The following is a 72,089-nucleotide window of genomic DNA, read 5'->3' as shown; positions in this document are numbered from 1 at the left end:
TAAACGAAAGTAGGACATGATAGTTACAAAGCAAGAAGTATGATGGGAGGGTCTTCAGCCCCAGCATTGAGGACTAGCAACCAGGATGATTGGAGTGTGTTTCTCTTGCGTCAAAACCAGCCTCACTCATTGCTATGTCCATGCTCAACTGTAATCCTGATGTTCAAATACCCTCAGTGCCACCCAGCAGACAGTTCCAGCTGCAGGACAATAACTGGTTCTTCAGCTTGCATCACTACCAAATGCTTATTCTCCAGAGTATCTGTACAGTGGCTTAGAGTGAGGCTAAAACAACCACTTCCAAAGTCAATGCCTGCTATTTTAAATATATATATATATGAAGAAGGAAAAGTTCTAACAGCAAAAAATTTTATATGCCTAGTGCACATTAGCTCATTGCCTTAGGTAAATTCTTCCAACTGGAGTTCTTTTGAAAGTCACATCCAAGCCAATGGTCAATGGTACCTAAGTGTCTCTGGTTTTCCAATATTCATTTCCAGCCACAGCTACTGCCACTTTCTCCTTTCTCCTGTCTAGATAGGAACATCAAGATTTGAGGTTTATTTGCTAACTGGAGCCAGACAAATAGGCATTCTTTAATTAATATCTTCCCCATTGTTTCCTCAAGGACTTCTGGAATTTCCTCAAGTCATATTTCATCTTCGTTATTGTCTCATTTCCTGCCCATGCCGCCTAACCGTCTCCTTTGCCTTAACTCTGTACAACTGGGACAAACGTGGAGTAGACTGCAGTGCAGAGCACTTTTAAAACAGTCACATAATGTAGCTCCTGCTCAGTTAGTCTTGTTAATCTTTCAGGAAAGCAAAGGAGGAAGTCAGGGGATAACTCACAATAAACAGCAGTGTCCAAAACCAATGATGCTCCTTAGGATTGCAGAGAATGAGGGTTGAATTTTACCCAACTGATGGTCCAGAAGTCTTTAGTGAGCAGGATTCTAAGACCACAAAAGGCCTGTGGAAGCAAATATACAGCTACAGGTCAAGAAAAGCTCTCATCATTAGGGAAAAGCAATTTCCCACTTTGTGGCAATTTGGTCTTGAAAGCACAAAAGTTATTAATCATAGAATCATAGAATCACAGAATAGCTAGGGCTGGAAAGGACCTCAAGATCATCTAGTTCCAACACCCCTGCCATGGGCAGGGACACCTCACACTAAACCATCCCACCCAAGGCTTCATCCAACCTGGCCTTGAACACTGCCAGGGACAGAGCACTCACAGCCTCCCTGAGCAACCCATTCCAGTGCTTCACCACCCTAACAGGAAATCCAAATCTAAACTTCCAATCTAAACTTTCCCTGTTGAAGTTTTAACCCGTTACCCCTCGTCCTGTCACTACAGTCCCTAATGAAGAGTCCCTCCCCAGCATCCCTATAGGCCCCCTTCAGGTACTGGAAGGCTGCTGTGAGGTCTCCACACAGCCTTCTCTTCTCCAGGCTGAACAGCCCCAACTTCCTCAGCCTGTCTTCATACGGGAGGTGCTCCAGTCCCCTGATCATCCTCGTGGCCCTCCTCTGGACTTGTTCCAACAGTTCCATGTCCTTTTTATGTTGAGGACACCAGAACTGAACACAATACTCCAGGTGAGGTCTCACAAGAGCAGAGTAGAGGGGCAGCATCACCTCCTTCGACCTGCTGGTCACGCTTCTTTTGATGCAGCCCAGGATACGGTTGGCTTTCTGGGCTGCGAGCGCACACTGAAGCCAGCTCATGTTCATTTTCTCATCGACCAGCACCCCCAAGTCCTTCTCAGTAGGGCTGCTCTGAATCTCTTCTCTGCCCAACCTGTAGCTGTGCCTGGGATTGCTCCAACCCAGGTGTAGGACCTTGCTCTTGTCGTGGTTGAACTTCATCAGGTTGGCATCAGCCCACCTCACAAGCTTGTCAAGGTCCCTCTGGATGGCATCCCTTCCCTCCAGCATATCAACTTCCATGGGTTAGCATCTACTTCTTAACAAAGTCAGGAAATTCCAGCTTGATCCCACCTAAGAGGTGCCCCCTGCACGCATGCAGGGTAGTGTGGTGTGTTTTGAATGTGGTATACGTATTTTGTTACATGTTTGATTCTGGTCCAGCTCTCCCAAGTTTAGGATGCAGGCACTCTTTCCTGGCTCATCTGCAAAGCTGGGATGTGAAACCACTCTTTGAAAACAGACTTACTGCAATTCACATAATATCAGGCAAAGTGAAACCTGCTCACAGATACTGCACAAAAACTTAAGTTCATAATCTTCCAGATAAGAAGCTTTTTAGATAAAAGATTTTCTTTTGAGATGTTCTACCGTGTTTAGTGCAGCTCTCATTGCTGCAACATAGTTTTACATTTCTGATTTTGAGGTGCCTTCCTTCTCCTCCCAGTTTAACAGCAAGGAAAGTTGTGTACAAGTTACTTTAGGGCATTATTATTATGGCTGTCTTCAAACTAAAAAAAGACAATTTCCTGCATGTTTTGATCACACTTTGCTTATTGGAAAGGAGCCATCGAGCCAGCTGCTTCTCCCAGCTTCTTCTTCAGTAGCAGCTGCCCTGCTCTAATGGTCCTGCACAACCTTCACTTGTGGCTTTTATATAGACAGGGGACTGCTTGTCAGAGCAAATGATAAGGGCTAAGAACACAGCAAGACTCCAAGAAGAAACCCTGGTTTATGGCTGAAGGGTGTTTCTTGTTATTAGGGATGAAGATGAGATCTTCCTGCGTGTGAGACTGTCCTATGGGGATCAAATTATTTCAGCTTGTCTGGTGATGCCCTTTGCACCTTTATCGTGAGCGTTGCTTCCACTGGGCAGACTCACTGCACAAGAGGAATCTCTGCTGGAGTGAGTTTTGCCTAGTGCTGTAGCCAGGTAGCTATGTAAAAGCCCTGGCAGGAGGACTTCCTGCTGCTTTGATTAGGGACCATGCTGGGTCTTCAGCTCAGCATAGGCTAGATTGCCATAAAGAGAGTCTTTAAAGAAACTCAGACCTTGTTTTAAGATGGGAAGAGCTGTGAGCATAAAGACAAAATCATACAGCACTGCTTTCTCTTTAAACAGCTAAAAATGTTCTGTGGTTGTAGAACAACTGACTCCCATGTATTTAGGGGCTATGTTGTTTTATCTTCAAATTCAACAGGGAAGGGAAAAATTGTGGATCATTTTTGCTTGGTTTCAGAATGCAGTCATTTACCTTTGGTCCATCTCAGAGTTTCAAGCTGGCAATAAATTGCAGCAATTCACTCTGGATTGCTTATAGGTGGCCTTTTCATGCACTCTTTTTTTTCTGTTTCAATTGAAAACCGTTCAGGTTAATTGAGATGCAGTCCCTAACAAGCAAACGTTTGCTGAGGACACCATCATATAGACATAGCTGAAATAACAGAAAATAATCATACCTCTCTGAGACGAGAACTCACCTTACAGCTTTCTTAAATACAGAACATGGCTACATTATTAATGTTGTTAGACTGTTGTAAATGCTGTTTATGCTGTCAGTGTACCCTGCAAAAATCAGTGAAGATTACCACCTCCTCGTCACAAACACAAATTTGCTGAAATTCAGTCTGATGGAAAGATGAAGAATGGCAAGTTTCAGGCCCCACACAACTGATGACTGCCAAAGTTACAAACAGTACAGGCACATAGAATTTATTCTATAAGATGTGCTGGGAAACTTTTATATGCACTTGGTGTATCACAACAATAAACCACAAACAGTGGCCACTGGTAGCAGCATGGGGGACTCGTAAATTAAAAATGGCTGGCATACCCCTCTATTTAAATCAAGGGGAGTGTTCATGAAATGAATTCCTTTTCATGCTGAGCATGACTGGCAGAGTGTATGATTGGGTCTGTGTGATGTAGCATGGGGAGCTGTGTATACATTTTGTTAGGGTAATTTCTCTTTCGTCATTAAATTTGGCATGCAGAGGTTGGCCAAGCAGTGCCTGGCTTAAACTCCAATACAGAGAGAGTAGAGAAGGGTGAATGAATGGAACTAAGACCCCCACAATGAGACTGTTGATCTGATTTAAATGCAGTGTTTGTGTCACTGAGGCAGACACCCCAAGTAACCCACCAAATATCATCCAAAACCTTCCTCCCATGTGACATGTGTTACCTGAGGCTGCAGGATTAACACTTTGCTCCACTAAGGGTGGGGATGTGAGGATGAAAGTGCTCCAGGATGTTGGCATCTCAGAGACCAGAGGGAGGATTTGCACCAGTCCCCTGGCCCTTCCTCCCCACTCCTGCACCTGCTGATGGGACAGAGATCCCTCTCTCACCTTGTGCCTGGCTGGAGATCACACGCTCCTCTCCCAGCCCTCTGGGGGCACAGAAATCCACGTTCCCCATCAGGATCCCATTTTTAAGGTCTCTCTTCTTAAAGATTTCACAAAGAAGACAGCCAGGCTGCCTCCCCCCTTCTCATCCAAGCTGTGTGTCTCAGACCTTTCTTCTGTGGTGAAATGCCTGCAAGACTGGCTGCAGGTCAAGCCTTTCTGCCATGGAGATTTGGAACAAGTTATTGCTACCTTCTTTCTGCAGCATCCTTTCATATGTCTGAAGGATGTCATGTTCCCTCTTCATCTTCCTCTTTCTTAGGCTAAGGTTGATGAAACATACAGAAAACCAGCCACAGAAAAAAAAAAAAAAGATTGAGTCATTTATCCTAAGGGAGACAAACTCTCACCTGATACAGGATGTGGTGCTCTGGCTGAGCTTTGCCAGTGCTGCACCAGCTGAGAAGATCATGTCCCAAGTCCTACAGGAAAGAAGGGGAGCAGAGAATAAATGAAGAAAGGAAGCAGGATGGAGAAAGTAGGAAGGAAAGGCTAGGTCTGAGATGGAGAGTGGGTTATATGTCTAGGAGAGGTTTGCCATTCTGGGTGGTGTGGAGGACATTGTAGGAGCTCGTGCTGACCTGTGCCTTGGTGACAGCAGCAGGGGCAGCTGGTGTTCTCATCACAGGCACTGCAGGCAGCACCACTGTGATGCTGTGCCTACCCCACACCAAACCTGCCACAGAAAAATCGGCTCTGCACCTCAGTTCCTGCATGCACGTGGGGCACTGGAAAATGTGAGGAACAGTGATTGTCTCCAACACAGCCCAGTGCAAGCAAAAGCAGCCGAATCACACTGCTACAAGAGAAGCTCAAGAAAGAATTACTTCTTTGAAGTATAATTATCGTTGTGACTCTCTCTTGCTTCAGAGAACAGTAATTTGCTCCTGGCTTATTCCCTTATTCCTGCAACAATCGAGTTTGGTGTAGCCAGATAATAGTTTTATCTGTAGACCAGCTTTAAAAGTTTTTTTGTCTTTTCCCTTTACTACCCACAGTCACCTTGCTGGTTGGTCCCTCAGCTGTGCTGGACAACTTCTTGTAGGCTGTGTTCAATGCTTTCTGAATTAAAATTGGAAGGGATTTACTGTAAACTGAGCTGTTTTGGGTATCCAGCTTTCAGCACAACCGACAAAGTGCTCAAGCTAGCTCAGCTGAAACAGGAATCAGGGACACAAATAGGCAGGCAGAGGAGAGAGGCAAGGAGGGGAGAGCAGCTTCTTCATCTGGCTTTGCCTCCAAGGTGGGTATCCTATGAGAACAGGGCCTTGGTGAACTCTTTTGTATAGGCTTATGTAAAGCGAGTGCTGTTTATGGGGTAATGATGTGAAAGATACTGATAAAGAGTCCATTCACAAATAGCTGTGCTGGCTGGAGGCTGAGCTTCACTCAGGTTTGGAAACTGCCCTTCTGCTAAAGTATACAAAGCAGTGGGGTGCACCTCTGCCCTTGGAAGGACCCATGCAAAGATCACCTCTCTGCCCCAAGCAAACCCAGCTGAGGATCACTAGCTCTACTGCCGAGGGTATTCCTGCTCACAGCGCAATGTGTTCATTGCTTCAAATAAGTTAGAGCATATGTTCTACCTACTGTTGCATGCATTTAGTCCATATTAATGTTGGCAGAAGAACTGAATTGATCATATGTACAATTTAGTCTTATGTTAAGAAAAGGAAAATGAATTAAGCATTAGGAATCTGATATCAAGATGCCAAGACAAGAAAGCCTGTCACAGTTTCCTTGACAAGTCTGTCATAAAGCCCATGTATATTCTTTCTATTAACACTCAATTACAGTGTATTTATGTAGTTCAGACATCTGCTCACGAAGTGTCATGTCAAGGGCATTACAGAGGCTAACCACAGAGCAGAAACAAAAAAATAAATGAAAACAAAAGATAAAAGGAAAAGTAATAATGAAGCTGAATAATTGGATTTCCCAAGAATATAAGCTAATATTTTTAGAGTTCAGAACAAAGAGGTATATAATGCACATACTATCTAATGTAATATATGTAATGCCTCCTGCACCTCTCATAGGAGAAAAGACCCAGTATACACATTATTTCATGGTACATAAGATCCCTTCATTTTTATTGCAGAAGGATGTGTGTTACAGTGAATTTCAATTCTTTTGTTGCTTCATTCTTTCACTGAATTTTAGCACTAAGTCTGCTGAGACATATGGGGCATTGTTCCTAGCCAGGTGCATCACATATTGTGTGAGCAGTAATCTCATCTGGTGTTATGTGTTTTCCCAATAAATCAAGCTAAACCAGCTTAGAAGGACTGCAGATTATGTTTGGAGACTAGTTAGGACCTGCTACTATATGTATAAGGTAACAAAAAACCTTTAAGGACTGTAAGTAAGTGCTGAAGTGCCTTAAGACTGCAGGTTTGAACTCACCTTGGATATACCAAGAGATTTACTTACTTGAAAAGCATGGATGCAACCAATGATGAAAACAAGGATGGCCTATTACTGTCTGTAACCTGAAGATCCACCTTTCCTTTGGCAATTGCCAGAAGCAGACGCTTAGAAATAGCTGAAGGTAAGTGCAAATACAGAGTGATCCTTCCTTTCATGTGTATTTTGTTTATTTTATAAAGCAGCCTTATAATTTTTCTTGGTGTCATTTAGCACTTGTGATATGATTAGTTATATGACTAGTTATGAATGGTCATTCTCATTTCACTGTCTCTGCCACATCCCCAATGCTAAAAAGCCTAAATATATAACCCTTCAGGTTTCTCTTTTTCAGTCTAAGGGACTATGGGATATTTGCTATCTCCTCAGATCAAAATCACTCCTCAGAATAGCTGGCATTTTTTCCCCCTTTCTTCAGTTCTCTGAGGTTTATACTCCATTGATTTTAATGTAGGTGTAGGCACAGTCCCAGATATGGGTGTACAACAGTTACATTGTGAAGTTTCCTGCTTTACTCTCTATTATTTTTCCAACAATTGGTAACTTTCTGCTTGCATGGTAACCATCAGAGAACTGTACAAAGTGACTCCAACATCTCCTTGAGGCAATAGCTAATTTAGAACCCACAATGGTATATGTATGTATTCCCATGCACTTTTTCTTACATCTATCGGCACTGAATTGCATCTGCCTTTTATAGCACAGCCAGTATCTTGGGAATTAATGAATTCCTTGCACTTAGCTTGAGTTTCAACTATTACTGTTAATTCCATTCCATCAGTAAACATTTCCATTGTCTTACCTTCCAGATAAAGAGTACCCACACAACCCATTCTAATCTCTCAGCTGTACTGAGGTGGAAAAGTAATATTTGGGGTAACTTTCACCTGAATCACTCCTGCAAGATGCCTGAGAACATTTTTGGCTTGAAGCTTCTATCTCAGTATATTGCTCCTGCAACAATGATTGAGAAGCAGGTTCCCAAATATTTTGGTGTTCTCCAGCAGTTCACTTGCTGTGTGTTCATCTTGGCTGTACACAAGATGGTAATGTTTCCTTTCTACTTGAATTGTATCTTATCTTACTATGATATCTAATGCTTTCTGCCAGGGTCTTGATCATCATTGATTTAATGGCAGCTGGATTAGAAAGACTATGGAAATAGTCAGGCTGGAAATCTTTCATAGATTTACAGGTATAACAGGCTCCATGCCGTGATTAGATCCCACATAAGAAGATCTTGTAAATCACATGTTCATATTTAAAGTGAGCTAGAAATGAACTGAGTTGCTTCTGTAACAATTACTTTTCTACTCTTTTCCTTCTTTTAAGAGCTGTTAACTCTTATTAAACCCTCTTTGCTAGCACCTAGAGTTTTAACAGTTAGCATGAGACACTGACTTAAAAGTGAAGTGGGTAACATAGAATTGTAGAATACCAGTTTGGAAGAGACCTCCAGGATCATCTGTTCCAACCTTTCTAGGCAAAGCATGACCTAGACTAGACAGCCCAGCATCCTGTCTAGCCAAATCTTACAAGTGTCCAATGCTGGACAATTCACCACTTCCCTGGGGAGATTATTCCAGTGGCTGATTGTTCTCATTGTGAAAAATTTTCGTCTTGTGTCCAGCTGAAATCTCCCCAGGAGTAACTTGTGCCCATCACCTCTTGTCTTTTCCATGTGACTCCTTGTAAAAAGGGAGTCTCCATCTTCTTTGTAACTACCCTTTAAATACTGGAACATGGTCATAAGGTCTCCCATGAGCCTTCATTTCTCTAGGCTGAACAGACCCAAGCACAGCACCCTGGAAGGTGCAGTACTTTACTAACTCCTTATGTTCAAAATTGCAGTATTCCTTTCAGGGATAATTTGGGACTGGAAACCCACAGCTGTTCACTGAGCTTTTTTCTAAGCAGGCTGTCAAACAAAAAATTGAAATAGTGCTGCTCTGGACAGGGGTCACATTTTAAAATGTGGTGCAAAGAACCTAGTACTTTGGTTAAAGCAATATTATTATTATTAATAATAATAATAATGATAAAACCAGCAATAAAGATATTCATAATCATTACAGACATCTTTGGAAAAATTACCCAACCTTTATTTGATTATTTGGAGTCTTCTAGACAGTCCTCAGTAAATCTACTTATTATCTAGGGGGTCTTCAGTAGGCCGTGTAGCTAACCTCTGTTGCATGTGGTTGACACTCTCTACCGCTCCTCTCCAGCAGCAGTATGGATGGTGGTGTTTGGCTTCAGCACATTTTTGTTTACAGGTACTGCAAAACTGAAATATATCTGGTTCAGTACCTGTACACATTACTGGGCATTGCTTGGAGGAAGCTGCTCAGCAGCGTCACCTTTGATGTTGCCAGGAGCAAAAGACAGGGAAATTGCCCCCGGTTCCTGTGGAAGAACACTGGTTCTGGAAGACAACCTTGGGGCCAGATCCCAGAGCCTCACAAGAGGCTTCTCTTCCTACCCTGCAAGGTAGATGATACCCCACACAGAGATGAAGGTTTCTTGCATTAAGAGTAGAGTTGGGAATGGAACTCCCTCAAGTCTCTGCCCTCCACCAGAAAACCACTGCAGGACATTTTCACCATGCTAGCTGAAAAAGAAACATATAAAAATTTTGTATAATCTGATATGTCCAGTCAATTCTACTGGGAACAGCAAAGAAATTTCTGGAGCACCAGTTATGAAACAATTGCAAAAGCTGTAACTGGCATATAAGAAATAATTACAGCACTGTTCACTGCAGTCTAGCCAGCCTCAGTGAATTTTTCCAAGTGAAGGGGAAAGAGGCCAGGGGGAGCATCTGCAGGGAAGAATAAAGAGCTGTTTGGGGGGATAATTAAATCTGAACTGAAAAGGTCATGAGGTACTTTATCAGTTTTCACACTGAATCCTAACACACCTAGAATGTTATCAATCCACGGTCATTGTCCTCAAATTAGGAATAAACTGTCTGAAATCAAAACCCTGTGGTGCAGAGGAAGCTCAATTTGAATATCTTCTTTAATTTTTGTTCATCTCCATTAATTTGCCACTTGTTAATAACAAGTGAAGAACAATCAATCTAAATAGAGTTCCAGCTACTGGCTCCCATAAAGCAGGAGAGAAGGAGATTAAATCATCATTATGAACCTACAGGGGGAATGTTATACACGGAGGGTAGGAGATGCAGGAAGGGGAAGTTTATTAGAACTGTGTCAGGAAGTAATTTTTATTTTACAGCTTCTCCATTTGATGAAGCTTTGAATGATCCTAGATCCAATTTCCTCTTTGAAACTGGGCAAATGAATTCCAAGAAATATGCCATCATCAGCATTACCACCATCATCACCATCGAAATAACGAAGAACCATGTTTAAGCCACCTGTAAGTACTTTAAATTTTGCCCATTCTCTTTTAATGGGAAATCATTAGAGGAACTTGTGCACTGAATAAAAATATTCTGCCTGTGTGTAAAAACTTAACTGCATGTCTCCTACTCCCAAGCAGGCAAATGTTTATCAAGCTTTAAGGAATGCATCTTACTGTGGCCAGATAAATGCAGGTCTTGTGAAGACAAACCTAGTTTTTATGTCTCACTGTTTCCAGGCCAGATGATGCTCCTTGACTTTATGGAATGGAGATTGATCTGTTTCTTTGGGCCACTCATATAATAAAGTGCCTTCTCAAATTGGAAACAACCTTTGCTCCACACTTTTCATAGCCAGGGAGGCAATTTTCCACTACAAATAACCAGTGTTTGGTCAGTTTATTGATCAGATACTGTATTTCTTGAAACTCAGAAAGAGTGAGATTTACAGCTCTATTCCTAAGAGCTGCCACAAGATCCATGCATCACTGGTGCTTAACTTAATAAAAAGACCATTTTCATCTTACGTATATTTGGTAAAACTTGTCCCTGTCAACTTGTCATGCTCTTCCACCCATTAGATATTCATTTCTCCTAAATGACTTACAGCCTAGTTCTTTGGGTAAAAAGCCAAATCAACAGCTGAAATAAACCAGATTTATTCCACAGAAGCCACCAGAAATACACAACTTTACCTCCGCTGGGGGATAGGGCTCAGTGATGGCCTGGATGACAGATGGATTTTCCACTAGATTGTTTGCTTAAATAATTACAACTCTCTTCATTCCAATATGTATCTTATTATTTGGAGCACAGCAACATCTCACTACCCCCTAGGAGAGTGTTAACATATATCAGATGCTTTGCAGTCCTTATTGTTAAAAAGCACCTTTCTGAAATTTGGTACCAGCATCAGGGAACAGGCAGAAAAAAAGCATATTAATTTCTGAGTAAGCAGTTTTCAAATTGTATTAGCCAATCTCATCCCTTTCCATCAAGACTCCAATTTGCCTCCAGCTCTGTAAGCACAACTCAGCACTTAGCATTCCACTCCACAATGTAGTCCTAAATTAGGAAAACTCTGAATATGTTGCTTGTACTTTAAATTCCCTGCAGGCATTCAGTAGAAATCCTTGAGTTCTCAAGCCTCCTGGCTTCACAACATTTTCTTTCTCATTAAAGAGGGACAAAAATTTCTCAGTCAATCTGCCCACTTTTGGTGACAAAGAGCTAGAAGTGGAACTGAGCGTAAGTTCATTTCCTTTCCTCACCTCTTATGCCAGGCTCCTGAATGCTCTGGGACAGCTACAGGCATCTATTTGTCTTCCATGAGAACAGAAAGGTTTTTAAATAGGGCTTTAACCAATTTAATTTCTTATCTAAGAGTTTGCTTTCTGTGGTGTTGTACATACAATGCTTCAGGTGCCACCCATATGTTAAAAAAAAATGTCTTTAGTTCAAATGCACTAAGTAATGGAATATCCATACCATTACTAGATCATTCTTTGGCAGTCTGACAGACACTGCAGTGATTACAGACAGGATTGATCAAAGGAACTAAGAATGTCAGCTACCTCCATCTGAGAGTGTGTCCTAAATCAAAAGACAAGAAAAAGTATCCATCACCCAGTAGTCTGGACATTCACTAGTGAGTAGGACAAACCTGTTTCACAATATGGGCTTTGCTACATTATGTAAAGTGGAAAAGCCTAAAAAGAGATAGGCAAAAGGCCCATTGCATAACAATCTCCAAGCAGCTGAAATATCACAAAAGAGTAGGTTGTGTACTAATACTTTAGATAAAACAGTGACTTAGGTTTGGGAATCCCACATGTTCTCTGAATGCCTATACACTCTGACTTGAAGGAAAGATCCCTTTGCCACCTCTGGTTTAGAAAGAAGGGAGTTAAATGCCTGAAAAGAACAGAAATAAAGTTCATTTACTCTCTGTAGTAAATTGCATTGATATGTGTAGGCAGTACCCTGGCCAAAGCCCTCACTTCTGTGATTGTTCATTCGTACAGACCTACATTTTCTTTCCTGAAGGGAGTCTGCAGCCCAAGCTAGCCTGTACCTCAAAGCTAATCTGTGTGTTCAAATGACATTAATGGCTCTAATAGAAGTTATTTCTCACTACAGATTGGGATTCCTTTGTATCTTTAAATCTCCACAACTTTGGCAGCAGCATTTCTCTTGATTTTCCATATGTGAGTGCACAACTGGAGAGCTGTAGGCTGCCAGATGTAAAAAAGTTAGGGCTTTGGGCGCCTTTATATTTGCCAGGTTGAATAAGAAAGCACAAAATTGAAGTTGCAAATCCTGTCACTAACACTAACCCCAAACCTCTTCATGGTCACTAGTTACAACACAAATACAACACAAATTTTTATCCTCACCCCCCTAAAATAGCGGGCCTACATTGACTAAATATTTGGGACTCTGCTGGCAGTTCAGTATCTCCATGTCAAACATTCGATCATGTTGCTAAGGAAAGTAATCTTTCAATCAGAGGTTTTTTCTTGGTGACAGTCCCTGTAATGTGATACATTCAGTGTCTAGTCAATTCTGCTGTTGAATTAAAGGAGCTGTGTGGCAACATAAGCATCAGAAAGTCAACTAGTTCCTCACTTCTGCAAAAGGCAGAAGGGTAGATTGCAACAGAGCGTGTGAAATGTCAGTTTGCACTTCTGTCAAAGAAGCTGAATGACTGAAATGTCACAATCTCAGGGAGGAAGAGAGGAAAAGATAAAACTATGAATCTGTGCTCTCAGAGAAAAACAAACATTTTCAAGGGGACCTTTTCTGTGTGGAAACATAAACCTATTTTTGTAAGGGAGCTGGATCTCCATTGGCCAGGAAGATCATTCTAAATGTCTGTTTCTGCTCTGCTGGGCCAACACAAGTGACCATGCCCAGGTGAGGGACTTTGAGAGACTGTTGTGTTAGAAGTAGAAGAACCTTAACAGAGCCAAGAATATTTCCTTTGCATCTAGGCTAAAAGTGACACCAGTCATCATACTTTGCCTCAGGTATACAGGTAAAGTGAATGACATATTTAAAATTGAATAAGGAAATACCACTTAAACCCACAAACTGGGATAATTGTCTTTAACTCCCAGTCCATTGACTGGTGGTTAATACATTGAATGTGGCCTGCACCGATTATGAAATTATGTTGATTACATCTATCAGAATATTTACTCATATACATATTCCTTATTTCCAAGCACTGTAACCCCATAGGGGTTTCTCAAACTCTCCCCAGCGTTCTTCAAGTACAGAAACAGCAAAGCACAGGTTTTCACTTTCTATACCTTTCATTTCCTGGTCTGTAAATGAAAGCTAACACTTTGATAATGACAATTATTAACAGACCTATGTATTGGTCAATCAGACAGCAATACCTATTTGATCTTTATCAGTCACTGCCATGCAACCACACCAGCTGTGGAAGTAGACACAACACAGAATCCAGCCTGGCACAGTCAGGTACAGATATGGCTGGGAATGGCGCAGATGAAAAAATGATGTAGCCTTAAATATGCTGAAAAAAATAACCCAACCGCATCCATTTGCACAAATTTGAGCCAACAGCATGAATTCATGCTGTATGAACATTTAGTTATATTTGGCCACAGTTTCTCATGCAGCAGAGAGGATCTTATGGAGAGACACACTTCATCACCACATTACAGCCTGAGTGATGCTGTGAGGATAATGGTGCAATGTGAAAGAGGTTCAATTAAACCTTCACAGCATCACAGAGTTAATATAGTGTCTTAGCTGATGGAATGAGAGGAAGCAAGAGAAGGTGTTCATAAATTGCGGAAGGATAACCATTCTTTAGCTGACAGTACTTTTAAAAGCGAGCACTGGTCTATGCATTTAATCTTTTACTATTTAGTGGTTTTTTTAAATCAATTTTGCCTCCATTTTCCTAATGTTTGCCAGGTTCTGCAGCTGAAGTGTTAAAATGTGAAGGGTTTTCCTTACGGTACTTCTTTTCCTTAAGCAGATGTAACTACCAGAAATGTGACAGTACGATGGTTTTCCAGTCCTGGTTTGCTGTCTCCAGAAGCTGAGATGGATCGGGTCATTTATCTTCATTCAATCACTGAAATTTGTTTCTGGCCATATAGTTACACAGGAAGATTTTAATGGCTGCTATCGAGGGTGCTGACCCAAAGACAACACAGATCTCAGTGGAATTGATGGATTTGCCATGCACATCTTTCAGACTCAAGCAATTAAACTCTTTCCTGAAGTAAAATAGGCAGACAAGAATCTGCTCCCCGACACAGCTGACTGCAGGCAGAGCCTGAAGAGACCTGACCAAAGCAACTTCCCTGGCTGCAAGTGCATGGGTAAGGATACTGATTTGCAGGGTGTATGCACCAGAGAAGGAAAGCTACGGTACCATAAGCTGAATGAGAAACAGGACAGTGTTTCTTAAGCCTAGAACTCCCTGGAAAGACAGGCCTGAGGGCGTGAGTAAGAAAAGTTCATGCCGTTGTTTATTTCTACAAAGGTTTCTTTCAAACAAGGTCATGCCAAGAATTTACATTATTTCCCAAGTCAATTCATCTTCCTAATTAAAACAAACCTGCAAAATGTGCATGTTGACTAGTGAGTCAGGTTACGTTTTGCTCAGGTACATCAATTTCCATCTTCTGCTTTATGAGAAAATAGGACTTCCAGTATTCCACTCCTATGTGTCTTAGACCATCTACAAATTTAAATATCTGTATGTTTATGTATAAGGAAATCCATGGCCAGCGAAAGATTTGTGATTCAATAAAGAGCAGAAAATCACAAATTGGAGACACACTGCTGGTGTTTGAAAAGATGATCAGGTAAAATGCGTGAAAAAGTCTAAATATTTCAAGTCATTTAAAGCTCAGGCAGAGTTACAGCAATAGCAGACTGCTTCTGGCTGTTCACTATACAGCTACTACCAGGACTGCTGCTACTCAAGTCTTATTCGTACATAAACAGAAATTTGACCCGAGCAAAAAGGGCTACAAATGTACAGTGAATATTTTGAAAGTTGTTCCCTTTGGAATTCAGCTAATTCTGGACATACAAGATCCTACAAATACACATGAAAACATTCCTCAGTTTTCTTGTTGGGTGACCCTGGGCAAGTTATTCAAGGACGACTCACAAGTGTCAGACAAGAATGGAAAGGTTTGCAGGACTTTACCCTGCATTTCCAGGCAGACAGATAAGCTGACACCTTTAACTTCAAATCACTCAATTTTTAGCAGATAGCTGTTTTTCTTTAAATGCTGCTCTTGTGTGCAGAATTATAAAGACAAATGTTTGCACAGTGCAAGACAAAGAGAAATAAAGGCATTTAACCCAAATACGCATAAGAAGATTCTGTTCAAAGCAGAACAAAACACCACTTGCAGATACTTCAGAGGAATTAGTCTGTTATTCCCATTTCCTTCCTTTCACAGCAACAGTAGTTCAGTACATTTTTACTCTCAGCAATGACCATCCTTCTCAGGAGTCCTCTGTACTGCCTTCTCAGGAAGGGTTAACTTTTATTTCCTCCACATAAACATCTTTATAAGTCCATCTCCAGCCTTGACAACAGAACTCCTATGAGGAATTTGCCTTACAAGATGAAGATTTTTGTAACAAAAAAGATGTTTTCCACTTTTTTTCTCATATCTTTTGAAAGCTGTTGACAGGTATACATGGAACCATCTCATCACTCCTTTCTCTAGGACACTGTTACTATACAGTATTAGACTTTGCTGCCTGGACCATTTTGCTTTGCAGTCACTGTGCTGTTTCTCTCTTCTTTCAGGACTTCAGGCTCTTTTAAACAAGTATGTACAAAGTCATGTAATACTTGAAGAGAAGGGCAGTAAATATCTCCTTCACCCTGTGGAAAGCACTAGTGCACACTGCACTGATATAAAAGGATTTATAGATTTAGCCATGTCCAATACATTTTGGCTCTGACCATTCTACTCTCTGTTTCTTGGAGAAGAGGCCACTAATGGCATCCCCAGTGCTGGCTAGGAAACGGATTAAGCCTGGACCTTCTCTTTGTCATTCTGAGCATTATCTCACCCCTTCCCACTATGGCTTGGGTAGGCTGCAAAATCAAGAGTGAAAGTCAGAGGGAATCTTAGTCAGAATTTTCCCGCATCTGTAAATCTGGGGTAACAATCTGCCTGTCCTCATATTACAGGTTTTTGTAGAAATTAAGGATCTAAGTAATGAATTTTTGTGCAGTATTCACATACTGACTGCTCCGATCCAGAGATGAATCAATAATTCTGTCCCCAGATCAAGGTCTGACTCACGTTCAGCAAGAGCTGGGGAGGAGAGAAATTTACCTTTTAGCAGCTGTCATACAGTCAGTGGGAATGTGTTGTCTTACGCAGAGGTTCACATTGTACTGATCAGCTGGAATTTGGTCCTGTCAGGCTCCTTGGCTCTGAGTTATTTCTGAGCAGCAAAGAATAGTGCAAAAAAAGGTCACCTGCTGAGTGTGGGGGATCATGCAAAATATTGACGAGCTGATCATTAACAGAGCACAGCCTGTCCTGTGGAGCTTAAATTCTGTGGAAATAAGTCTAAAATACATTAGTAAAGATTTAATTATTTGTACAAGGGGAGTGAATTAAGGTTTCCCAAATAAAATTAAAATCTGGCATTTATTAATGCTTGGACGCATGCCCTTGCAAGCTTCTGGTGTTTTTATTTGTATTTTTTAGTGTTGATTTCTTTTTCTGTGGAACATGCATCTGAAGAATTTCCATGAAGCAGTTTTGTCTGACACCATCGCCTCGTAAAACACAAGTTTCCTGATTAACATCTTCCTTGTGAGCTCATCTATTCCCAAACATGACATCTGGAAGAGACATTATTTCTAGACTAAGAACCATCAGAGATGCTAGACAGCTGCCCAAGACACAGCACATTAGTGAGGCAATACTAATCATGCCAAAAGGAAGAAGATTAGAGACACGTGCATTTCTACCAGCATTGTTAAACAGATTTTTTGTCCCTTACACCGACTACCATAGCAGATGCAGTCAGAAGCTGCTCCTTAGAACTATTACCCTCATTTCATCATGTTCAAAATGAAATATTTCATTTCTGAAGACCTGATGTGCTTTGATTCAATGTTTTTCAAATTTAAATGTGAGATTTTGGTTTGAAATAGTCTTTTTCATTTCGGTAATCTAAAGTTTTTACAAAAGTTCACAGAGGCGTTAGAGATAAAAAAATGGGTTAAATAGCTTAAAAATGAAAACTTCCTTTAGAATAAATAAAACATTTCAACTTGATGTTAAATATTGTCCAAATTCCCAGGTTTGTTTGATCTGTTTTTTACTTCCATTTTCATTTTGGCTGTAGTTTGCCCACCTCTCCACAAACTTTTGTTTGAAGGCTACCCCACTTCTGTGAGAGCTAATTCAGGCTCATACTTTTTTTGCTCTTAGTTCCTATCTTTTCTGCATGAAACAGAATAGTCTGAGGGTAGCAATGCACTGAACTCCAGTTCAAGTGTTGTTCATGCTAATAACCTCTCATTTTGCAGCCAGGATGTGGTTATAACAGTGAACCAAAAAGAGTTCTCCAACACACTTCATAGCTCTCCCTTTTCCTCTCACCTTCTGCTTCAATTTGCAAACAAGATCTCCTAAAATATGCCAGGAGACAACTGACTCATATATCCATATCCTAGAGCACCTGGGAAATGTCAATCTAATCCTCACCATAGCCCGAGACTTTTGCTTTGCTCACCCCTGGGGGAGATAGATGTGGGGATTCTGTTGCTATAAGATGTACCCAAAAAGAAGGTATTGTCTGTATTCCTTGACTGGTAGAAACTGCCCAGTTGCCTCTGTGTACTTTTAGTGCTGTGTTGTTCATCTGGCTACTGTGTGTTTGGTGCATGAAATGCTTCATATGCTTCTGAAATAAAAAGGTTTCATACAGGGAAAACATTATTCATTGGGGATTTGCACCGACCTTCGTCACTGGCCCTGTGCATTGTAGCCTGTGTCACGGAAACGGCTTTGAAAGAAAAGCAAAACACTCATTAGACAAAATAGCAACACAACGTAAAAGCACATCACACACATGCTTCCAACATGCAAATTTAGCTGTGCTTTTCCTGAAACAAAGCACTGTGCTGCATATAAATGAAGAGGCTGACTGAGCCTCACACAGAGGATTCAGATTAGCCCCTTGTTTAACGCAGCAGTGGAAGGCGTTCAGATACGACTGTGTCAAGGCCAAGATAAGAACCTACAGAAGATAAAACAGATCATGTATTTTACGCAGTACCTTTTGTGTCCAGCAAACAAAAGAGGAAAGCCTGTTCCAGGCAGTTGGGGAGCTGAGTTTTTCAGCACATTTAAGTCAAATTTGTAGCAGCAGCAGTGCTGAGAAAGCTAAACATAGATGATTGATACCAATTGCATGTAGAGAAAGGCAATGGCAAAACACCAGCAAATAAACTCCATTCCTATATCGAATGATCTCATGCGTAAAAGATCCAAAGGCAATCTGTTACTCTCGTGTGCCTGTGCCTAGGAAATAGAGCTCCCAGGATCTGACACTAAATCCAAAAAATTATGAAATCCAGAAAAAAAAAAACACAGAAAGACAGGAGACAAACCAATGGAAACAGTAGCCCTATCACTCCCTGTCAAATCAAGCAGGATTTCTCTTCATCTCCTTAAACCCTGTAAGGTTTGATTATGATGCTCTGGGTAACATTACACACCATTTATCTGCTGACTTTTTTAATCTCCCTTTTCGACTGCTACACCACACTTTATCTTCTGTGGTCACTGGTGATGAATACAGTATCTGGTATCTACCCACTGGTCAGTCCCTTCCATTTCAGACATCTAAGATGTAATGAACTGTAGAGCAACCATTCATTCCAATTTTGTCCAAAGTAGGAGAAATATGGTTGGGCTGGGAAAAGTAAATTGTCCTATGAAATGATCCAAGGTGCTTTAGTTAGGTTCCGAACCCTGAAAAATTTATCTTACAGAAGCTTGAATAGAAGAGGAGTCTCTACCCTGCCATCTGCTTAGTAGGCAACAGGCAGTGAAACAGCATTTTGTTTAAAATAATGTTTCGGTAGCGTATAACTCTTTCTTTTCCATAATATCCCATGACGGTATTGTTTGAAACTTGACAGAGAAGTTACAGACTTGTCCCCAACACTGCCAAGATTGTAGCCACAGCCATATCACTTAGAACATGAATTTAAGATGAGGTGGGAAAAGAAAGATAAAACCTCTGTTTCATCATTAAATATTTACGGTCAGGTTCCCGGGAATAAACTGGCCTTTAGTGCTACTTTTGTTTGGTAAATAATATGCTTCAAAAATTAAGCATATTGTCAACATTTTCTGCATTACCTAACCTGCATTCCATCCATTACACATTCTGAAATGAATTTAGACAGATCCATTCGATTACTCTTGCTCTAAATTAAACCATCAGCCTATTTTCCATAACAAGCACTGTCTTATACCATAAATTATGATTAGAATTAATTTGCATTGAAGTTTGCCCATACAACAGAGAAAATTCCCTCTCAAGACGTCTTTCCTAGTCAATGCTAAATGACTGAAGACACATCAGAGAAGGGCAATTTATATCACAGACATTTTACATTGACGTGTAACCTTCTTAAATACATCTGTTTTACTTTAATGACTTTGACGATTTCACAGTTTCTTTAAATAGGACTTTTTTCCCCTCTCTCTGCTATACTCACAAACTGTTTCTGAGTGCTGCCAGAGCCGTCTGGTGACCTCCAGAGCTAGAGAAGTGAATTTACCACAAGGTAAACTCACAGTGTAGTTTACAACAAATTCATTTGGCAACAAGGATAGTTCTGAGTGCACCGCTGTCACTTTACTGCAGCTTGAAGAACAGAAAATATAGAAGGGATTTCCAGTGAGCAATTGAGATAAGAGAGGGTGTGTTGCCTTCGCAGAAGCTGGTCTAAGAGGAGCCTTTAGAGGAAAATGAAGGCATGCTGAAGGTGGAGCAGGATTGATGTAGGGAGCACCGGACTCTGAAAGGAGGGGGTTCAAGACTGGAGCTTCAGTAATTTACCTTTGATGAAAGCCCCATGAATGAATCAGTTTTCAGCAGAGAAGACATCTGGTAGATCAGCTGGGAAGGGGACCCTTCCAGTGCTGGAGGGACAAGTTCAGGGGATTACCCTGACAGAGGAGATGGAGAGGTCTCTGCATACACACAAAATGGCAGCAGAACTTTAGTGCTGTGAGTGTGATAACTCAGCCCACCACACCCCCTTAGGAACTGAAGAAGCAGCCCTTAAAAAGTAGTATACTTGTAAAAAAGAAAAGAAATAAAACTCCCACCAGATTCAAGAGGTGAGCTGAAGTGGTCCTACTTGCCCTACCTGAAGAACAGAGAGAGTTGCTCTCTGCCCAAAGCTATTTGGTTGGGGTGTAATTACCATAATCACATAGAGCTTATTACTGATTCTCCCCTTAGCAGGAGCTATCATAACTCTTTGTTAAAAAAAATATGAAAAGCAATGACATCAGGGATTGATGAAGAAATGCAGAACCTTTCTGTTTTACATGGTTCTCTAACAATAGCGTTTTTCTTGCTTTCCTTCTTATTTTAGGCTGTTCCTTATTGTTTACCCAATAGGTTAGATTGACATTCAGGAACAGTTTTCCTGAGTGTTTAAATTACAAAGAAACCCCTGCGCAGTGAGCCTTGTTACACATAGAGCTTCTGTAGCTCTCGTGCATGGTGGGTGCACATGAGAAATGAAACAGCACTTCCCTCCTCAGAAAAACAATCTACAGCTTTTTTCTTAATTAGTGCTGCAGAACGGCTTATGAGAGATGCTGCTGGTATCTGCTTTACTTTCTATCAGGGTGCTAATCACACTCACTCAGCTTCCCAATTGATTCACTTGGCCTTCAGAAATTCAGATCATCCAATGAAAATAAACTCTAACTGTTTGAAAATACAGGCCATGTTTTAAAGAACCTTATTGTAAAATAACAGGGAAAAAATAGCTAAGTTTCCTGATATATTTCGGGAATAGTGCATATTTTTTTAATTTCAAGTATGTTTACTCCCAACTTGCTCAGTGAATGTAGAGAGTCCTGAATTCTCCCTTTACAAAAGAAATCTGCGGAAGTTAAACATCCACCCCTGTTTGAATTGAGCATTGTGGATATGAATTCTTCAGATGTCAGCCTGTTTTTTCTGACCTGGGCAAATTTAATGCAGATTTGTGAATACTTAGACCTGCAACATGGTGTGTATCAGAGGGTCTCTTCTGTGTCCTCCGTTGACAACAACTGTGAATCTTCAGCAGCTCCCAAACATGTAGTTTCGTCTGAAATTGCAGCAGGCTTTGCTTTTAGCTGCAGAGATCCATCTAGTTTGTATCTTAAGATCATCAAGACAAATATAGGATTGGTTGGTGGTTGGTTTGCTTTTTTAAAGCTAAGTGCCTTTGCTAAGAAGGGCTGGAAAGGCTGAAGGAACTGAAGCAGAAATCTTCTTCCAGAACATAGAAGGAGCTCACGCAGATTATTTTTTACATAAATAGTAATCAATGAGCCATCTGGACATTCCCATTCACTCCTCACATGCACAGGAACAGATTCTCAGCTAAGTTGGCTGTCGTTTAAGTACAAGCAAGTTTACTGAGTTCAGCAAGGCTTGATTGACTTGACCAGCTTGGTCCCTTCAGATTTTTGACTGAAAAAGAACTTGGCCATAACCCACAACCAACATTTTACTTTAAAAAATTCTTTTTTGGGTAAAGAAAATGTTTTCGATACTGCTTTATTTAGTCTGGTTCTACTTAGTTTGTTGCTAAAACTTACACTCAATTCCAGTGCTGCACAGGACATCTCTCTCACATAAGCCATATTAAAACCCCTACAAATGTTACAGTACTATTAACTGTCAGAGAGTGCAAAACTGGAATTGAGAGTCAGATTTATGTGTAATGAACTCTCTATAGTTTAAGGAGGATTAAATACTTGTACTGTATTGTAGCACTCACAGCAAAGGAAATTATGACGCCATCTGTTAAAGAGTGACATAATATGCCCCGTAAGACATTGTCCATATTCTTACTAAACTGCACAGTACAAGCTTTGTTAACTTAATGGGAATTACATGAGGATCTGTAGTAGCAGGCTGTTTCTCCTGTCCCACACTAGAAAATATCCATTCTTCTTAAGCCAAGAACACGTACGACACACATTGGTAATATACAGAGTATTCTAGCTCATCAACACTGGCATATAAGCCATATGAAACAGTTTAAAACCACTTCTTTAACATACTCCACCTTCGATTCAAACAAACCTGTGCTTTTATTTTTCAAAGGAAAAAGACATAACAAGAAAAAGCCTTCAGACCTGCCAAGAGGGGAAAATCTCAGGAAGAGCTACTTCTGCAATACTTGTTAATCCCCTTGTTCTCTAAAATGAATGAGGAGGGCAAAAATCAGCACTGCAGAATTTCATGTACCAGCTCTGTGCTTATACCAGCTTTCCACAAAATTTTCTTATCCGTCTATGGAACTAAACCATTGCCACAGTAACAGCCAGCTTCTGAAAGGGGCTGACGCTTTGCCTGTAGGTTGTTACCGTATTCCTCCAGCTTTTCTGTACTGTTGAGACAGCTCTATTGAATGTAAAGAGGGGAAAAAAATACAGATGACAGAAACTGCCATTTTTGCAGAGAAGTTCCAAGGTACCAACAACTATGGCCCAGAAATTATCTACACCAGTGCACCCAGATGTGAGTCTAAACACACTGGTGGTCTTGGTGTTAGCCAAACTTTTGAGCAGCTCCCAGTCAGCACCCCTGGCAGACCGAGTGATGGGTAGGGAACATGTTATTGGAGCCCACCACAGCTGAAAAGAGAGTCTACAGCACCTTCTCCACTTGAAAATTGTCTCCTGAAAGACTAAATTGGGAGCTCAAGATGAAATCCTATCTTCCTTCCATACCCACTGAAGATCTTTATGCTTAGGGAAAGGAAAACAGAGGAAACACACACACTAAAATCAAATGTTTATAATCACATTTTTTCTGTGCTTTCACTCCAAAATGTGTGATCCGGTTTTAAATGGGTAGTTAATAAATCAAATATAAAAATCCAAATAAAAACAAGTAACTGGATATATATGAGTGTAATTTGGGGCTGCAGCCTGCTGACAAACCAGGAAACATTCTGAAACCAAAGAAATTGCACATGTAGATATCAGATCAATTTAAATAATTGTAGTCACTTTAAGGTAAACACTAATATTGTAATTTGGGTTTGATTTTCGAAAACTCAATACCCACCACTGGGCCAACATTTTCAAAAGAGTAATCTTGTTAAGAATGCTTGATTTCCTTCTTTCCCTTTAACTTGTAAACTGTATCGGGTTTGTGTGGCAGGGTCTTGGTAGCAGGGAGGTTGCAGGGATGCCTGTTGTGAGAAGAAATGAGGATCTGCCCCTATGTCAGACACAGCAAGCTCCCCCTGGCTCAAAGACAGACCCACTAAAGCTGAACCCTCCAGCGACATCGGTAGCACCTCTGCAATAACATAGTTAAGAAAGGGTAAAAACACTGCATAGCAACTGTGAGATAAAGTAGCGAGTAAACGTGAGGGAAAACATCATCCCTGCAGACACCAAGGTCAGTGAAGGAGGGCAGGAGATGCTCCAGGGGCCGGAGCAGAGATTCCCCTGCAGCCCACGGTGCAGCCCATGGTGAGGCAGGTTGTGCCTCTGCAGCCCATGTTAGCCCACGATGGAGCGGACAGCCACCTGTAGCCAAGGGAGGACTCCACACTGGAGCAGGGGGATGCCTGGAGGAGGCTGTTCCTGAAGGGCTGCACCCCATGGAAAAGACCCACATTAGAGCAGTTTGTGAAGGACTGTACCCTGTGTGAGGAACCCTACACTGGAGGAGGGGAAGAGCATGAGGAGAAAGAGCAGCAGAGATGAAGCATTATGAACTGACTGCCATCCCCATTCCCCATACCCTTGTCCTGCACAGTGGGAGGAGGAAGGAGAGTTATGAGGGAAGTTGAGCCTGAGAGGAAGAAACATGGGGGAGGAAGGCGCCTTTACATTTGTTTTTATTTCTTGCTACCCTACTGTGCTATTAATTAGCAACAAATGCCTTTATTCTTCCTCAAGTCAAGTTTTGCTTATGACAGTAACTGTGCGTGGCCTCCCTGTCCTTACTTAGATCTACAAGTGTCATTGCATTTTTCCCCCCCGGTCCTGTTGAGGAGGGGGAGTGATAGAACAGCTTGGTGGGCATGTGGCTGCCAACTAAGGTCAATCCCCCACAAAACCAGTGTTTGTGTGTATAATTTTCATCAGAAAAATTAAAACGCTGAGTTTAACCACCATGGAGCTTGTGTTCAGATGTCAGTGTTATATCCTCAAGCTCCACTTCTCCTGTAACAAGCCCATTTTCCCCTTGGTTTCCCTGTTGGCAACCATGTGAATCTTTTCCTTTCTTACAGTGTTGTCTCTGACTCTTATTTCATAGGTGTTATAGGATACGACTACATTATGTGGTGAAGTATGGTGCAGGTTTTCCAGCTAGCATCAGTCCAAGATGATACATCAGCACAACAGAGTGGACCATGCCATGAAGTAAATAGGAAGAAAGGAGAGTAAGCTCCTTCCAGATATCACCATAAATAAACAAAACACATCACTTTTAACTGCTGTTGGAATGACTGAGATGATGAAAGATACCGAAAAGAAAATAATATCTGTATACAGATCTTATTGCGAAAACAATACCTAGAGGTATAATTATATTCTTTGTAATTTATCAGTGACAAAAAAAAAATCAATGGTGGGATTTTTACTTATGAGGTTTACTAACACCTGTGAGTTTTGAGACAGCTATTTGTTTTAAGGAGTACTTTAAAAATGTAAGACGGGAAGTTTGTGGTTTGACACAAAGGAAGAAGCATTGTAGAAAGCAAGATCAGGTATGACACAAAGTTATTTGTGGAACAACAAAAACAGAATAGAGAGCTAGGGGGTCAAAACCAGTTCAGGACTACATGAAAAGTGTGAAGAGAGAATTAGGAGTTAAGAAAAGTCTGACACAGAAAGAGAGAGAAGCTAATAAAGAAATGAAAGAAGATGAATAAAATAGGGAATTGAAAGACCAATAGCTACATCTGCTACGTAGTGGGGAAAGATGAGCTGAAAACTCATCACCATAAGATGACTGTCTGAGAGTATGCCTACAATTTCAATTGCCCTGGATGATAGATGGAAAGGTTGTGGCATAAAGGTGTGATTAAAACACCGAGAAAGCAGCTTTTTTCTTCCAGTCAGAATATTCTATAATAACTCTCTCCCTCTCTGTTGCCCTCTGAACTTCTCACAGGTCACAGCCATCTCATATTTTTTGTACTGAGAATGTCTGAAGGTTCTTCAAGAGCTCACCAAAACTGCTTCCTTTCAATGATTAATAGAGGGTCACCAGAGCAAGAAAATGAGACAGCTTTGAAACAAATGGGACTTGAACACCTAGAGATTAACTTGGTGTTTATGAGAACAGATGAGAAAGACTAAACCACACCATTAGCTGCCACTTAAATTTTACCTTAATCATGATCTAAAACTATGTTTAGGATGTTACCTTCTGAAGAATTAAGCTTTGTGCGGTCTCTCCTCATTAACATAGTTGCCGTCACTGCATATACATCTTTCTGATATGTCACTAGTGACTGTGGCAGTTATGCACAGTGAGTGCCACCCTAGTCAGAGTTAATAGCACTGTGAAAGCAATATGAGTCCTAAAGGCAGGGCACAATAGAGACCAGATAGCATGAAATAAAGCAGATTACTTTCTTTGCCTACTGGTATTAAGTAGAATTGGTGTCAGCCAACTGTAAGCACTTATTGTGGAACACTTGAGTTCCTCAAAGGGGATTTTACTGCTAAATCCTTTAACAGTTATGAAATATTAGAGTCTGAAGTAATCCAATGCTAATATACAATTCTATTTTTTACTTTTTACATATGCAAATTAAATTCAAATGAGGTCAGTTCAACAGTGGGAAGCCAATTTATACTTTTGTTTCTATATTCTTGCAACTACACTACAGATCAAGCTGGTGTATCTATATCTTACTATAAAAATATCTGCATAGGCAGGGATTTGAAAATGAGAGTTTAACAGAAGAGTTTTTTTCCTCTCCTTTATCAAGCAACACATTTTCAGTCCACTATTTCATCCTCAAAGAGCAGAGATACCCAGAAGAAACTGAGATATTTTATTTGAGTAACAGTACTGTCATTTGCTGTCCATTGCATTGCACTGTGTTTAGCTCCACTTTACCAATTCTGCTACTCAGAAGTCCATTGGCTTTGTTGATGAGACAGGTAATACACTGTGTTGATGTTTCAATGGTCTTTGTGAGTGAGCATCTGCAAGCAGTTATGGAAGGGGAGAGGGGGAATGTCTGCTCTTCTAGGGGAAATATCAGCTCTTTTAGTGCATGCTTACAAAGTCGTATTGGAGCATCTTCCCTTTTTGTATACGACCTCAGTCACACACATAAAAGCATATATATGCACACATATACACTTAAGATATATATTTGCTTATGTATATGTATATACATATATGTCAGGAAACATTGGGATGTACTAAGTAGTTCCCTGGAAAGAGATGTCTGGATGTGATGTAAGTGGTCACCCCAAACTGCAATATGGATATTGCTTATACAGAATTACCTATTCTCAGCCTCCCAGTCCTCCAAAGATTTCTCTTTAAGTTACATAGTCTTGCATAGTTGTCTCTGCCACAGTGCTCACAGGCCCCACCTTGGTGTCACTTCCAAAAGTCTCCTCTTGTGACCTACAGAGTATCTATCTTCATCATAACCATGCTTCAGGCCTCTAGGGATGCTGGGGAGGGGCTCCTCGTCAGGGACTGTAGTGACAGGACAAGGGGTAACGGGTTAAAACTTCAACAGGGGAAGTTTAGATTGGATATAAGGAGGAAATTCTTTCCTGTTAGGGTGCTGAGGCACTGGAATGGGTTGCCCAGGGAGGTTGTGAGTGCTCCATCCCTGGCAGTGTTCAAGGCCAGGTTGGATGATGCCTTGGGTGGGATGGTTTAGTGTGAGGTGTCCCTGCCTGTGGCAGAGGGGTTGGAACTAGATGATCTTGAGGTCCTTTCCAACCCTAACTATTCTATGATTCTATGATTCTATGCAGCAGACTGTGACTTGAGGCTTAGAGAACACAAGAGTTCTGACCCATTTGTGTTGTAACCTTGCCTCTTTGCATGGTTTCACACACTCTGCAAGCTACATAGGCAGTGACAAAGGCTGGCTTTCCATCAATGCAAGAGCAGTGCTCATAGTACTGCAAGACACAGGAGAGCAGACCGTTCTTGGATGAAATGTAACGTATGTGTCAAGTCTATGTTGAGCTACATGAGTCGCCAGTAGACAGGGCACTAGTAAGCCCTTCCTGGGTCACTTCTCAGGTGAGAACATCCACACATAGGCCCTGCAGCACTTGGGGCTTACACTGCCCCTCCCAACTGCCTTCAGGAAACATCAAGAGGTGCAGGAGATAAGCTCCAATGCTTATTAATATCCATGTTGGTTGGGGTGTGCTGAGAGAAAAGGAAAGGATACGCAAGCAGAAATTAGGAGTCATATACTCTAGACAGACTCTGGCAGACCAAAGATTGAAGAAAGTATGAAGCAGTTTATCCCAGCTTGCCTTGTCACACCCACACTGAAGGGCTCTCCACAGTAGAATGTCCTTTATTTATCAGCAAACCAAGATCATTCATGGACTTGGGCAACCTGTTCTACTTGACTCTTTTTTGAGCAGACGAATTGAACTAGAGCTTGAGAAGTCCCTCCCATCAGCAGTGATTCTGTTATCAGCCAAACACCACCCTCCGCCTAGTACTTAGTTCAGACCTTAATGCAATCCTGCAAGTGGCTTCAGACTTCCTTCACCCAAGAAACCACTTGACAAAAGGAAGGTAAGTTGGACCACATCAGTCCTGGGAAGGTAATAGGAAAAGGAAAGAGAAACATCTCAGGTCTCTCAGACCTATTTCTTACTATGACACCACATAGATCTGAGAATCCATTGTATTCTAGCTCTTAATGGTTTCTGATAGTCCGGATTTCCTTAGAACATAATTCTTACTAACACCCCTTCAACAGTCAGAATGGCTCTGAAGTGAATTTGGTGGAGAGTCTGAGGTGGATATGATCCCAGCTACAGAAGATGTGGCAATGATTACAAATTCTGCTTGAGGCAGCTGAGCTAAAGAAAGGTGCTTTCAGCAAGCTTTGTTGGAGCAGGGAGAGCTACAGCATGTGGGGCATCTCTCCAAGATGGATTTTGGACATGACCCATCTGACCTGAAAGGCCCTGAGGTTTCTACAGTTATTCAATGACAGGCTCTGGGATCAGGAACTTCAGGGTGTTTTCTTGCACAGGTTGCAAAGACAATACAGTCATGGGATTTATACTTTGATAAGTGTGTGCACTTGGGAAGACAAAGCAGGAAGCTTATTCAGCTAGAAGTTGCAGAGTTTTTGATATTCATCTTTTTAATATTTCAAGTGAGAATGAATAAAAGCCTTTGTGATGAATTCAGAAGAAGGAAAAATCCTTTCTTATAAAAATCTTCTGAATAAAGGTTTATGGAACATCTACTGCTTAACTAATCACTTACTCTTGATGTTAGCTCCCACTTAATGACTGCAGAGGTTAAATTACCTAAAACATGAGTAGCTGGAGATATTGCACATATCTTCTAAGAGCAGTGAAATACTGTGTGCAAATTTTAGTTTCAATTGTACGGTTATATCCATGATTCAGGTCATTGCAATGATATGGCATCCTTTAGGAGCCAGTGGAACTGTATATACATATATATATACGAGAACCCAGGAAGGGGATCCTCCTTGCACATTCAAGCTGCAAAGCAGTTCAAACTTCCTCAAATAATTTTGCAAGACTGAAGCTTCCCAGGTTTAGTCTAAGAAAGGTATTTTCTTAAGAAAGTGAGTCATTCCAAGCAGAACACTCAAACTTTTCTTCTTAAAAAAGCCCCATAAAATGCTGTTAAGGTAATTCTTCAAATGAAGTCTCATGGCCTGACCAGCTCATTAACTGAGCTGCCACAGCTGACCTTGGGAAAGCTCATAGTCTTTGCAATTATAACATAAAAATCATTATTTTATCCATTTCTATTGGAGGTTAAGGTCATGGTCTGTTGAAATTCGGATTTTACATGCCGCACATAAGATTGAATCAAAACTACCACAGCTCCGGGATACAAGTTGATGACCTAACTCAGCACGACCAACTTTGTTAAACCAGTTAAGTCTTCAGACATCTTCATTTTTGTCTTCAGTTAGGAAAGGACACAGGGCCACTGGTAGAGACAGATTACACAGCACGGTCACTCCGTATACAGCCCATATGACGGTCAGAAAAGGGAGAGCTGGAGACAGAACTGATGGTGACCAGATCGTCCCACAACATAGGGGCAGTCATGGAGGGCAGGCTACAGTGCAGTGTTGGAGATTCACCAGCACACTCAGGGATAATTTAGTACACCGCACTGCAGCTGAAGCTACCTAGAGAGATCCCAGCATTACCTTACTTATTCTCTGTGACAAAAAGACAAATTCCAGTTTGAAAGAAGGTCTGTGATGCCCAATTTTGAATGTAATGAAATCCTAAACATAAAAAAAATTGCTTCCTTTATGTGACTCTTAGTATCTTTAAAAGTGAAGAAAAAGCCCTTCTGTTTGGACATTGTGTGGTTTTCATTACAAAGAAGCGGAAAAATGAGGCTTTGCTCTGAATGTCGCTTTTTAAAACAGGCATTGTATGCTATGCTTCCATGCACACAGAAATTAAATCTCATGGTGATTATTGAAGCTTTCCAAACTGAGCTGAGTAAACATTCTTGCTTCAGTGTGAAACCCCAGAATATCAAATAGCAGTTGCTATGATTAGTGGGCATTTCCTCTGTTCAAAGAACAGTCATCCTGCATTCTGGAGGACCCCAGCAGCTTGGATGCTCATCCTGTGTCAACTGTCATGTTGTTCTGAGGCACTGAAGATTAAGCCAGACTGGAAAATAAAAGTTGCTGTACTCTAAACTCAAATCATCCAGTTACAGCCCCAAAAGATTCATTATCATCTCCTCTGTGAAGCAGAAGGGTAACATCAGTTCTGTGGGTTACAGCTCTGAAGGACACATGGCTCCATGGAAAGATTTTCCTGTCTTCGTGAATGGAAGATGTAGTGCAGAGAGGTGCTGGGGCAAGAGCCACACACAGCTGGTAGCTGGTCTCTCCACCCAGCAGTGCCACCTCTGCAAGTAACCCAAACCAAAACCAACCACTTTCGTTCATCGAATTTACACTTCACAGAGGAGTGTTCTGTGCAGGTAAGAGGGGGACACTTAGAGCGACACAATTAGAGCATTGGCACTACATATATGCTGATAAATACATATTTTCTATCGAACGGATTTCCATTTCTGAAACCTCTTCTTGGTTTTACCCTTCCCCAAACCATTGAGACAGCCTGAGAGATCTGCTCTGTGCATTCCTGAAACCTTTCCTGAGTCTAATTTTAGGTGTTACCACCTCACTAAACAGTTGATCTTTTCTTTTGGCACCTCCTTCTGCCACAGCCTTGTGCTCAAGCTGTAGGTCTGCTGTTCCGTTCCAGGGACTGTAATCAAAGATATTATTTTCCTGTGAGTCTTTCCAATGCAGAGCTGAATGTTTCCAAGCATTTGTCTATAGTGAGATCCCACTGTGAGATACAATTATATGCAGTGAGCTGAGTGAAAAGTTTCACATAAAAAATAGAATGATAGAGTAGAACATTACAGGCAGCTTTGAAGTTGCAAATGAAATCTTCCTATCTTAAACACTCTGTCATCTGCCTCTCTCTAGTCCCTCACCACTGCAGTTTAAACATTAGCACAAATAAGTCTTCTGCATTGATTATAAAAAGACAGTATAAGACTTTTCATAACCCTTAGGGTCATACTTAACGTCCCACAAATCCCTGGAAATCTTTTAATTGCCTTGAATGGGATTTGGGTTAGGTCAACAATAAGTTCAAATAAAAGTTGTGAATTGTCTCATGGTGCTGCTTTGCTCCTGCTCTGACCGTGGATTTTTTTATGGGTGGCAAAAATCACATGGATTGAAGCTCCTGTGTAATAAACCCCAGCCATTCGAAATTTTATCTAGCTATTGTGCATGCAAATGAAAACCACATGAACACCAGATTTGAGGGAATGTGCTTTTGAGTGGCCTAAAAATATAACAGTGACTTCAGCAAGACAAAATGATAGCCGTAAAGTAAAGATTTATAGGTCTCTATTTAAGTTACTGTACACCACCTTCAGGAGATGCTATATGACTCTACAGAACATTTATTACCTGACTGAATGACAACTAAAGATTGAGGCAGGCCTAGCTACGTGATATGTTAATAAGGAAACCAGATTCCTCCCCAGTCCTAAACTAGACCAAACTGTAAAAAGAGTAAATATTTTAGAGCAATCCTGATTCACATGCTCAGCACGTAAGGAAACTGCCTCACTGAAAATTGTTTCATCCTGAGGGCCCAAAAAAAGGCAGGTTTTGGAAAACCTTTGTCAAACTGGTATCTAAGATATTATGCATTATTACAAACAAGGTCAATGGTAACTGGTTAGATTTGTTTAATGTGAACAATCAGATTATGTGAGAATCTAGTGAGCTCTTTGAAGCTGAAACGTTCAGAAAACTATTCCCAAGATGAGTTCTGGACTTCATTTTATCTAGACATTTATTAACTTATTAATCTGCCAGACTAAAAAGTGTGCTGCAGATGGATGTTGTGCTACAGAGAGAGCTGTCACATAAGAAAATCATATGGAAGCTTTGTCTGTTGATAAAGAGCTAAAATGGAGGAATGACTGATTTCCCTCACAAAATATGACTTTATTGATAGGACACAGTAATAAGCATGGAGATAGATATTTCAATCACATATGATTGGTGTCTCACTTGTCGACTCAATGCCAAAGAGAGAAGGAAGAAACAGCTGCAAAAGTGCTTAAATATAAAAAGAAAAAAAATAGTTAACGTTTTCCTTACAAAGATATAATCTAAAATTTCTCTAAGAATCAACTGGAAATACCTTTTCAGGGATGAGAGTGAGACAGATAAGAACACACGCTTTCAATGAGTGTTTTTATCAGTTGTCTTAAGGAACATTCACTTCTCCATTAGCATCATTCTTCTGCTATCTCCTCCAGATTGCCACAGACTAGCACTTCTTACGTCAAGTTTACATAAGTGCCTTTTTTATTTCTAAATTACAGACTGATGTTGCATGCACATGAACTGCAACACTAACAGGCGGCCTCACAAAGCCGGTCCATGAACAGTGCCTACCTTTTGTATACCACTCCCAGGTTTTAAAAGAAATTAATTGATTCACAGATAATAGCTTTGCAAAAACAAGCCTGTGTCACGCTGGAAAAATATTGTTATGTTTTTCTCTGGCACTACTTGGTACTTCAGAATTTACATGTCACAGAAGGCATATTTTTAGAAGTGCCTTTCTTTTAACACAGAAGTGTGGGAGCGATACAGACTTCAAATGCTTAGCCTCTGGTATTGTGTTTAAGTGCTTAAAGATCAGTGTTTTAAAATTTGTGTGCCATTTTCTATTATTTGTGTTTGAAAAGGTTATTTTCTAAATGCAAATCAATGCAACCTGTACAATCTGTTCAGTCTGAGTTTGTAAACAGGTAAGACAGGCACACTGCAAGGTCTGAGGTTTTTTTCCTTCACTTCAGGATCCTGTTCACTCTGAAATCTAGTGATGGTAATACAAATACCATTGATAATTATTTAATTTCTATAAAACCGAACAAAAGAAGGTGCAAAATTCTTTCTGAAGGAAGGAAGGAAAATCATGAATATATACATAAACCAGGCTGCTAGGAGTAGCTTCTTATTAGAGTGGGCCTTGAGGTGTTGCTGTTCTGCATTACATGTAGGAATACCAGAAGCCCAGTCTGTAGGGTACTGTGCAATCACTGCTATTTCCCAGAGAAAAATGCTTGAGAGGTATTTCCAATTCAAAGCCTTTTTTAAGGCACCTGGTTTGGTGAAGGGATACCAGTTGGTTGGGGGAAGATTTTAAGCTTACAATATATTGAAAATGGCAATCCCATTCCAGAAAAAGGCACCAACTATCTGTAGACAATGTTATACTTCCAGTTATTTGCACTTGCCTCCTCCAGCTTTCTGGTTTCCCAGTCCAGTTCAGTGTATTTTAATTAAGATCCCCAGATTCTTCTATGTGGTCTCCATGTTTCTTGCACTTGTTCAGCAAACTGGCTCAGTATTTTTCGTCATCCTTTAACCCTTTTCTAATTATCAACGTCTAGGTAACACTTTGGAGCTGAAACAGTACCAGTCTCATCTATAGCTTTTCTCTCTCATAAGCCTGTAACAGAGGGAACTCTTTCTCAGTTTTTACTAGGCACTCTTCCTCCTTACACCACCACCCTCTAGTCAAGAAAACAAAGGTCCTGCTGGCAGCTCCTTTCCAAGGGGCCATGTATTCAAATGTAGGATGCATTTCGTCTCCTATTCATGACTGGAGGCTAGATTGCATGGGCTGGAGAAAGCACCACCAAGTCCTAAGCTCCTGCACTTCTATTCTTCGCTGTACAGCTCACTTGTCAGTTCAGAGCTGGCACCCAGTATGTGCCTATCTGGTTGAAGAGCCACCCTCACCTTTCCGTAGCACCTCAAAAGTTTGCAAGAAGAACCACAGAGATTCCAAGGCAGCACATTTCATCATTGTTGCGGGCTCAGGTCTGCAGACAGAAGTAGAGGAAGGACCTCCTTTCCTTCAGGATGAACCAAGGTCTGCAAGAGGAGGGATGGTTTTCTTAGGAATCTGTGCTCATTAAAAGCACATAAATACTTTTTGAATTAGCAGTAAAATGAAAGCAGTTAACCCACTCTTTCTCTCTGGTCTGACTAGTTAACTCTAGAAAATATAGTCTGGAACAAGAATCAAACTTTGTTCTTTGCAGAAAATTCGTTGAGGTATTTTGAGTTATCTTTCTTTCAAAGAAATTTGAGGGATAAAAACCTCCTTACTTTCAATCTGAAATCCTGAAACAACATTTCCGCCTAAGTGGTGTGCTCAGTAGCTATGTAATGCTGGCCAAGGACACCACATGTCCTGCAAGCCTACAATTCCCTGAAAGCTAAGACTGAAATTAGCATTCTGATCTCAAATTATGATCTGTAGAATGTAAAAGAATTACCCAACACACAAGCACATAGTTCCAGCTGTGCTTTTCTATAGAAAGCAGCTGTCCTGATGAACGCACTCACTGTAAATATTTAAACAGAAAACAGGAAAATTTTCCCACACAATATGAGCAAACAGTATCGCCTTATCTCTGCAAGACACCTTGGATGTCATCAGTGAGTTTTCCATCACAGACACTAAAATAAGCAGATGAAATGTCACAGGCATTCTTTTAATTATCATTTATAATGTGGGATGTATTGTATGTAATTTCAGTACTGACTGAGCAATTGGGGAGGTCCTCCCAATAAGCACGTTTCTGAAAAGGATAAAAATATTTATGCTGGGGAGAAAAAAAAAACAAAATGCAAACAATCCTTGGTTCTTGTGAGTCATCTTCAACTCTGCCAGCCTGCCAATTATTTCCTAAGCCAGAATAAAAAAACACACTGAAAGACAACAGTAATGGAAAGATTTGGTGGCAAACTTGCAGTGAATAAAATAAAAATAGGTTGTTTGCATTGTAAATGAGTAATTAAGATTTTCATGCTTTGAAACTTGGAGGGAGGCAGCATCACCTGGAAAGATGCTGGGTTAGCCACAGGGACAGCTGTACCAAACTGGCTTTGTAAGTCCGTCAGGTATGAAAGGACGGAAGGACTCAGAGCAGTCAAGTAAATATCCCAGCAAATGTGTCTGCAATGGGTAAGATGCTTTCACCAGCATCCGCTTATTTTTGGGGTTTAAGGCATTTTCCTTCCCTTCACTGTTTAAAGATAAAAAAATATTTGCCAAGGTGAGCACCAATGGCCCCACAGGCAGCAGGGAAAAAGGTCTGGTGAGGGTGGTGAGGGATATTTAATTCCCACTGGGTGATAGTGGTGTAGAGGAGGAAGATCCTGAGCAGAATCATTTCAGGGTTTCAAAAGTAACACAGGTCTCTTCCTCAGGTCTACATGAAGGCATCTCATCTGCCAGTAAAAGAACATGAAATCCCATCTAAAACATGTACTTGTTTAGTGTTTGCCTGCCCCACATCAGATCTCACTCCAGAAAGCTAAACTTAATTACCTGTTCCCTCTTCTTTCCTCAAAGGATAATTTCAATCCTTTTCCTAATATCTATTTTTTTTTCACCCAAGAAAAGAAATTTGTGTCTTTGTGTCTTCAGGTCACAAGTGGTGTTGCCCAGAGCTCAGTATTTGGGCCAGTTTTGTTTTATATCTTTATCAATAATCTGGTTGAGGGGATTGAATGCATCCTCCCTAAGTCTGCGGATAACACCAAGCTGGGTGGGAGTGTTGATCTGCTGGACGGTAGGAAGGCTCTGCAGAAGGATCTGGACAGGCTAGATTGATGGGCCAAGGCCACTCATATGAGGTTCAACAAGGTTCAGTGCCAGGTCTTGCAGCTGGGTCACAACTACCCCATGCAATGCTACAGGCTTGGAGAAGAGTGACTGGAAAGCTGGTCGGTGGAAAAGGACCTGCGGTTGTTGGTCAACAACCATCTGAGCACGAGCCTGTATTGTGCCCAGGTAGCCAAGAAGGCCAACTGTATCCTGCCTTGTATCGGAAACAGCATGGCCAGCAGGACTAGGGAAGTGATCATCTCTTCTACCAGATAGCAAGTGATAGAACAGGAGGAAATGGACTCAAGTTGAGCCAGGGGAGGTTTAGATTTGATATCAGGAAAAATGTCTTCCCCAAAAGGGTTGTCAAGCATTTGAACAGGCTGCTCGGGGAAGTGGTTGAGTCACCATCCCTGGAGATGACATGTAGATGTGGAGCTTAGGGAAATGGTCTAGTGGTGGACTTGGCAGTGCTAGGGTTATGGTTGGGCTTGATGATCTTAATGGTCTTTTCCAAACTAAATGGCTCTATGATTCTATATACCATGGATATATGGTGTCTATCATCAACCAACTGAGCTGCAATTTGTGTGTGGTACAAATATTTAGAGTGGGGTCTTAATTGTATTAATTGTTCTATAAAAAATAAGAACTGTCTTAAAAATTTATTGATCAATTTTACAAAATTAATAAACTGAGATTTCTTCATGCTGTGCTGGCATGGGCTGGGATAGAGTTAATTTTTCCCAGCTGGTATGGGGCTGTGTTTTGGATTTGTGCTGGAAACAGTGTTGATGATACAGAGATATTTTAGACACTGCTCAGCAGCACTTACACAGAGTCAAGGCCTTTTCTGCTCCTCACACCACCCCACCAGTGAGCAGGCTGAGGGTCCACAAGGAACTGGAGCAGACACAGGTGGGACAGCTGACCACAACTGCCCCAGAGGATATTCCAAACCATATGGCATCATGCTCGGCATACAGACCTGGGGGAAGAAGAAGGAAATGAGGGGCATTTGTAGTGATGGCATTTGTCTTCCCAAGTAACTGTTACACATGATGGAGCCCTGCTGCCCTGGAGATGGCTGAACACCTGCCTGAGATGGGAAGTGGTTAATGAATTCCTTGTTTTGTTTTGCTTGTTCGCGCTGCTTTTGCTTTACCTATTAAACTGTCTTTATCTCAACAAATAAGTTTTCTCAGTTTTACTCTTCCTATTCTTTCCCTTATCCTACCAGTGGGGGGATATGAGTGAGTGGCTGTGTGGGGCTTCACTGCCAGCAGGGTTCAAACCATGACAACTCAATGAGGAAAAAAAGCGGTGCTCAGCAAAGGTTCACTTTCTTTGCTTTATTTGTAACGGTTCAGTGCAATTTCCCCTTGTGTCTGAGGAGAAAAAGTCCATCATTACCCAGCATGACAGATTTTCCTAGGTGCTTTTTGAGTGCATGTACATACCTACACTTTCCACTTCTTCATCTCCCCCTCCCCATTCTAGTCTCCAACTACAAATATTTCTGAACTGTTTATATCATCCTTTTTTTTTTTGTTTGTTTGTTTTGTGAAAAAATGGAGTACCCAAAAATAGTCACCCCACTCCGAGCAGTATAATATTTGGGAATCTACTATAAGCATCATGGATGCAGCTAGGATGCTATCATACCACGAATCCTACCCCCTCTAGTTGTATAAGCAGTTTGCAAGGTCACCAAACAAGAATCCTACCACTAGGAAAGAAGTCCTGGAATCATGTGCAGAAGCCTATATGTAAATCTGGGGGCCTTCAAACAAGACGTGTGCAAGAAGTACAAGCTGAAGCTACTCATGGTTGAAATTGTACCAATGCTATTCCAACAACAACATGATGGTCATCCAGATCCACCTTTCTGTTACTGCTGCTCTGCTCCCTACAGTTAGCACAATAGCAAGGGCATCCAGTTGCTGGAAACCTGAACTCTTGGTTTTGTAATATTTGCATTTTTTGTGAGCTATTGTGGTTTTAGTGGACACTTGCTCATATTCACTATCAGAGCTCTAATTGAAAGCAACATTACATAGAATCATAGAATCATAGAATAAACCATACAATCACACAATCATAGAATGTTTTGGTTTGGAGGGGACTCATCCAGTTCCAACCCCCTGCCAGGGGAAGGGACACCTTTTGTAGACCAAGTAGATCAAAGTCCCATCCAACCTGGCCTTGAACACTACCAGGGATGGGGCAGCCACAGCTTCCCTGGAAAGTGCCTTACCACCCTTACACGGAAGAATTTCTTCTTAATATATAATCTAAATCTATCCTCTTTCAGTTTAAAGTCATTGCCCCATGTCCTGTCACTACATGCCCTTGAGAAAAATTCCCTCATCAGGTTTCTTGTAGGCCCACTCTAGGTACTGGAAGATTGCTACAAAGTCTTCCTGGAGACCTTATATTTCTGTATTTCTTTTGAATTATGGACACTGATTTTAGTACAAATCACCAAGATGTTAAGAAAATTGCTCATGACTCTTGAAGTAAGCTTATGGAACATTTGATTTTAAAATAAAAATTACCACACTGTACGTCTTGTGACCTTTCTGAAGTCTACTACCACTTGATAAAGTATTCACAGTACTGGAAAGAGGCATAAAGATAATCAAAGAGATAATTTATGTTAATAAAACACCTTTATAGTACTATGGACCTATATATCTCTAATAGTTTACTTTTAACTTTATAATGCTACATACTAGTACCAGTACCAGGAACAAGGAGGAAGGGAATGGTGTGTGCTGAAGGATAACCAACGTTATACAGTGCACGTAGCTAGACAAGAACATTGTTAATCCAAAAGGCCCCAGATCCCTTGCAATCCTCAGCCCAGTTCTGCCTGAAATGACAATTTTATAATTAAGCTTTGATCAGCTTTTGTGTTAGCCTGTGCAGTCACTAGCAGATTTGGGCCCTTGTTCTTGATGGTGCCTTCTTATTGGTGTGTAACTCTCACATTCTTTGTAAGAGCAAGAACACAAATAGACACACAAATAGACAAAAGAACTCTGCTTAAGGGATTAAAATTCTTCACTGGCCCATACCTTCACTCAGGCAAGGTTGTGAAGGTTTGGGTTGATATTTTTTGGTGGTGAAGACATACTGATTTATGCCAACCAGATTCTTCTGATCAGTGCAGCTAGTGCAAAATGAACTGCAAGCCATGAAAACAAAATTGATGCTAGGTTTAAGCACTGATCAGGGATTTGGTTCAAGGTCTGTGGAAAATATAAAATATACTTCACTATTTTAAATTGAAGATGATTAAACATCTTCAAACAAACTTGTTTCATTGTTTAACTTTGTTCAACTTTTTTTCACTGTTTAATTGTTATTTTGAAGTCCTTTGAGTTACTTTTAACAAATGAAATGTTGTGCTCCATTAGTCCAGAAGATAAACTTACTGTAGGCTTTTGTCTATTGAGTTTTTAATTAAAAGAAACTGAACTAAGGATTAAAACTCATCAGCTGTGACTTTTTTTTAAATAGCTTTACTGCTTTCAGTATAAAAATTAACAAACAGCAAGTATGTTATCATGATCTGTGAATATTCCATTGTGGTGCATACTATTTTCCAGATGGCTCCTTGAGGACTGTATTTCACCCTTATGTCTGGATAACACCTATAACAAACAAGAATCAATTTTTATTAAAGCTTATTATCATTATGCTATTAAATTAGAATTGGTGCAATTTATAGCCTTCTTTGTACAAGAACCTTTCACTCATTCTTCTTCTTGTCATCCATTCGTTCAGGACCTGCTGCTTTTCAGGCATTAGTGAACAAATAAATTCACTGCACATAAGATTAAAAATCACTTTCCATTTCTTTGGTTAATATAAACTGAATGCAAGATATTCATAATATCCTTTGAACTCAGTTTCTTGATTAATATTTCAGGCTTTTACTTCTTTTGAGGTCATACTCAACACTGGATGCACCACATCAAACAGTGCTCATTTGCATGGTTAGCAAACTTACTTGGTTTGCTTTCCTGAGCCAGACTTATTTCAAATTCTTTGAGACACTGCCTAGTTGTTTTTTGCTGCACTGGACTTTATTCACACAGAGAACTGGATGGGTGAGAATGTCAGCTGGACAAAATGATCATTTAGTTAAGCTGTCTGCTTTCAGCCTGCCACGAATCAGCTACTTCCATATCATCACTCCCAGATGGTTATTCAACCATCAATCTTAAAAACCTTCATGAAAGAGGACTCCATCACATTCCTAGGCTGTCTATCTCATTACTTAAATACCTACTCAAGCACATTGCTGAATTGCTGACATAGCTGCTGTTCTCAAGACTAAGTGTTTTTGCATGTTAAATGACAACTTTAATAATTAATTATATTTTGAATATATTTTATTAACAGATAATCTACCAGCAGAAAAGCAAGGCAAATATATTGTCAGATAAAAAGGTCAGCAGATTAAATCTTTAAATAGGCGAGAGCTAAATGTGTTTAGGATCTGGCAAGACATAAATAAATGAAAAAAAGTATTAGAATCTCATTCAAAGAGTTAATAAGAAAGAATCAATGCACCTGAAAGTACAATAATAAAAAATTACTGTCTTTCCTCTACCACTATAAATAAAGCAAATGAAATTTCCTTAGAGGGACACAGAGATAAACAATATGAGAAGATCCTGTATTTCCTATAAAGTATGATTGCATGTTAAACAATTTTGTACAACGCAACACCTCTTGCAAATTTACATTGACAACAAATCATTATAATGTCTGTAGCAGATCATAATTAGGAGAATTAATTTTCTATTGCAAATAGAGTTTTCCGCTGAATTATGACAAAAGAAATATTGCTGCAATGTAATGAGATGCCTGAATGTCTGAATGATAACTGAGCATATGTTTCTCCTATAAATTACTCAGTTTAGGCTATAGTGTTTCTTATTTGGGGTCAGTATTACACCTCACATAATAAAGAATCACAATTTATTGAAAATTTACCAGTTGCTCTTTCCAGTTGGCTCATTTTCCACATTTGTTTCCTATATTCTTGCAATCAGTCTTTAATATGCAGCTTAACCTTCAGTAGAAAACAAAAAATAACACGAAAAGGCATAACCAAGTCTGGCAAGTTACCTTTACTCAAGCTGTATTAGTCTGAAACACCCTTTTAGCTGAATCCGTCAAGAGAGTCCCAATTATAGGCACAAAGACCTGCACTCATTTATTTATAAGAATAAGCACTGCTGATGAGCCTGGTCATATGGAATCTATGAGGTCACAAAGCTGTACACATGTCCTCAAATAACTTCTGAATCATGGTCAAAAGCTATTGCAGTGCAGTGCTAGACAAAGCCATAAATCTTCAAAAAGCTAGTAATATTCCTAAAAAAAACCGTGGTGCTAACAAAAAGAATATTGTCAGTAACCCCCCCACACAACTTTCTATGAAAAGATTATTTCCTGTACCCAGTGGTCCTCAGGGTGTAAGTCTGTGGGCCACTGGTTTAAGGAGAAAAAATTGAAAGTATTAACCATGTTCATGGTTTCTGCATCTATAGCTCTTCATTCATTAGCAGTTACTGTTTCCTCTGCTCTTGCTCACCAAAACTCTGGAAACTTCTGAGAAAGACGTAATTTTTCCCCATGAGTGTATTTCCTTCTCAGAAAGGAAGTCATGCAGTAATTCAGAGAATTTGCTTCCCTCATCTGCTGCCCAGAAGCTACAAACAGCAGAAAACACTTTATGGATGAGAAAACATATTTGTTTGTGGGACTGACCCTTTCTGAATGGTCCAGCTGACGGCAGCAGACCTGTTGTGTGGGTGGTTCCTATTCATCAGAACAAGTCTTTATCAGACTTTCCTCTCGATTCTGGTGCACAGCAACTTCTCTCGCATAAGGGAAAGAAAGAAAGTTCTGTCTGCCACTGCAAGAGAAGAAGAGGCAGATTATATTTTCCATTCTCAGCATACAGGATCATCTTTCTTTGAATACGAAAAATATTTGGACCAAAAAGTGATAGAATATTATTATTTTTATAAAAGAGTTGAATAAAAGGCCAAATCCAAAAGACAAGTCCCTCTAGAATTAAAGATTCTTTTAGCTTCTACAGACACAGTGATCAAAGCAGATTTTATGTACTACCTGCCACAGTAAGGTTCAGATACAGTGATAATACAGGGATATATTAACCTTACTGACACAGCCTGTAACAACCAACTAGTTGCTTATTGTCCTCATTCTGTGATTAATTTCACTGTGTTTGTGTGTGTGACTTCATGTGCTTTTCCTCCCATAAGGCTTCTAAGTGCTTTCTTAACAGCTGCATATGTGGGCGATAACTCACACCCCGTGAAAGAACATTTTGATTGGAGTATGGAGACGATACTGTCACAACGCAACTGGGTTTTAGGAGAAATATAGAACAACCTTTAATAAGAAGTTCATGGAAAGTTTTGGTTAAGCAAAATGTAATTAGCCCTCACGGATCCAGTCTAGCGCATGGCAGCTGACAGTCTCCTGCTCGCAACAGGCATTGTGGGATCTTTTATGGTTATTGTTAAATGGATAATATTAGAAAAAATACCATTCTTCCTGTATGCACCGTTGTGGTTTAACCCCTGCCTGCACACAGACACTCACTGACGCTTTCCTACCCCTGGTGGGATGGAGGAGAGAATAGGAAAACTGAGAAAACTTGTGTGTTAAGATAAACACAGTTTAATAAGACAAGCAAAAACCATGCACACAAGTAAGGCAATGCAAGGAATTAATTTACGACTTCCCAGTGTAATGAGGTGTTCAGGAATCTCTGGGACACCAGGGCTCCATCACATGTAACAGTTACTTGGGAAGACAAACACCGTCTCCGTGAACATCCCCTCCTTCCTTCTTTTCCCCCCAGCTCTATATGCTGAGCATGACACCACATGGTGTGGAATAACCCTTTGGTCAGTTGGGTTCAGCTACCTCAGTCGTGTCCCCTCCCAACTTCTTGTGAACCCCAGCCTGCTCACTGGAGGTGTGGTGTGAGGAGCAGAAAAAGTGTTGACTCTGTGTAAGCACTGCTCAGCAGTAAGGAAAAGATCCTTGAATTATCATAGGAGTCAGATAGTCACTTTAACAACATCCAAGGGTATTAGGCTGAAATTTGCTCTGCCAGTAACAGCTCTTCGAGCAGCAGGGCACAGAGCCCTCTTGGCTTGTAGTTACCACTGGAGACAAAACCAGGGCTAACCAAATGCATTGATCACTTCTAAGAACCATGCAATCACATATCATATTGTCTCTTTTTTATAAACAATGCTTTTTCCTCAAGTTTTGGTGAATTTAAGGCACGAAGAGACCTGCTTGGTGACGTAAATGTTTGACAAGCCAAGCCCAAGTTCAAGTAGCTGTGCTTTGCTGAAAAGAGTGATAAGAAAATGTGTTTATCAGCAGTGCCACTTCTGTGCAACTGTGTGTTTCCAGAAATCCCAGTTCAGGTTAGTTCAATAGTGCCATTAATACATCTGTAGTTAATGGGTAGTATTTACTGCTGTTCCCGGAATTAAGTGCCTGGATTCTAATCTCAAATTCGGCTAACCATAACTTGCAAGGGCTGATCTGTCAGAGCAGACACTGTGCAGATACAAATTAAAGCACTACACCAAAAGTACCACAGTAAAACTTTAAAGAGGTATTACCAAGGTTAGTAACTTTCTTACACATTCATACTTTAACAAATTCATTTGTTTTGTTTTGTTTTTTTCAAATAGCCTTCCATTTCTTGTCCAATATATCCCAATTTAAAACCAAAATATCTGGTAACAACATCATAAACTATTGTGGAAGGCAACAGAGAGGTGGCAGAAATCATAGAATCATAGATTTGGATTGGAAGGGACCTGAAAAATCACCTAGTTCCAACCCCCTGCCACTGGCACGGACACCTTCCAGTAGACCAGGTTGTTCAAAGTCCCATCCAACCTGGCCTTGAACACTTTCAGGTATGGGGCAGCCACAGCTTCCCAAAGGAGTTGTTTCAAAGTTGGATTTTGCTTATTTTAGAAAAAGATGTGGTCTCAAGAGGTCCATCTGCAAATCTGTTTAACGCTGAACAGGCCACAGGTCAACATTTTAAGGAACAAGGAGAGTTAACTTTCTGCTGAAGGTGTCAGACAGCAGAAATGAAACGCCTGCATGCAAATGCAGATGCATATATCTATGTCACAAAAGAATTCTGCCATTTCATTACAGATCACAAATTAGTTGCAATAAAGAGGTTTTGACTGAATTATTTATCTGGTAAACACTATAAAATTCAATGCCAAAATTCATAATGTTATTCAAATATAGTTTTAAAAATTAGTGGATATGATAAAGGAATAATATTCCAAATATTCATATATCTTCATGGGATACATTATTGAAATGAATTTGTTTGAAATATTTGATCAGTCTGAATTACATAGTGTAAAGAAAGTATATGTAAAGAGAGAAAATGTACATGCATTTCTTCAGCATATTTTTTCATATCTATGGAATTTATCATTATCATATTGTCCTACTCCTTTAACTGTGTCAGGTGATTTCCAAACACAGAGCTGAAGTGAGTCTGAAGAGCAAAGCACTATGATAGTACAAAGAAAAACCTATGAGGGGAGGCAAATGGATATAGTATGTAATATAAAGTAAGAGCTGAAACACAATTGATCATTCATCCTATTAATCTCTATACTGTACTTCATTGGATATAAGGAGGAAATTCTTTCCTGTTAGGGTGGTGAGGCACTGGAATAGGTTGCCCAGGGAGGTTGTGAGTGCTCCATCCCTAGCAGCGTTCAAGGCCAGGTTGGATGAAGCCTTGTGTGGGATGGTTTAGTGTGAGGTGTCCCTGCCCATGGCAGGGGGGTTGGAACTAGATGATCTTGAGGTCCTTTCCAACCCTAACTATTCTATGATTCTATGGTTATTAGAGATTACCCACTGACATTTGTATCTTCCCTGCATGTATTCAGACCTAAGTGGCAGGCTGTCAGACTAGGGATGGAATCCCAAGGATCTAGAAAGTGCAGACAAGTGGGAACATTTCTAGAGCATTCTGCAAGCAGCTTAGGAAAGAACTGAAAACGAAACCTGAGTCTTCAAAGAACTGGAGGGTTTTTTTTTGAGGGTTGTCATTCCCTCCATCTCTTTATCATCTGCCTTATTTTATCATTTTAGTTTAGTTTATCATTTGTTTTCTTTTATTGAAGATGGCCTGCACTCATCTTTTCTCACCCTCTTCATAGGTGCTCAGTCATAATTAATTGCTTCATTCTCAATCTTATCAAATTCTAAGAAGAGAGTCTCAGATCCTGCCACCTCCAAAAAGTGGAGATTTAAATCTGAAGCCTAGTTTTACAGCTCAGGTTTGTATTAATTGCACAGTATGGTGTACATTGCCAGATCTTCATTGCTGGATAAATTCAATGGGCCTGAAAGTCAACACAGGTTTTCACAGTACAGCTGGTTAATGGAATACAATTATACAGAAATATACTATGCAAAGGATACTGAGCATGGAAAAAATGACAATGAAAAGTTAAGAAAAGTCCACTGAATTTATTTTTTAAAACCCAGTATTCAAGGAATTTCTCATCTCATTTTGTTTCTAAATATAAGTCTTTCAGCTCATTGGTAACCTTTTCATAATCCCTTATTGCACTCTGTCCCTGTAATGGCTGGTGGTCTTGCCACTGTTCAAAGGCCTTTCCCCAGCTGGAAACATTTTCTAAAACTGGAAGAAGAAAAGTTGCTTGATTTTTAGCTGGTTTTCAGTGAAGATGGTTACCCACCTTTAGAAAGAGAGGGAGGAGTAGGAAGGGGAAAGAAGAGAAAAACAAAGAGGAAAAAATCTTCATATTGAAGTAATCTGATAATCCTTATAAACTGGCATTTTTAACATGCTCCCTCTGCTTTAAACCATTGCAAGCAGTAGCTTGCCTTGGAGCGTAAATGTTGGGCTAGAAGCCAATGAACCAGTTCAAAAAACAGAAGGTCTGTCAACGCTCAAAGAAAAATCCCAGCCATTTATTGAACTGATAAAATGCCATTCCTTTCCTTTTCCACCACCTCTATGGAAACTCCTTTTCTATTCCACCATCCTCCAATTGAGCCTAGCTATTCTTCTTAGCCACTGAACTCCAATATGGTTTGTCTGTCTTTCTCTCCTTCCCCTTCTCAGTCTGTGATCTCAGCCACCTTTATATCTCCCATTATCAGCCCCAGCAGCATCTCCACTGTGCTTTGACTGTCAGCACAATCAGAGCTTGTTCTCTCTGGGATGCACAATGTGCTCTGGTGAGTGGAGCCCCCCTCACACAAGGAATTAGACTTCCAACAGCATCAAAGGGGTGTGGGAATATCTGGCAGAACTGACGGGCCCCATGATGGGCATCTACAATAACTACTTGCCACTCAGTTGCTTTTCAAGATTTGTGGAAAAGCAAGGAGGGATAATGAGAATTTGCTGAAGAAACAGACAAAAAAGGGAAGAAAACAGCATTTTCTGTTGCTGAAAAGAGGCATTAGGGTAGTGGGAGAAGTAAGAGGGTGTGGAGATTGCAAAGGAGAAGTTTGAAAACACTCCAGATTACAGAGAGGCCTTAACAACAAAGCTCAGAGCAGATAAGGTGCTTTGATTGGATCTGCTATTGTATTTAAGCATATTTCACTTGAAGTTAACTCAGGCATTTAGGAATGTCTCCATCTCCAGACATGCTTTGTTTTCTGATTACAAATTCTCAGTACGCATCCCTGATGTTAAGACGAGAGTAAAGCCCCTCTGAGAGCAATGCTAAGGTGTTAATATTTTGTCTTACTGGTCCAGCTGTTTCAGATCAACTTTGACAACTGCTCTCACCCAGATGAAACCGTCAAATCTCACTTCCTTCGTTTATAACAGATATTTACAGTGAAATATACAGTCTTGTTTCTTCTACTGGGCTTGTTTCTAAAAGTGGGCAATGGGGACAAGAGGTCAGATGCAGAAGGGAAGAAAATTAGAGTCAGGAGATGCAATGTTGGTATTTGCTGATGGCTAGTGCTCACAGCCTGCAGTTTTCAAGGGTGATCTGAACACAACATAGGAACAGACAAGCCTGGTGGGAAGATTTAGGAGCAAACCCTGCAGTTCAGCAGAACTTCCCAGATGAGGCTGGACAGCTTCTGGGGTCAACTGAAGCTTTCTGTACAGAATACAGGGTATACAGTAAATACTGTGTTTACAGGTAGCAGATTTAGGCCAGTGTTTCACTATCAGTGTAAACAGAAGCACTGTGTAAACCTGGAGCTCTGCCTTGAAAGTGAGGGTGGCTCACTGGGGGACAGCACTATATTTTCCACTTCCAGACCTTCCCTTGATTTGTGTTGCAAGAGCAACACTGCTGCTTTAATAACAGCTCCTGAATCCCCATCATCACAAAATTCTAACTCAGCATGTTAAGGACGGTAAAAATTGGTTTAGGGTTATTTTGACACATGGTGCTAGAAGTTTTAGTCTGGGAATTCCTGCCAGAGGTGAGGCAGAAACCTTTCAGAAGGGGTGGAAATAGACCTGCTAGGGTGCACCAATGAAACAATCTGTGTGAGGTTTATGCAGGGAAGTTGTGGACAGAACAAGTTCGCACATGTCCATGAACCAAATGAAGAAATAAACAGAAAACTTCTTAAAGCCCTCAAAGAAAGAAAAGAACCCCTTCTAATGAAAACAATAAAATCCCCAGCATTTTTAGGAAACTCAGCCACTTGTGAGAGTTTCTATACAGGAATAAAAATGAAATGTCATTATGCAGTTTGTGAAAAAGTGAACTTTTATGTTGTTTTTATTAAGGTGAAATCACCCTATGCAGTAGCTAGGGAGTATCGGTATGCAGCTGAAAGAAGTTTGTAAAGGCACTTGTCTGGAAGAAACAGGGATGTTCCTTTCCCTAACGTGGAAAGACGAGTACAACGTGGGAAAGAAAGGGAAGACGAAAAGGCCACTCTGCTCCATTTGTCACCTTTCTCTTAGGAAGGCAGAAATTCTTAACGAATATTTATGAATATCAGTTTATCATAATCATTCCAAATTAGGTAATGCTTGGGAAGTTTTTGGTCATAAATACTTCAAGATGCCTCCAAATTTAGAGTCTGCAGGACTTATATGGCAAGAAAATAAGATTTACCTCATCTACCCTTATCATTTGCACTTAAAACATAAAGAGCTCTATAGAAGATATTTTTACCCAAACCAGCAATGTCAAACTATCTTCATAATCAGTGGTCACTACCAAAGCAAAATTCATATAGCAGTTACTTTAGGAATAGCCAAATTTTAGGACAAGATGGCCTGAGATATGTCAGCATCTCTGCAATATCTAAAAAAGGAGACCTCAAATCACTAAAATAGAGGCTGAGTCTACATGACTGACATTTTATCCTGAACAATTAGATGCCATCTAGAAAATCTATGGATTTTGATACCATTAGAAATTATCGGTCTAAAGTCACATCCAACCACTGTGGGTTGACGAATCTTGGACTTCTGGGTCTACTAAGAAAAAACAATTTATGGCAAAGGAAAAAGCACCTAGATCAGAGTTGAGCACTTCAGTCCATCTGTGTATCCATGCCCCTTTAGTTCCTGAACAGGCCAGTATCCATCCCTCTTTAGTTCCTGAACAGGCCACAGCAGTGACATCTACAGGCATCACCAAACATCCACGCATGTGCATTCATGCTCTGATCACGCATGTGCTCTGCTAGATCCACACACCTGAGAAATTAGGTCAAAATATCCTTTTCCCTAGCTTTTACACGATAATATGCCAATTTTATGGTGGTGTTAACCAATGGATTTGCAGTGCTCTTGTTTTGTAACATACTCAAGAAGTAGGAGAGAATGGCAAAGGTATAAAGGTGGGTATAGTTAAATAAGGACCCATCACCTCATTATAAGGACACACCGTTCATTTTTCCTTAAACATTTCATATCTTTCAGAGCCAGACTGGCCAAAGAATTCACAAGATAACAAGTATGTGCATAGGCAGCTTTTCAGGAGATATGGCCATAAGGTAATATTATTTGAGGAGGCAGAGGCACCCTTTTGAAAAATCATTGCAGATGCTGTAAAACTTGAAACCTGACCAAAAGTAGTGAGGACTACGACTTTTGCTTCACATGAAAGATTTTAGTGTCTTTAAGCAAGATGACGCACAGGCTCAGAAGAGAGAACATCACCTCTTGAAACACTGACACCACAGAGATTGTCCTTGGAGGTCTTCCCATCCAAGCAGTGATCCGAAATGACTCTGCTCCTTTTATGCAATGTGGCATCCAGTGCTCAGGATGATAGACTGCATGCCATATGCTAGATCTTTCTGTTTGCTAAAAATAGGATATATTTTTCCTGTCGTGCTAGGGACAAGTCAGTATAAATGTGACCAGAAACCTGGCACAGATCCATAAAGCTGAGATGAACAACAGAGGTCCTTCCTTCAGGCTTATCAGTCAGCAGCCTAACAATCTAAAGCCTTCAAGGACAGGAAGGGAAAGGCAGGGAGGGAGAACTGATAGCTTATTTTGCCTTAAATGCTTTCCTCACTTTTTGAGCCCTATTTCTTTTATGGAGTAACATGCACACTTCAGCCATCAGTGATGCTGATGGAAGAACCAATGCCAATGAAACATCCTTTTTTCTCTGCACCCTCTTTCTCTCTTGGATACTGCCAGCATCAGGTACCTAGGGTAAAAGATTTCAAAAGGTTAGAAAATGCTGGCACAGTAACTGTGCTCACTCCTGCTTCTCCTTCCTTTGCATTAGCACCTATTTCATGTTTGATAATAGCATGGAGCTGAATCTGAAATTCACTTAGAAGTTGTTAAACAAACATGAGTTATTTTTGAGGGACATAATCTCCCTTTTCCTGACATTCCCTAAAAGCCCCATCCTGCTGAGATTCCTGGAGGCTCCTGGAGAAGTGCCGCCAGTCTGAGCTCTATTTCCTGAATGTTGTTATTGCCAGTGCCTCCACTACCTGTCCAGTTTCCGACACAGCTGCTGTCCTTGTCTTTGTAGTTTTGAATGTACTACAGAAAAGGCTACAAAACTCAACCTTTGAGCCCAACTCGTGGGTGGATCGAGCTCTTGGTGTTACTCCCTGCTCGTACAACCAAGGGCAGTTTCATCAGCTGGTCCCTCCCATTAACAAGAGCTGCTGGATAGGAAACAAACTGTCCATCACCATTTCCATGATCAAGGGTGTTACTCAATTTTCAGGTTTTATGATGTTTCTTTATTCCCACAGCTGTTCTGCTCTCTCCCCAGGTTTGTCTCCTGGCATGATTAGATGGCAGCTACACTAAGAACTCATTGGCATCCAGCACAGAGGCAGGGATATCAGCCTTTTCTGAGACAGGAGGAGGAATGGTCAGGAACTGCAAAATGGATCAGTTGTTGGCAGAAGGAAAAATTGCTTCATCAGTGGCTGATCTTCTTTAGGATGCACCACACATACCCACCCTCTACCACCTCACTGCCCACTCGCCCTTGCCAGCGTTCCTCATCACCTTGGCTGTGCCAAATGCCACATCGACTCTTTGTGCTGCCTTGATCTAGCCAAGGCTGCAGCAAGAAGAAAGAAAGCAGGAATGATCTTTTTCTTTCTTTCTTTCTTTTTTATCCTTTCATTTTTTTTTCCTCTGAAATCACTTACAAGTGATAAGTCAAAGTGAAAAACCTTCATGACTGCTGCAGAAATAGACCTTTGTTTTCTATCTGAAAAAGGATCTAACCTAAAAAACCCTGCAGATACACAAGATTAATTTTCACTACTTTGTTTCATGCTATTTATAAGAGCCTCTTGCTGAGTTTCAGATTTTACGGCTCAGCCTGCTGGCTGACTGTACTTCTGTCCACTCCTGAAGCCTGATTGATTAGTGCTGCTAGCCAAATAGCAGCCTGTATCAGCAGGCCCAGGCATGCAGGCTGCAACATGGCTCACAACACTTGTTTTGAATTCCCCATTTATACAGGAGCACACTGCAGAGACCTTGGTGAATAAGCAGCATGAAACCTTCAGCTTGGTTTCCTGAGCCCCTGTTTTGCAAACCTCAGGCAGATCTTGGATGAGATCAGGTAGGGAGCACTGTGAAGACAGGGGCACTGTCTAGAAGAAAGGGTCAAGTTGATCTCCTGTAGGACAGTGGGAGAGTGACAGAGTTCAGGCACACAAAGTTTGCAATGGCCTTCCTGGTTTGAGCACAATGCTCACACATCAGGTTGTACACTGGAAATGGTAGGAATCAACTGAGTGAGTTGTACTCTGGGGTGTAAGATTTGACCATTCTTAATAGGTCTGTAAGTATGTGACAGTATATAAATATCAGACCTGGATGAATATTTATCCCGGTTCTGCACAGAATAGCTAACATTGTAAGCAGATATCCCAGATTAAAAAACAAGGCAGTTCAGTAAAAAATCCATATGCTCCCTCTCTTTGTTTCTGCCCCCAACCTGGCTTGAACCTCAGAAATTAATAAACAGGAGTTCCCAGCAGTAACTGTTTTGGAAAGAGCTATTAATTTGTACCCAGAATAAAGAAATCTGTCGATACATTGAATAGCCTTGAGTTAAAATTTTTCCATCACAGTCTAATTTATTTTAAATAATTCCTCAGAAAGCAGAGTACTAAACCTGGAAAGAATGCCAATAGGAGGCAACAAAAATCCCTGAGCTAAATTTCCAGCCTGAAGGAGTGGGAAATGGGAAGGGCTGCCACACAAATACCACCTGGCACAAATGCCATGCTTGCCCTCCTGTAGCATTGAGCTCAGATATATCCAGACGCTTAAAATGTTCCTCCCTCATTGTCATGATCATCACAGTGTCTGAGCACTCCCGAGTGCCTTACTCTATGGCACTTCTCCTACTTTTACAGGTGGGAACAGAGACAGTAAGACTACATGACTCACTTGAGAGTCCGGAGAAAAAGGCAAGGGCTGCCCAAATACTCACTGCACACTAGAATTAAGCAGCTTTTCCCTTAAGTGGGTACTTAAAGAGTCTCCAAGGACTCCAGTATGCCATCTTAATGGAGCATTAGTTACAGCTTAACTCTAATCGAAAACAGTTTTAAAGATTCACTGGATGGTTCCTTAAGATTGCTTTGCCTCAATGGCCCTGATCTTCAGCAATACATATAGAACTTATTCCCATTGATTTCAGTGGGAGCTATTCATCTAAACAAAGTCAAACTGCTGAGCTCTTGAGCAGTGTCCTATACCTTGTTTCATGTTCTGCTATGAACACATTTGTTTCTAGTAGTGCCCAAGACAGAGGATGTTTTGGTTAACCAAAAATCAACCTTTACTTCCAGACCGGTTTTTGGAGTTTTGCCTCTGTGCACTGCAGTACTAGTTCCTCTTTTTAGAGATCATATGTTAGCTTCAGACACATCAGGAGGCATATTCGCTTAAGTGGCAACAGTGATGGAAGAGGAAAGGGAGGCCAAGAAGTTCAGCTCTGAGTAGCACCATCCAAGGCAGCAGAAACAGCAGGTTTTGGTGTGTCACATGCCTCACACAGTACTTTGTTCGGTTTTGGCACAAAGGAATAGTCCGTATTTGTGGAGGTAAATCAAAGCCCAGAATTTCCAACAACAGACTGTTCTCAGGAACACAATGCAGTATACACACCTTCCCTATATAACCACATTGCTCTGGAGGGTTGTGCATCTGCTCCTCACTCTGTAAGAATTGTTTAGACAGGATTAAGGCTACAAGGAACTTCATAGGATTCCCTATCCATGTCACAGGAAAACATTGCGTGAGTCAAGCCTGCATGTTTGAACCATGTGTTGGCCAACTTGAGTCTATGTTAAGGCATAATTTGATAATGCAGCTATGAAAACAGAACGCTAAACCTAAAAATCTAAGTGCTGGTAACAATGCCTCTGTTACAGTTGTGATAGAGACAAGCATGTTTTTTAAAAATAAGCTTACGTTTCTCTCCCTTTATCCACCTGTAAAGAATTGTAAGGCACTCATTGTAGTGCATGTTTGCAAAGTGGGTTGAACCACTAATATTAACTATGGCAATGTACCATTTATAAATGTTCATTTTACTGTAGCATATTGATGTTGAAGCTCATGGGGGAAGCTCTGCTGCTACCTGAAGAACCAGAGAATAGGTGGGAACAGACTTGTTTGCATAGATGAATCTATGCATGCTAATACACGGCTGCTTTGCTTAAAATCCTTTTAAACCCTGATGATAAAGATAAAGAAATCCAACCATATCATACTGTTAGTAGACAATTAAAAAGGACTTATTAGGAAACTGGGGAGACTTTATAACCTGGATACAATCACTACCCATATCTCATCTTCACATTAGGGCAAGACTCGGATATTAAACAGACCTTTCTTCCTGATCCCTTGTTTCCCATGTCCTGATTTCAATACACAGGTGCTACTCAACAGATCCTCAATTTGAGTACTTGGGACCAAGAGCTTGGAGCACGGTAGGTGATGTATGCTGAGACAGACAGATATAGTCAATATGAATCTGGGGTTTACCCAGCAGCCATTTTTACTTACTGTAGAATGGGACAGCCTGGGAAAAAAGGAAGAGGTATCTAAGGAGGAGCTAATCCCTGCTGTAACACTCCTGCATGATGATTTTTAATATCCATAGGGCAATGAGAGCAAAATCAACTTATGTAGACTCAGGGCTCTGATGCCAGCCGAGCTTTGCAAGAGGCACAGATGTGAATGCAGAATGAGAATGCAGAAGACACCAGATGTTGGTGGAACCGAGAGAGGCAACCGAGACAAAGTGGCACTCACACATCACCAGGGGAGAACAGAGTTGCTGCTCACTGCATGAGATTTAGAAGCTGTATGTTTCAGATGTGGAATGACAAGAGAAAAGCAGTTTGGCGGCAGATTTTGCCATTCAAATACATGTGGAAGAAGCAAGAAAGCAGAGCCAATTGCTATAGTGACTCTCCCCCCTTCCCTCTGCCACCCTCATTTACACACAGGGAGATGAGATTTCAGTGGCAGCCTGGGTGGCACCCTTTAGGCTTGCCCAGGGCATGAACAGTGTACCAGGACTGGACAAAAAGCACGAGATAGACTTCTCCCAGTGGCATCATCAGCCGGTGGGAACAAGTTGCTTGTCAGAGGCAACAGAGACCCAAAGGGGAAAAAGAGCATTCACAAAAAAAAAAAAAAAAGAAAAAGATGCAAGCATTTGGTCAGGAGATGTTCTGTGGCAAAACTGAAAAGAGCTGCAGATGCTGTGAGAGCAAGTGTTTGGCTTATTCGCATGCTTACATTGGTGACTCACTGTTGTGGTGTTTTTAATAAATTATTGCTGTGACTTTTTCTCTATTGTTAAAACTTCCTTTGTTTTATATACTCAGGAAAGAGATCTTAAAGTCATTGAGGACAGGATTCTTTTTGAAGCATCAGTTCAATGCCCTGCAGCAGTCAAAGAGGCAACTGAAACATTTAGAATTATTAGGAAAGGCACAGGGAAAACGTTCTGTCTTTGGCTCCCTGCATAAATTCACAATGTGACACATCCTGGATACGGCAGGCAGCCCTGCAAGACCTCTTCAGACAGCAAAGATACAAAGAAGGGATGATTTGGGGTTCCAAAAAGCCTCCACACCTTCCACACACCTTTCCAAAACTCTGTTTGGAAAGTATATGAGTAGATGGGGAAACAGGGTGAAAAAAATGGCAGGAAGGGAAATAATATAAAGCCATGAATGGTATGGGAGGTGCAGTGAAAGTACCTGGTGACAAATTTAAGCTGCAGAACTTACTGTCAAGAGATAACAGAGGCCAAAACTGTGAAGGAATTTGGATGGGAGAAGGCATATTAATGGAAGATCAGCAACCGGTTAAGAGGCAATCTGCAGCCCTGGCAGGCTTCCAAACTAATGAGGTATTATTATTTGTGTAAACTCTTCCTTATACTCCCCTCAAATATATTTTATTCTCTATTTCTGATGGTTGCTAACATAATAGCTTCATCATTTCTCTTCTACACCAGCAGGGATGAAAGATGTTTCTCTTAAAACTTTCCTCCTGGGCTTTTCCTTTTCCCAGATTTCCAGGAAATGACTGTGTATGTTGGCAGGGGTGCCCATACAAGCAGGGCCAGAGCGGTACCTTGCAGACAGGTTCCTGCAGCATCCTCACGTGTGGTCCTTCAGGACTCAGGAGGAGGCCATGAATGTTGTGGCATCCCTGCAGAAAGGTGGCCTAGTGCCCCATAGCTGAAGGGTTTCTCTCTGCAACTGATGCCCCCCCCCCCCCATCCCCTCCCTAGCTCCCTACTGCTTCCATGACTGATGTGCAGAAAGGGAAGTGTCCTACCAGTGCAAAATGGAAATGATGTTGTGCTTCATTTATTAACCAGGAAGGGAGTGTGAAGGAAGAATTACAGAGACCAAGTGCACAGCTTGAAGCTCTGCACTGTAGCAACAGCAGAGATAAGCAGAGACTCTGCCTGCAATGCTGTGTGTGCTCCACATGCCAAGAACAAACAAAAAATACTTTGTCTTAAAAAATCCCACAAACCCTTACCTTGTGCATTGCTTGTGCTACCCGGAAAACATCGAGTATTCAAGGTATGTTCCCTGGCTGTTATGAGAGTCATCTCAGGCTTCTGAGACAGCAATGGGCCTGACCATGCCCATGTTCACGATATTTCACCCAGCCCTGAGCAAACACACGATAGACCCTCTCTTTGTTAATTAACACCCATCAGGCACTTTCCCTCCCAGGGTAGCCAGTGTTCATTCTTCTAATAGTTGAGTAGCTTTACCACATACATGCATGATGTGATTTTTTTTGCGTAGGATTTGTTATTATCCATCCCAAAGGCAGATCCCTTAAGTAATGCCTGTTGGCAGGACAGTGAACTTTCATTATGTTTAGCTGCAAGGATGTTTTTCTGGGCTACATGAGACTTTGCATGCAAAAATAGATCATTTTTGTCTGGGTTTTGGTTTGGTGGGTTGTTTTTTTTCCCCCTCTCTTTAAAAAGCTTGAGATGCTAATTACAGATATCAGAAACATACTCAGTTCACATGGTTTATTGTCACAGCAGAAAGAGAAAAAAATAAAGGGACAGAAGGAAGATAAATTTGTCCTAGTATTTAGAGATCCTTCGCTGATTTACAGTCTGACTAAAGATAAACAATTCACAATACCGTAATCATGGAACTAGTTTTGTGTCACCTTGGCCAGCTGGCATACTTTATCTCTTCAGCCCATCTTTTTATACCTTTTTTTCCTTTTCCTTGTGTTGTGGTTTAAGCCCAGTCAGCCACGCAGTCTCTCTCTCACTCCCCCCCCTTCTTCCCTCACCCTGCTCCCGGAGGGATGGGGAGGAGAATCAAAAGAATGTAACTCCCACGGGCTGAGATAAGAACAGCCCAGTATAAGGTATAACACAAATCACTACTGCTACCACCAATAATAATAATGATAAGGGAAATAACAAGGGAAGAGAATACAGCCGCTCACCACCCGCTGACCCATACCCAGCCCGACCAAGCACTGAACTAGCTCTTCCATGTAATTCCCAGTTTACATCCTCAGCATGATGTGCTGTGGTATGGAATACCTCTTTGGCTAGTTTGGGTCAGGCGTCCTGTCTCTCTTCCTCCCGGCTTCACCTCCTTCCTGGCAGAGCATGAGGCTCAGAAAGTCCTTGGTCAGAGCAAACATTGCTGAGCAGCAATTAAAAAGCATCGGTGTTATCAGCGCTGTTCCCAGGCTGAAAGTCAAAAACACAGCCCTGCACCGGCTACTAAGAAGGAGAAAAATAACTGCTACTGCTGAATCCAGGACAACTTGCTGCTGTGGGATTATAATTTTCTTCAGGACTTGGACTTTGTTTTCTGTGCCATGTGCAGCAAAAAAAGCAGCTGTGGGCAACAACTGAGCCGTAAATGCAATTTTGGCAGAAATCAAGCATGTTCCAGATGTGTGCAAACATCTATATTCCTGGAAGTCTGCCTCTTGTTTTGTGGGGTTTTGTCCACATTCCCCTTACCAGTTGCTTGGGACACCTTAATGAGAAATAATACCTATATGTACCCCATTTAATAGCTGTTTCGTCATTTACCCCCAAAGCATTTGCTAGCACCTGTCATGTTGGTGATACAAGAGCAATAAAATGTGAATGAATATTTATGTCAGATATCTATGTTGTTTATAATGATATAATTACTGTACCCAGAAACCTACATGCTGTAAGTTTATCATATGCCTATACAGAATTATGATTTAGGAAGCCTTTAAGATTATTCTCAACCCATATAATACAGCAGACTGTGATTCAACGTGTGTTTCTAGGTTTCTCTCAATGGGTGAAATGAAAAGGTGGTAAGAAAGAGTTTACCTTAAATAAACAGTTGACTACTAAAATGTCTCTCATGCCACTTCATCTGCTCAAGCAAGGGGTTTATTGTGGCCTTGACCCAAATACTGTAATTCTGGGGACAGAACTTCTGTGTTTGCCATTTTTCTAATCAATTTGAAGCTTTAAAATACCAGTGATTGAAAAAACTGCTACCTGATCCTAACAGAGATCAACTCTTTGCCAGACAGTGTATTTTAATGAAAAACTAAAGTCCAAGTATTACACACAGAATCATATATGGACTACAAAGATTTATAATGATTGATAATACCTGCAATATTACTTTTCCAAAACAATAATATAATCCAGCTACCAGTGAAAATAAATAGTTTTGTTAAAGAAGCTTTCCAATGATTAGTTTTTAGGATAAATATTAACATTCTCACTTCCTATCTGAACAATTTGTAAGCAACAATTACTGTCTTTAGAGTAGTTTCCTATAGGTGGTAAAACTATAGTCAAAGCTAATTTAAGGAACCAGTCCAAAAGAGTTAGCCAGAAATTGGCATGAGAAATCCAAGATCCAGTCCCTGCACTAACATTTATTGTGGTGGTGTTCGCAGCAAATGATTTGTGTTAACCTAAAGCAATTTGGCAGCATGTTACTTTTTCTGCTAAAAAGTAATGTTTTTTTCTGCCACTCTGTCTGTAATCCAAAATCTAAACCTTTCATTTCATAACAAAAGAGAACAATCTTTCACCTTTGTGATTGCTGAGATAACCTTCAAAACAACAGTGAACTGTAAACAATGAATTGATGTTTGCCTCAGCAAGAAACAATAACCGTGAGCCATTATTTGCTTCTAATCATTCATTAGGTAACTCAATACACTAATTGCAACCTCTTCAAAGGAACTAAAATGAAAACACGTTATTATGCAACTTCAGATGTTTCTGAAGATGAATTGCCTTAATTAAAGACAAAAAAACCCCGAAACCGTCATGCAAATATGAACTAATATCTCTGTGAAATATTTGCTTTACCAGTTGACCTATACAGAGAGGTCCCAGTGTTTCCAGTCAACGTCATGGCTGGGACTGTCCTTGCGAAGTGCAGGGATCAAGGTTATCCCTCTACTGTGACCTTGAGGTGCCAAGTGGCCGTGGCATGTATAGCAGCAATTACAGTGTTATGGGATGTTTTTTATCACGCTGTTTCGAAATGCAACGCAGGCAAATAACATCTAAGTAGCCTGCAGGAGAGCAAAGAGCACTGTGCATGCTCCAATCCCAGTGCCAGGTGCAGTCAGTATACTGGGAACACACATATCCACCCGAACGCCTGGGAATGGGGATATCTCTGAGGTCCCAGGACTGTCAAGCTTGCTCCCAACAGCAAATCTCCAGCTTTAAATCATCACAGGCACACACTAAGCTTCAGACAGATGCAACTTACAACTTTTAAGAGAAGAGCTTCTCAAGGTTCATCTAAGGGGTCTGGAAAAGATGAACCGTGTCCCCTGCAACATGCATTATTAAGGGCATGTCAGAGATGAGAAACAAGGAGACAAATGCCAGCTAATTCCTGCATGATATCCCAAATCCCATGTGAAATTATTGGGTATGCACTAAAAATTTCAGGGAGAACACAGAAGCTCATTGCCACTTACAAGAGCTGCTTAATAAATATTCACTTTACCTCAGCCAAATTTTATATCCCACTGCTCAGTTATGTAAATTGGGCATCATTTTGTGCTATGATTAATAGGTCCTGAAACAAGCAGATTTTGCTGTTTGAGATTACACTGTGAGAAGCCATTCTTGGGGATGTTTTTGTTTGGTGAGGGTTTGGGGTTTTTTTCCAACTAGCTATTTCTGCTTTGAATTATTTTTTCTTTCTTAGCTTCAGAAATGATTCTGATGTTATTCAAGATGGAATCTCCTTGTAACTATGCCTTTTATGGCTCTGCATTTCATTCAAAATCATGTTTGATATTTATCACAATACTTTCTCATTACAAGTGGAAAATGTATTGCATACAATATGAATGTGAGTAATTTTAGATAGGAAGCGTCTTGATTTCAGAAAGAGTGAGACAAGGAAAAAAACCTTATTGATTTTTAGTTAGAAGTTGACTTTACTGATTAAAACATTAGTATCTTCGAAAGGAGAGATAGAAAATTGAGAATTCAGGTGAGGGAGATTAAACAAACCCAATTATAATGGAGATTCACACTCGAGCATAAGCCTGGTTATCAGAGGCTAAGACAGCATGAGTACTGGTCAGGTTAGCATCTACATTGTAAGCAATTTAAAGGCTTTTTTAGTCTTGGAAATTGGATATGACTAGACAATGCTGGAATCCTTTAAAGAAACAATTTTCCGAGGAAAACCAAAGAAGTTTTGTGAAAATAAATATTTTGTTTAAGCATGTATTTATTTCAATACTTAACATGATATAGTAATCAAAACATTTATGTTACTTTTATCCAATTCACACATAAAGCAGTAAGGGTTTTGCTTTTAATATTGTTCTTTGGCAAGAACATATTTCCCAGGATACTACAACCAGCTGCTACTGAACTAAGTAAAACATCTTCTATTTTCTTCTTCAGAGTATCTTATGTTTGTTGAAAAGAAAAACCTTGAAACCTTGAACTGAAATAGCTCTTTACAGAACTTTTAATATCATAAGAAAAAATAAAGACCTTGACGTGCCAGTAGATGCATTAGTAGCAGGACATGATCTTGCTTTGTTCTGTCTTCAATAAGCACATACAATTTTCTCTGTAAAACATTGAATGCATTTTAAAATGAAAGCCTATTCAAATGCAAGTACTTTTAATTTTATAATATCAGTTATTACATGCGATTCATTTTATGACATGCCAATAATGCAGAATTTTAGAATTATTCTAATTTAAAAATAAGCTTTCACATTAATTTTTCATCTGTGAGCTTCCAAAAGAAGAGCTTTTCTATATGAAAATGAAGATCAGTGGCCTTCCATTTTTCTCATTTACACAGCCTCTTTTCCTCACTATTTCAAGTTTATCTTCTTGCCTGTTGTCTCTACTTTTTTTTTTTCCAAGGGGGTGAATTCCTCCCTAGCTGCAAGGGTTTTGTCAGTTAACTACCTCTGAGCCCTTTGCTCTGAAGCAGCTCCATACACATTTACTTTGCAACTCCTAGAGCTGCTGCTTTGCTCTCTCTCTCAGGTACTTCAAAACACATCTCAGCCAACCTCCCTTTCTCTCCTGCTTCAGTAAGTTGTCTACCTGGACCATCTCATTAGTGAAATGTCCATCATTGTTCTGGGTCTCAGTCAAGGTCCCCTAAGGTCTTCAGGCTGCACCTGCTGTACTTTTTCTCAGTTAACGAGTGAATCAGTTACAAACCCACTGGACACCAGACTGCATTTATTCCCATGCTCATGTAACTATTTTCTTCCCCATTAAGCCTTCAGTCCTGGTTTTGACTGGGATAGAGTTAATTTTCTTCCTAGTAGCTGGTGCAGAGCTGTGTTCTGGATTTAGTGTGAGAACAATGCTGATAACACACTGATGTTTTAGTTGTTGCTCAGTAATGCTTACTCTGATCAAGGACTTTTCAGTCTCATATGCAGCCAGTGAGGAGGGGCACAAGAAGCTGGGAGGAAGCAGAGACAGGACACCTGACCCAAACTAGGCAGAGGGGTATTCCATACCACAGCACATCATGCCCAGTATATAAACTGGAGGGAGTTACCTGCAACAGACAGATCGCTGCTTGGGTCAGGCTTGGTATCAGTCCGTGGGTAGTGAGCAATTCTATTGTGCATCATTTGTGTTTATTGGGGTTTATTCCTCTATTCTTTTTAAAGTTCCTATTATTATTACTATTATTATTACCATTACTACTACTATTATTATTAATATTTTACATTATTTCAATTATTAAACTGTTCTTATCTTGACCCATGGGTTTTACCTTTTTCCAACTCTCCTCCCCATCCCACTGGAGCGGTGGGAGGAGAGTAAGCAAACAGCATCCTGGTACTTAGTTGCTGGCTGTGGTTAACCATGACACTTCCCAAAAGCATTTTTATTTTTTGCAGCCTGACTTGTATAATGTTTCTATAACATCTTTCCTCATTGCAGCTTTCCACAGTACGTTCTTTTCCACCATTCACACATATTTCAAGGTACCAATGATAGGCAGGTCAATTTAAAAAAAAAGACCCCAAACCAGCAAAACATACATATAACAAGAAAGAGGTTTGACAGCAGAGAATGCTAAAAGCACATTTCTAAGTCAAACTGGATTAGGAGAACACCTGCACCTGTTACAGATTTATGCAATTTAAATGCAGTTTTAAACTTTCAAAAATCAAGTTTGCCTGTTTCTTGCACATATAAAAAAGCATCAAAAATATTGTTTGGTTTTTTTTTAAAGACTTGCTTAAAGCTTCCCTACAAAAAATAAAAAGATTTAGGAATTAGACTCTCAAATCATGAACCAACAGTTTGAAATTATTCATCTGACAACACTCATACTAAGTCATGCAATCAGTTCAAAAACCCAGAAGACTTGCTTCATGCAAGTACTCAATACTTTGGTTTCTTATGTGGGCCTCTGGGATTTCAAAGTCTCATGAAACGAGGCTTTCAAATAAGTTTTATGGTACTTCTTGTTCCCAATAAGGCCTCTAATACTAAAAGTAGTGATATTCTCCAGTCTGGGCAAGAAGGTGCTGCACTGAGAGGAAAAGAATCAAAAGAAAACAAAGACAATGTGACTTTCCTTTGAAAAGGTGCAGGATTTAAGCACAAATTAGTTTCTGGTTTCATAAAAACAAAATTGTGCATCACTATTTAAAATGGTAATTATAACAAACAGTGTGTCTTCATTTTTGTAATAGATATATAATTTTTTCTCTTTAAATAGACCTGAGCAATGGGAGAAGGATGAAAACTGATGGTGAAAAGTTTTGTCCAGGCCACACTCATCTTATTCAGGTGAGTTAGTTACAGTGAACTCAAAACTGAGTAGAGGCTGCATGATCTGGCCCACAGGCAGGAACTTATTAAAGGATATTAAAACTCTTCTAAAGTCCTAGGCCTAAACAATAAGAAGCTCTTAAGAGATGTTCCAAAGGCATAAAATCCTCAGGAGAGATGCTGAAAAGATCTAGTGAGAGACATCCCTGCAACAAGAACTGGTAGAAGAACCTCTCAGGAGTGGGAAGTCTTCAAAGGCGACCCCTATTAACAAGAAACTTCAAAAGTGGGATGTGACATGACGTGAAAATCCTCCCACTGATGTTGAGTGCTTTAAAGATAGAATCCCCTGAAGCGAAATGGAGCCTTTGAAGTGGCAGTATCAGCACCAACTTTCAAATGCATAAAGGTACAACGTACAGCAGGCCTAATGCATCAGTGTTACAGAGCTCCTGGTGACGTGATCCTTCTTGCTCAAGTCCAATAAACATAAAGACCAGCCAAGAGGGCAAGCAAAGAGAAACACCATTTAGCTGACCCTAAAAGACCTCTTTGACCTCTCCGAACTAATCTTCCTAATGCTGAAACAAAAGCGGGTTCAGAACAGGGGTTAATTGTTAAACGGAGTTGCCCCCAAAGAGCTGCATAACTGTACAGTACTCTTCCAAATGAGGTGGGTAAAGGTTTGCTCTTCTATTTGTCTTCCATTTGCATCAATGTAAGACACTGAACTGACTAAGACACTTGTTAATGTTTCTCTTTTTATCCAGAGCAGTTTGGATGCATGATTCTGAACTCCTTGAAGTTCAATATACAGCATACATCATGATTTTGCTGGAAGTCTGTTTCTCAAGCATCAGTCCCACAAGTTAATGTCCTTTCAAAATGTGAGCTGCAAAGAAAACACAGCATTTGCTGATGCTCATACAACAGAATGCAAAGTTGTAGCCTTAATTTAAAACTGTAGAAAATCATAAAGGCAAAACCACGGTTCTCTGTTTTCTGTTTAAACATAAATGACCAGAAAAGAAAAGGATTTTTCCAGTTAGGGCTACTCTTGGAATTAAATAAGAAAACCTTCTGTCTTGAGGACTAGAATACTACTAGAATAATTAAATCAGTCAAGACCCCAAAATGGATGAAATTTTACAGCTATAAAGGTGAACTATATTAGCAGAGAACAAATGACAAGAAAATACAAACTCTTAGAAGGGCTATCCTGAGCCACTTCATCAAGTCTTCTATTACAAATAATCATATAACAGTTCTCTGCATAAATATAATAATTTATAATGTAATTCTTTATAAATAATTATATCTATACACATGAAACAGTTTCACTTATGACCCCATCTGAATGCTGCTTAAGAAATTTGCTCCTGTAGTGGTTAAGAATTCTCTGACTTGCAGCCAGAAAGCTTTTGTTTATATCCATTCCTTCCTAAAACATTGTCCTTTAACTGAAAGGGCACAACCCCCATTTCCCTTTCCCAAAGAAAATATAAACAGCAACTTTCCAGTAACAATAATACAGACTTCTGGAAAAGGGGTAACACAATGTAACCATGATGGCTAAAATCTTCAGGGTACTGGCATGTAAAATGTGATCTTGAATAATTTGGCAAAATTATCTACAATTAAAACCACAATCCCATAACAGGAAGTGTTAGAGAGCAAAATAATAATAGACATTGTAGCCCTGTCCATGATAACTTGGACATAAGGATACCCACAACCTTGAATTTCTCTGCTCATCCTTTGATGAGCAGATCTGAGGGGATTACAGTGTGAAAAGCATTAGATTCTGATAGCACAGTGTTGTGACCAAGCTAACAGCTATGTCTATACCATTAAGGAAAAGCATGTCCCAGACAAGTCATGTTTCTAAATGACTGATCAACATCTTCACTGCTTCAAGAGGGCTGAAGTGAAGCTTCTCCTAATTACAGTAGCCAGATCCCCACTGCACAGGAAAGAGCAACTCATGTCATCTACCTTGGCTTGTGCAGGCCTGTCCCACACCATCCTGCACGACATCACTTTCTCTAAACTGGAGAGGCATGGATTTGACAGACAAACCACTTGGTGGGTAAGAAATCGGCTGGATGGCCTCACTCAGAGAGTCCAGGTGGAGATCAGTGACAAGTGGCATTCCTCAGGGGTCGGTGTTGAGACCAGCCCTGTTTAACATCTTTGTTGGAAACATGGACAATGGGACAGCATGCACCCTCAGCAAGTTTGATGACAACACCAAGCTGTCTGGTACAGTCAACATGCAGTAGGGAAGGGATGCCATCCAGAGGGACCTTGAGAAGCTGGAGAAGGTGGGGCAGTGCAAACCTCATGAAGGTCCTGCATCTGTGTTGGGGCAATCCCAGGCACAAATACAGAAGAGAAGGCTCTGGGGAGACCTTATAGCAGCCTTCTGGTACCTAAATGGGACATGCAAGAAAACTGGAGAAGGACTTTTACAGGGGCATGTAAGAATAGGACAAGTGGGAATGGCTTTAAATTGAAAGAAGGTAGATTTAGATTAGCTATTAGGAGAAAATAGATTCAGAATAGCTATTAAGAGAAAATTCTTTACTATGATGGTGGTGAGGCATTGGAACAGGCTGCCCAGAGAAGCTGTGGCTGTCCATCCCTGACAGTGTTCAAAACCAGGCTGGATGGGCCTTTGAGTAACCTCGTCTAATGGAAGGTGTCCCTGTCCATGGCAGGGTGGTTGGAACCCAAACCATCCTATGACTCTATGATTCCATTAGTGGAGCTTGCTCAGCAAAGCACATGAGCCTCTGCGTGTCTGGGAAAACTGAACAGGGACAAAGGTGCATATTATCCTGCTGACTCTAACCTGCTACTGTGGAACCCTTAGGTAGGCTTGTGGAGCTGTAAAAGCCATGGGGTTCCTCAAACCATGGGGAGAAAGGGGATTTTGCATGTACATAGCTGAAACCAATTCCACACAAAAATAAACAATTTTCTTAGAGAATTATGGAGTTCCCAACCCCCATTTACAAAAGAGGAACAAAAGCCCTCATAGCCTTCTCTGCTCAGCAAAAGCTGCTTATTGTGCCAGAAGGATCTTAAAAACCTGCTTTAGCTCCCTCAGTATTAGGATCTTGTCCTTCAGGCAACCTTGTGCTTATACAGTGCTCATTTACTTCAGCAGCACTGCACACAGGGTTCCACCCATGCAGAGCAGACAGTAGGGCTGGGGGAGTTTGCAGGTGCCTGTTTGCATTCAGCAAACTCATTTGCCTTGCACAAAAGGAGTCTCACAAGTTTATCTCTGTCTCTCCTCCCTGTGCATTTGGTGGTAACGTTTGGTTGCACATACTGTGAGGGGAACATTTCAATCAAAAACTCCTTTCACTGGGGAAAAAAACAATCTTAAAACACAAAACCAATACAGCAATGTTTAAATGCTGGGCTTGATCATGCCTGAATTAAATATGCCCTTAACAGCCCATGGCAGGTACCTAAGATGGGTCCTCGGGCAAGTACAAGTATTACATGATTTCTTTGACCTTCAGATTGTAAAAGGGCTTCTATGAAACCAGAGCATTCCTCCAGTAGTATCACAACATCAGTCTAAAAACCAGGCTTGACAGTTGTAGCCAACATCAAAGGCAGCTGCTTTAGGCCTGTTTCTGCAGAAGCCTGTTCACTTCTGAAGCACGAAACAACACTTTACGCCTTCTGATAAAAAGTAGCTTTTGTAGTTGCCTTCCTGAGCAGCCCATTATGTTAACAGAACCTTCACAGGTCACATCATAATGTGATTTTTTTAGTAAAAAACTCCAAGCAGTCCCAGTGAAAACTGACATGAGAAGGCAGCCTTCAGAAACTGCAGTCATGAGAATATATTCTTTTCTTTAACTTTCCTTCCTTCTTTCTTCTCCTATTCAGGACAAAGAATTTGGTTATCTTAAGTTCCCTATATCTACGCTTCTATATCTTCTTACCCCTGTGCCCACTCCCCCAGTTCTTGATATTTTATTTTGTGAATATCCTGATTACATCTCTTCATCACTTTTCTCATCTCTTTGCCATCTTAAAATTCCATAATTTCTCCATTTCTCTAACTATTGCTGCACCATGGCACCTTCTCCTAACTTTGTGATTCTGTTGGTTAAAGTGTGAATTATTTTCTAATTCAAACCTAGACAATCCCCAGCATAGGTCCCCTCTATCTACCCCCCAGCACCTAGAAACTCCCAATATCTCATCCATGCTGGAGCTCAGAAAGAGGAATTTCAGTCTGAACATCATTAACAAGTCAGTCATAACTGAGATTTTGCACTGAAGAAAATCTTCGTGCTTCAGCTTTTCTTATCTACCCACACAGCACCATCTTTTCATCCAAGCACTTATCTTCCTGTGCTGCAACCAACAAATCGGAGCTGCAAGAGGTCAGGTTGTCTGCCCTGCTCTACCCAGTCCTTGCCAGGATCAAATATATCTGTTTTATTCCTAACAGATGCTTTCCTCATCTGTTCTGGATAACAGAGACCCCATAATCTCCCTGAGAAATCATTTGCAGTGCTTTACTGTCCTGACAAATAGAAAGACCTCCCCTTAACTTAGACGCAATTTAAGCTCTCCACTTCAGGTCTGGTCCAACACTTTTGACTGGTCTTGATGGATACAATTTTTTCCCACCTCCAATAAATTTAGGGTGCTACCACAAGAATTGCTTTTACTTTTGCTTTGCTACGTGAACTTCTTTTCTCCACCCTCCACAGCAGCACCTCTACTCTTCCTACTTCCCTTGTGCATCATTTCATTTCAGGGATCTTTGTCACTTTGCCCACTGCCTTTCATTTTTCATGATGTCTGGGTTCAATACATCTGTGTGGCAAGAGCCCAAGTCAGTCACAGCAACATGAATTGGCTCAAAACCTACACCTTATAGTGAGATCCTAAAGAAGATCAAGGAACTTTAGACTGCAAAATCACCTTTTCCCCTCCCTAATAGGTTTCATCAAACTAAAAACTACTAGGTATTATACAACAAAGACTAGAAAAATCAAAGCAATGCCATCCAATGCAACATTAATAGAAATGCTTGAGCTTGTTCCTTTCCCATTTTAGAGTCTTGCTTTCAGCAGTTCACCACGTTACCAAGTGTCAGGCTCCTAAGAATCTTCATCTGTTCCTCTGTGGAAGGTAGCTGGCTCATCCCTATCCCACACCACAGCCTCTACAGAAGGTACAGGCTATCCAGAATGATCATCTTGTCTGTCTGGGACCTCTTTCATTGCTGAAATCTTCAGAGGGCAGAAGCAGTCTCCTTCCTGAGAGACCTAACCATTCCCTTGAGGCAGCACTCTTTAATAATCTCGTTCCAGCTAGAGACCAGTAACGAGTGGTGTCCCTCAGGAATCAGTGTTGGGACCAGCCTTGTTCAACATCTTTGATGGTGACATGGACAGTGGGATTGAGTGCGCCCTCTGCAAATTTGCCAATGACACCAAGCTGTGTGGTTCAGTTGATACGCTGGAGGGAAGGGATGCCATCCAGAGGGACCTTGACAAGCTTGTGAGGTGGGCTGATGACAGCCTGATGAAGTTTAACCATGCCAAGTGCAAGGTCTTACACCTGGGTCAGAGCAATCCCAGGCGCAGCTACAGACTGGGCAAAGAAGAGATTCAGAGCAGCCCTGCGGAGAAGGACTTGGGGGTGCTGGTCGATGAGAAAATGAACATGAGCCGGCTTCAGTGTGCGCTCACAGCCCAGAAAGCCAACCATATCCTGGGCTGCATCAAAAGGAGTGTGACCAGCAGGTTGAAGGAGGTGATCCTGCCTCTCTACTCTGCTCTTGTGAGACCTCATCTAGAGTATTGTGTGCAGTTCTGGTGTCCTCAACATAAAAAGAGCAACTCTGGAGGAGGGCCACGAGGATGATCAAGGGACTGGAGCACCTCCCGTACGAAGACAGGCTGAGAAAGTTGGGGCTGTTCAACCTGGAAAAGAGAAGGCTGCGTGGAGACCTCATAGCAGCCTTCCAGTATCTGAAGGGGACCTAGAAGGATGCTGGGGAGGGACTCTTCGTCAGGGACTGTAGTGACCAGACAAGGGGTAATGGGTTAAAACTGAAACAGGGGGAGTTTAGATTGGATATAAGGAAGAAGTTCTTTACTGTGAGGGTGGTGAGGCACTGGAATGTGTTGCCCAGAGAAGCTGTCAATGTTCCATCCCTGGTGGTGTTCAAGGCCGGGTTGGACAGAGCCTTGGGTGAGATGGTTTAGTGTGAGGTGTCCCTTCCCATGGCAGGGGGTTGGCACTGGATGATCTTAAGGTCCTTTCCAACCCTACCTATTCTATGATTCCAATGAGCATCACTACCCACATCCCAGTTTTAAAACAAAGGCATTTTTGTGTTGGAGAATCCTATGCTGGTCTTCATTGATAAGAAATCTTTATGAACATGTCCCAGACCACTTATCATCTTACAGATCATACCTCATGTCTCAGATGGCACCCACCAGCTCTCTCAGACCACTAAATTTTAACATGCTACAGTAGTAACACTTGTTTTACTATTTATCAATTTAATATTAGTATGAAAACAGCTGAATAAGGTCCTTTACTTACTTATTGAAAACTTTCCTAACTAGGGAAAAAGAATGAAATTAAAGAATGGCATTTTGCCCTACCTTCCAATGATATGTCAGCAACACCAAGAAATTTCCCAGCAGTATGTGATCATAGACCGTGTAGAAGTCACAGTTCCCCAAGGAACATGGAGTATCAGATGTATGGTTTTCAATTTAGTGTCTCTTGTCAGCCTGTGTCATACAATATTCCCATCATCTCAGGATGATGTTATTAAGTTATAGGGCACCTCAGCTCTCTGCTTCTCACTAGATCTGTGTGTGCATGAAAACTGTTAGGTTCACCAATCCTGAAAATGAAATCCAAAGCACTATGTTCAGCGAGGGAAATGGCAAAATATATTGCTGAATGAAATCTTGCCTAATCTGGGACTCAGAGGAGCAGAGCTGATTTTTCACTCTGCATCCATTTGATGACTTGTCCATCAAGACTTTGAGAGTGACACCAATGCCATCTTAGGCCCGATTACGGTCAGATAATGCTTCAGAGACAGGGTCAGCTTCCTGTACAGGTGAATCTGGATCCTCTGTACAGCCCTGACCTACTGCTGCTCACTGGATGGCTCTGTACCACAAACTACCTGTACCAGCAGCAATGAGGTTTTGTGATTTGGATTTGTCTACAGGAAACCTAAACATCCTATTATCACTATGAAATTACAGAAGATACTGTGTGTGCTATGGTGACAGACCTGCTGGGACCACGAATTTATCCCAACTGCTTGAGTTTCATGAAGACCTTTTCAAATTTAAAATCAAAGAAATAAGTCTGTTTTGCTTTGCTTTGTGACACACCAGAATTTTTGCCATTAGAGGATTTTTTCTTTCTCTGTGTTTTTAAGTTTGGGTGTAAACACTTGCACATTTGCTGAACTTTACAGAAATTACCGATATGGAATTCTGCAGTAGGCTTCATTCTGTTTAAATATATATATACATATATATATTTTTTTTTAAATGAGGATTATTAACAGCTTTTTTTGAAGTGCTTTGACAAATGCTTTCTACCTTTGTCGTTTTATTCTTCCTACATGCCACATTTTACCGTCTTGAAAGCTGAAGGAGAACAGTGTACTAGAAGACCTGGCAGAAACGCAAAGCCACAAAACAACCTCTTTCTTCCTGTTATTTAAAGGAACTGTATTATATTTTATCTGTCTTTCAGGATGAAATGCAAATTCGCTGGAAGGCAATAAAATTCTATTGACTAAACTGGCTTCAGAGCAGACGCTGATCTAAAAGCAGAGTAAAAGGAAGCACGTTTGTAACATGTCAAAATAGTCACTTGATATTGTTGAGAAATGCACACAGTCAAAAGAATCAAAAAAAACCCCACAAACGCTACTTTTATTAGTTTCTTGTATTATGACTAACCCAGAAGGTACAGTATGAGCAAATATGCAGTGAAAAAAACTAGCATGCCAGCTACAGATTGGGAGCAGAGAACTGAAACTTTTTCCTCATTAATTAGTTGGTTAACCTTTATTTTAGTGGCATATTACATTTTATTTTTAATTACTTATATTAATAAAATGGGCACACAAGTTTGCTAAGCTCACAACTGACAAATAGAAGACCTCAAAACCTTAGGAGTTGATACTTTAAAAGTGAGAAATCCAGAAATTAATTCAAAACCAAGACACAGCACAAGTTAGTGTTAGATCACTGGTTGTGATATTGTCCCTTTTATAATTACAGAAAAAAATATATGTGTTAGCACAGTTTCCAAAAAAATATGTTATTTATGAGGCACATGTTTAAGCATACACCCACCTTCATTCAACCTGAAAGTCTCGTTGCATTCATGTTTAGAGCTAAAAAATGCATATATGCAAGTTGTCTGGTCTCTCACAGGAGCCACAAGTAGATCTTCAGGGGAGATCACAGCACAAAGCTTTCTGAGACTGACATGTCACGATTGCCTTAAGCTGATCAAAATCTGTGTTTCCACTGGAAGAGGTCATCTCAGACTTGCCCCAGTCATGCAGTCCAGGAGGCTGCCCTGTGTAGACATAGGAACTCACAGAGCCACACTAAGAGTATATTGGGTTTGAACGGCAAGGTTTTGGTAGCAGGGAACCTACACTGGTGGCTTCTGTGAGAAGCTGCCAGAAGCTTCCCCTGTGTCCAACAGAGCCGGTGCCAGACAGCTCCAAGATGGACGCACAGCTGGCCAAGGCTGAGTCCACCCTTGATAGTGGTAGCACCTCTGGGATAACATAGTTAAGAAGGGGAATAGAACTGTGCAATGAAAACTGCAGCTGGAGAAAGGAGTGAGAAAACATGAGGGAAACAGCCCTTCAAATACTAAGGTGAGTGAAGAAGGAGGGAAAGCAGTGCTATAGGTGCCTGAGCTGCAGCCTGTGGTGTAGACCATGCTGAAGGAGGCTGATCCTCTGCAGCCCATGGAAGTCCATGGTGGAGAAGATTCTACCTGCAGCCCATGGAGGTACATGGTGGAGCAGATATCCACCAGCAGTCCATGGAGGCCCATGCAGAGGACTGCAAGATTTCCTTTTACCAAAAGCAAACAGCGAAGTGATTACTCAACATCTGGTTGTCCCATGTCTGATGGTCTGGTTCACAAAACAGTGGTCTTCCGGAAGCCATATATGTTTACCAATGCATAGAGCCTCTCTAGTCCCTTGAAAATAATCCCCATATGGATTTAATCAGACCTACTGTATTGTATATAACGATCATTTTATTAGCAGAGCTTCTCTTAGGCTACATCAGTGCCAGTAAAAAAAACAGGGCCAAGGCACAGACTTTGGCAATAGTCCACAATTCTGCTTTAACTGTTAGCAGAGCCTCTCATGTGGGTTTGGCCCATGCCAGCTAGTACTGCCCAGATGACACCCAGGCACAGCTTGTGAGATACCGGATGCCAAGGATTGTTTCCAGTAAGCAATTTGGACATGGGCATCATGTTTTGAGGATAAAGGGAGAGCTTGAGCATGTGGGGGTGATCCACAGAGCACAATCCCTGATCAGATCAGTTTGGTGCCACAGAGGTTTCTTTCCAATCCAGCTCCTAAAGCCTGAGTTTTACGAGTGGGAGACTGGGACTGCCCCTTCCAGTAGCATGGAAAATACTGCCTTGCTGGGGAATTCAGCACAGCAACCTCTGAAATTGTTTTGGCTGCCTCTGGATTGCTCAACTGATCCAGCAGTTACAAATTAAGTCCAGAAACAGATGGGGCACT

This window comes from Lathamus discolor, chromosome 2 (genome assembly GCF_037157495.1).
Source record: "Lathamus discolor isolate bLatDis1 chromosome 2, bLatDis1.hap1, whole genome shotgun sequence".
NCBI classification, from domain to species: Eukaryota; Metazoa; Chordata; class Aves; order Psittaciformes; family Psittacidae; genus Lathamus; species Lathamus discolor.
Note: the sequence above shows the minus strand (reverse complement) of the source record.